Source organism: Diadema antillarum, unplaced genomic scaffold (assembly GCF_040938485.1).
Source record: "Diadema antillarum isolate AM-2024a unplaced genomic scaffold, OU_Dant_1.0 seq00000821_RagTag, whole genome shotgun sequence".
In the NCBI taxonomy this organism is placed as follows: Eukaryota; Metazoa; Echinodermata; class Echinoidea; order Diadematoida; family Diadematidae; genus Diadema; species Diadema antillarum.
In genome coordinates this window covers 181,637-242,584 of record NW_027271698.1, presented here as the reverse complement: position 1 = coordinate 242,584, position 60,948 = coordinate 181,637, and the positions used below count along the sequence as shown (strand labels likewise).

General features: G+C 38.3%; 2 protein-coding genes across 2 annotated transcripts; one reads left to right on the top strand and one right to left on the bottom strand.

The window, feature by feature from the left end:
* Positions 1-5,866: 5,866 nt before the first annotated feature.
* Positions 5,867-20,458, bottom strand: LOC139739909 (uncharacterized). The gene is made up of 9 exons (XM_071650510.1): positions 20,269-20,458; positions 17,915-18,113; positions 11,554-11,690; positions 10,908-10,981; positions 9,927-10,127; positions 9,135-9,245; positions 8,366-8,493; positions 7,108-7,195; positions 5,867-6,034 (listed from the first exon to the last, which is right to left on the bottom strand). Exons 1-9 carry the CDS (start codon positions 20,456-20,458, stop codon positions 5,867-5,869), a joined length of 1,296 nt encoding a protein of 431 aa, XP_071506611.1.
* Positions 20,459-31,259: 10,801 nt separating this feature from the next.
* On the top strand, positions 31,260-51,451 carry LOC139739908 (BLOC-3 complex member HPS1-like). The gene is made up of 15 exons (XM_071650509.1): positions 31,260-31,333; positions 35,269-35,435; positions 36,280-36,429; positions 37,099-37,220; positions 37,987-38,095; positions 40,292-40,443; positions 41,553-41,745; positions 42,665-43,069; positions 43,672-44,019; positions 44,425-44,595; positions 45,209-45,315; positions 46,633-46,972; positions 48,841-48,954; positions 50,154-50,233; positions 51,286-51,451. The coding sequence occupies exons 2-15, from the start codon at positions 35,319-35,321 to the stop codon at positions 51,449-51,451; spliced, it is 2,574 nt and encodes an 857-aa protein (XP_071506610.1). The 5' UTR covers positions 31,260-31,333; positions 35,269-35,318.
* Positions 51,452-60,948: the final 9,497 nt, after the last annotated feature.

Genomic DNA, 60,948 nt, shown 5'->3' with positions numbered 1-60,948 from the left:
GATTGTCCGATTTTCCCCAAACTTTCACTGTGTTCTACAAATATTGTTGCATTCATTCAATCCACATGCATATGAAGGTAAACTTGTCCTTTAAGGAACAGACGTGACAAGAATTCTGACATTTGCACAATAGAAATACACTGTAATATAAACAACGTACAATGTACTGTAAAAGTGGAAATTTTCGCGGTGTTGAAATTTTCGCGCATTTCGCGCAACGAGAAGCTAGCGCGAAAATAAAAGCACACAAATATTTTTGCTTGCCATATGTTCCAGTACTTGATGTCTTGATTCCTCAGAATTAAAAACACGCGAAAGTCTTCTGACGGGGCCAAGCGCGAAAAATTAGTCGCGCGAAAATATCCACTTTTACAGTAATTCATGAGATGAACAGTGTCTTTGTCTTTAACTGTTCAGCTATCAGAAATGTCGATATATTGAAAGAAAGGGGCCAGTCCTGAGGAAGTCATTATAATGGGAGTCACCTGTGTAATTGTGCTTACTGGATATTCAGGAAGTCAAGTCAAGCAAACCGAATGTCAGATGACCTCTTTAAATTCAAGACTCTTTCCAACTAGACATTCCATGACGTAACAACTGAACCTAGGCTAGAATTTGCCTGTGCGAAGGCAACAAAAAATTATATAAAATTATGAAATCATGTGCGAAGGTATTTACAGTTTGAAGCTACAGAATACACACATCCAGACAAACACTACACTCATGCACACATGAATGCATACTACTATAGACACGCATATACATGCATAAAGTCATGAATAAAATGTACATGTACAACATGGTACAGGCATTCATACTTATACTTACATATATATTGTTCTTTGGAATACAAGTATCCATAACGCTTATTAAAAATACTGAATACAGGCTAACCCCGTATACAATGAGGTCGCCGGGACTGCTGATGCCGATCTTACCTCATTATAACTTTTACCACGTACACTGTACATGTATAATGCACTAAAAAAGAAGACCAGATAAATACAGCAATGGAAAATTAGGACTGCCAATTCACATTGTTATTAGTGGTACACACTGTAGCTCATTGTAAGCGAACTTGTTTTAACAGGATTTCCTGAAATAAATTGTGATGTTGCAGACTTTTTTTTTCCACAGAGGTTTTCTAATATCTGAGTAAGAGAAATGAAAGACTTTATATAAGTTAGGTTAAAACTGAGAAGCACAGAAATGCATTGCATCAAAGACCTGAGGGTTTAGAGAGGAAATTGACACTGATACTTTTCTTTTCTCTATATCAAAATGAAATCACACCAGACACAAATGGAATACAATCATCAAATATTTTTTGAGTGCTGTTAAAATATTCTTTTGCACATCTGGATGAAATGTAGTGATGTAAATTCTGCATCCCTTGCAACTGATTGACAAATTGCCCTTCTTTGATATTTGAATAAACACAGATTATTCAGTGTGTAATAGTTATGAAAAAAAATCATAGGCATACATACTCAACCGGAATTTGAACCCACGACCTCCTGATTATTACACAGAAGTCAATTTGTCAATCAGTTGCAATGAAAACAACCCAATGCAAGAATCAATAATTTAATAGATCTGTATCCTTTCACAGACTTTGTAGTACTTGAAATTCATTGCACCAGAGTGTGTGTAACCACTACCCATAGCATACTCAAAACTCACAGATACTGACTATGCATGCACAAGGTCAAAGAAAAGCAACTGACAACAATCAAAACAACTGATTACAGATCTAGTGAGACAAACTTACTACAAGTTGGCTGAGAATTTTCTGCAGCAAAACTCCAGTTAAACAGCGATATATCACCCACACTGTTAAATTTCACCAAAGTCAAAAGTCGATGAAACTATATATGGCCATGATGGTTAATGGCTTTGGCAGCACATACTATGGTTAAAGGCAGCTGGTCCACATTACGACAACAAATTTGTGAGCCAAATTGAGATTTAAGTAGTATTCTGCCCTGCCTATAATCCTTTCCATAAAATTAACAGTATTCTGTTTGAATACATGGCTCTCAAACCTTTCTTGTGCCAGGGACTTTGGATGGTGTGTGTACAATGCTATGGAGTTTTCTGTACCAATCAGCACTCATAGCACACAGAGGGGTTATTATAGAATGTTTATGGATGAATGGTTCTGCTGGCTTCATCATAAACTTAGCCTGGACATGAACATGGTTCATGAGTTCATATAGTCTGTTCGTAGTTCAAAATCATCATGATTAATGACACCATGTACTGCGCACATTCTCCTTTCGGCACACTTTCTTTGAAGTAATTTTATGTACTCATGTTCAAACAATTTGTGCAAATATGTCCAAAACCTCCATTGCAGATGAGCTGATCCTGCTAGGACACACATTTCCCATACAGTAGATACGTGTATCTACCTGAGTATATCCAGGACGGGTCTTTAACAGGTTTGAATATGATAAATCAGTTGTCACATAGACAACTAGAGAAGCACTCTGAGAGCGCAGACCTCCGCCAAGCATGCAAATCATTTTCACCACTGATCTTGTTCTTCCGTAGCAGATATCAGTGATTTCCACCCATACGTACTGCATTGTGTGCTGAAAGTTGCCAGATTTCCCAATATAGAAGCCTTTGTTACGTCATAAACCCTCAGCTGCACGGCGCGCCTAACTCCAGCAGAAACTAGAGCACGCACTTTCGTGCACACAGGCAAACCTCAAATACGCGCAGCCTGAACTCCCAAGTTCATCGACCCTACATGCTAAAATATCAAAAATCCTTCATAAATTCCCCCAAAATTCTCGGATCACTACCAAAAGTTAATCGTTTGGTACTTGTGTCATTCTCAACCTTTCCTGCAAGTTTCATCCCAATCCGTTCACTACTTTTTGAATTATTTTGCGCACGGACAAACTAACAAACCAACGGTAACGAAAACATAACCTCCTCCCTTGGCGGAGGTAATAATATTAGATAGTTAAGATATATCCTCAACAAGGCGAAAATCTGGGTAGATGGTTTTACATTGGAAAGATTGTCACACAACTAACTTAGTGACACACATTCAGTCAACATGAAAAAAAAGGTTTAGGTACACCTTGTACATATTTCACTCAATTTCAAATCTCTTGATGCTACATATTTTTTTTTTCTAATATTGCAGATCTACCAAGATTAAAGCTGCTTGATTTAATGTTTAATACATTGAGAATATCATATGAATTTAATAATGAAACTATTAAAGAAAGATTTTTTTTTTTTTTAAAGAGGCAAGCCATTGCAAACCAGTATTACAGTCCTAATATTAATGTGGATGTATGCACTGCTGACTTTCATATTAGGAAATCTAATTTGAATGACTCAGCAGCTAACAGCACACAAATTAGCCAATAGTGTAACATGAAACCATTTCTCCTTATTTCAATATGGTCTTTCAAACAAGTTCATGCTCTAATATTCAACTTAAGATCATCAGGGTTTCAAAATGTTAATAAAAAACAACAATCAATTTCATTCCTGAACTGGTGACGTCTTTGTTGGGCAAGCATTTCTTTTGAAAAAAACTCCCATTATGGCAGAAAATATATATCACAGAAAGTCTACAAATGTTCAAAGCCAGATACTTGATACAAATATTACTTGCCCTGTTGATAAACTGTATACTGAAGACAGGGTGACACAGTTTTACAGCATCCCTTTTTTAGAGAAAGACTGTTCAGAAATGTGTATTTGGGAATCTTTTGTCTCTTTTGTTATTTGTCACAATACTGATTTGAATATTTCCATATCATCTGGCAAGCTGGATCATAATTAATAAATTTCCTGACTTGTAAAGGCAAACACACAAGAAGTTAAATTTGCAGCATATCCTCTAGAGTTTACATATCTGGACAACACATGTTTACTACACACAATACAACAGAGAGAAATTTGTTATAATTTTTGTACATTCTCTTTGATTTTCTAAATGTAAGTATGGCAGATCACTCAATATTTTATCAAAAGGCTGTTAGTTGTAAATCTTTTTTTAGAAAAAGCATGCAGCACAGAATTGGCAAGTTGTTCGTTATATATATTTGAGTTGGTGTATTTCACACGCACAATGATCATCTATGAAGTATTTGGACTGAAATGTTGTCAAATGATGCCTAATGACTCTGGGCCCTGTTGCATAAAAGTTGATATCAAACATAAGTCATATAATCAAACATAGGTGTCTGAATACTGAATTCTGATTGGCTGATACCTGACTTATGTTTGATTTTCTGACTTGTAGGTTTGATTACATGTTTTTATGCAACAGGGACCTGGAGAGATAATCACATTATGTTTGTATCCAGTAAACTTAAAAAAGTTTGTTCATCTAAGCTCTCTGTAAAATACTAGATGTCATATCAGCCTCAGGAATTCTTAGTGTATGAAAGTATCAAACATATCATATAAATATTTTTTTTCTCTTTCTGTTTCTCCTCCTCTGATAAACTCACTCTTTCTCATTTACATGGACATTATGATTACATCACATTTTGTTTCCATTTCTTATGAACCTTATGATATCAACTGTACAATTGTACATTACATAGATATATTTTTACATGCAGTGTAACACTTTTTAAAGTTACCAGTAATATTGTAACTGTTTGATCTCCCTCTCTCATATATCCTCTCCTTTCCTTTTCTTTTGTAAGGTAACCTGGGACACTGTGTCATTCAAATAGAATCATATAAATGGCTGTAAGCGTTACCTTCTCTGCAAAACCAAGTGATTTCAAGCTAAATCCTGACCTCTTTCTTAGTCTCTGATATCTAATTTCTCTCTCTCTTCTTTTCCCTCCTATCGCCTATGGATGTCACATTGTAAACTTGATACTTGATATCAAAGATCATGACCCCTTTTTTTATTAGAGTGTTTGTCTTTTTTTCTTTTGTTTACTTGTAAGCATGATATACACATAATAATATGATGATTATCTTTTATTTTGCCTCTGTTATGCCTCTGTATTTGCTTGTCATTATCATTGTCTTTTGGTAGAAACCCTCAATCAATTACATGACTACTGTAAGTTACAAACTAAACATCACTGGGAACTTCACAATGGATGTCTTTATGTGTTGATGTCACTCGTAAATGAAAGTTTCCTAATTGTGAATGAAAAAAAAAATGCATACAACGCAGTCGACAATAAATAAGTTTGTGCGACTCTACAGGTACTTCACTAAGCCTCAATCGGTGGAATACTTCAGTAGGGAATGTCTTGAACTCACCAGAATAGAAAGTTCTATTGAACTGGTTTAGCTGCAGATAGAAAAATAGTCCAAACACACATACAGCTCTTGAGGTTGTTTTCCTATCTGTTCTACTCAAAGACAGATAAGATAATTTCCTATATGCGGTGTTGCCCTTAACCCGTTGAGGATGGGCTGATTTTGCTACAACACGCATTTCCCATTCCCATAGACGAGGCCCGAGTATACTCAGGACTTGTCTTTCATCGGGTCAGTAGGCACCTTTGCTATAAATTGAAGGCATGCATCAAAATAGACGTGTGGGACTACATGAGGTCCACACACAGCTGAAGTACATTATGAACACGGGGCCCTGTCAGGCGCTTGTTTGGAATGGTAGGTGAAGATGCTCTACACAATACATGCAGAATTGAATCATCCACATTCCTGAGTTTCTGTATGAATGAATGGGATTGGAGGAGAAGACATATAAAATTAAAAATTTCTGCATCATTATTCTCTTACATTTTCATCCTAAATAAATGGGAGAAAAGAGGCATCATTCTTATCTCTATTTTGACTGCATTCTGGTTGTTAGCAAAAAGTGAGATGTTGCCATGACGACAAGGCCTCCCTGCAATCATCTGCTGCCATTGGCGTCATCCGACGAGCTCCCTGATTGGTGGATTCTCGAGAAGGTGGCAGACATCTCCTTAGGCCTGGCTATTGGTAGCCACTTGTAGTCTGGGGTCTCTTGACTGGGCCCCAGTGTCCAGCTGTACCTCTGGACAATGTACTCACTGACCGTCTGTGGACAATGCATGAAAAATCAGGGAACGCTGTAATGCCAGCATTTCTAGGTTCCATCAAGAGACTATGAAAATCTGATTACTTGGAATACCACTAGTAGAACAGACAAGATTTGTCACCTTTCCATGCTCTGAAATGTTCAGTGAGTCATTGCTTCCATATAAAGTTTCTCCAAGTTAAAAAAAAAAAATCTTTTCTCGGTTGGGAGTAGTGCATCTTTCAAAGTTCATGATATAAGCCCATTCATGGATAGACCTTGTCCACAAAGGAGGAAAAAAACAACAACAACAACCTAAAAGCAACAACAGAAAAAAAAATGCAAACCCAAAATAAACTTTGAATTATCATACATTGACGGGTATGGTTGCTCTGGCTGAATGAATACTGATCACACGAAATTTAGGACCACATCCTGTTAAAAAACTGCATGGATTCAAATATAATATCAGAGAAAAACCAATCTCTTTTTGAATGCTTTCACTATGCACTCCCCTTGCATGTACTTCCTCTCTGGCTGTTAGCCATTTTGACTTCACAATTTTATGTTACATGTAAATTCTGACATTGATTTAGACATAGTGTTGGCTTAGGGATGACAAAGTATTTCAAATATCTCTCGAGTGGCAACTTTGTATTACTTTCATTTCAGTTGGAGAAATAATGCAACATTTATCCTGTTATTTCTTGAATATGAAATTCCAACCATATGGAAACACTTTTTATTCCACGGGGCACGGTATACTACGTGCACACCACACAAATGTACAAATAAAAAGACAAAATGGCCAGAGTAATAACTTGGCGGCAAACTTTGTTATTTTGTAAATACTGCTTTTGAATTTGCAAGCTTTCAATACAGATAACCTCAATAGGACACTGTGAAAATGAAAATAATTTTTCAGGCTCCAAATTGAGACAGGCCCTGATGCTGGAAACAAATGAATGCAATCTAACATCAGGCTACACCCTGAAAAAAACAAATTAAACAAAACAAAACAAAACAAAACAAAACAAAACAAAACAAAACAAATCAAAACAAATATTCACCAATCATAGAGCTTTGTATAATACCTGAACAAGAGTTCTCATAAGGGAGGTACCAACACAGCATCGAGGTCCAGCCCCATAGCAGAACAAGAGCTTCTTCTGCTCCTCCAGACTGTGAGATGGCATAGAGATCGAGTAGGAATATTGGTATTTGGTGTTCATTATCCTTCTTTATGAGTCAAGACATTCGTTTTTTCACTTGAATACACAATCATATCACAATCATTTGACATAGAATACATCAGTGTAACATGTGATATATTATACAAATGGACAGAAGTCCTACTCATAAGATTTCTCTTTTTGCTGAAGTACATTGTACACTAATATTAATTCTTCTTCGGTTTATCATAATATTCAAATTCAAACATTCAAATGTTATCCACTGCAACCACACTTTACTGCTTAAATATATAGTTGTGATCATGTAAATGGGCATTCAGCTAGTCATTAGATTCTTTTCTAGGATATGACCCTGAAAGTTTCAGTGTCTACAGCCCATCAATCTTGTGTCAAAAACACTAGGGCATCTGATGAAAATATTAAACTTTCAAATCTGACAGTACACCTGTGCCTCTGTTTACAAGACATATAGCAGTGGACGTGTTCTACATTCTCAAAAATCCACAGGTATGCCTTCACTTGCATTATGTCTTATTCAATATAAGCCATGGTCACACTGGCAAAACTTTCCAAACTTGAAGTTCCCGAAGTTGACATTCTTAAAGCTTGGCCAGTTTGAACGCAAACTTCCTGAAAACTTCTGGAGAAAATTCCCACTAAAACTAGGGAAATTTTCCAAAACCCGGCACATCTTCTTGAAAGTTTGTGCAGGCTGAATGCACACAGCTGCAACTTTGCAAAGTTTGTCAGGTGAAAAGTCCACTTTATGTTTGCAGTGCCTCCAAAGCACATGCTCATAGGGATGTACATGTGTACATTGTTTGAACATATCCCAAGTACTCACTGCATTCGCTGGTAAGCTGTCAGACAACGCATGCTTTTTTCTTTGTTGCGCATGTGCACCAGTGACCCAAACTTCAAGAACTTATCAAGAACTGAAACCTCAAGAAGTTTGGCCGCCAGTGTGAACAGACAGGTAAACTTCACAAAGTGTTCGCAGAGTTAAAATTCTTTAAGTTGAATTTCTCAAAATTTTGCTTGTGGGACTGTAGCTATAAACTTTATTCTGCAACAGCTTGACAGCGAATGGATATCAATGTTATTGTAATGCGTCATCACTTCCGGCGAAAAACAAAAATAGATTAGAGAATGAACTTACTTGACTGCCCAACGGTGGGGATCATAGCTGTCTGGATTAGTGAAGTCCTGTGGATCCCGGTGGGCCATGGATGACACATAGATGATGCCATAACCCTTGGGAATCTTGTAGCCATCCAATACAAAGTCCTGGCAGATACATGTATATGAACTTGAGTCATCTTGTGTATATACTTGGATATAATGCCAAGGTTCCACAAAATCTTCATGTTAAAACTTGCTTTAGACCTATCCTTTCATGCAAATTGAAGTCATTTCATGCCTTGCGGCCGTATGTGTTGTATGGTCAGCAGTGTCTGGTGATCTACCCAACCGGCTCAGTATGCCAGTGCTTCAACAACAATGACAGAGCTCATATGCCCATATACTATCTTAAACAATAGACACATGTAGATACCTGAAGTATGAAATTAATATTTACATGAGAATTCCCACTGTGTAAGGTCTACATGTATATCCTACAATAAAGGGTTTATAACATACACAAGAGTAATCACATTGCAATTGAGTAATTAGCAACGAAGTATGAGATGGGAACAAAATAATCTATTCAATAAATCAGTATTTGCCTATCAGTCTTAAGAATTACATTTGGAGTAAGATTTCTCTGTATGGAGTGTAAATGCAAGAATGCAGGCAAGAAATTGTGTGCTCATTTCAAATGGCACTTCCATATATACATATAAAAATTTAATATCAATGTGAAGGACATGCCAATACCGGTCTTTGCTGTCATTCTAGCACATAGAGGGAGCAGGGCTTCCCATTACCTTGGTTACCAGTCTCCTCCCTCCAATCACAGGAGGCCAAAGTCGCTCCGTCTCCAACAAACACCAATTCAAGAACTCACAATCTTCTCTGGCTCTCTCCTGTAAGCATTCCTGCACAGACATTTTAATTGCAATAGTGTTGAGAACATTTTGAAAATAAATTAACCCTTTAATAATCCGAACACTTGTAACTAACTTGCTGTCCCACTTCATCAGCATTTGATTAAATCGTAACCTCCCCTTCCAATTAAAAAAAAAAAAAACAAACATTAAAAACCAAAAAAAAAACTTTAGCTGGAAAAAATTAGCATATTGCAAACACAACATGTAAGGGAAAAAAACATGAACTGAGTACCAGGTACACTGTATACAAAATACCTTGGGAAACATGTTAAGTATGAAACCACAGACAAGCAGAAATGTGCAGAGGAAATGAACAAGATGATACATAGTATGATAACTAGACAAATACCAACGAACAAACCCAAATCATCCACCATAATAATTAGCTTGTGTAATGATGGCAACATGAAGTCAGTAAGTACATTTACGATGACACATGTACAAAAATTTGTCTCTCTAGTCCCACAAATCCATAACCATGTTGGTATTCTTGGGCTTATATAGACTTCAGCATCTTTTACGATTTTATTTCAGTTATGTCAGGCTATGTGATGAAAATATTGGATTGAATAGTCAATAGTCAACAGGTATGAATAAGATTTGCTATGTTTCTCTAAGAGGCAGATTTTTGTCGCATGGAACTACAAGTTGGGCTTTCTTTGCACTTACCTGACCATTGCTGGACACTGCCTGGACAAAGGAGGCCAATATTGAAGCAATGGCCTTGGGCACCAGAGCCGAGACAAACGGCAGAATATGCTGCTCCAGTTCAGCCTGGTCCTTGAAGCCCGCCCTGTTGGCCCGGTCCATAAAGGACCCCTCAGGCCCCCTCCTGGCGAGTTGCTCTCGAACGAGTTCCAGAAGCCTTTCCTAATGCCAATTATAATTGTCAAAATACAGGGAAGAAACCGATAGACATCTCATGTGCAATTTTAAAAAGAAACCTTAAAGAAGTAACCATGTGCTTGCTTGGAATACTGGTAGGTTATTTAAAAGCTACATCCTCAAGCTTGTCAAGGCTTTGCCTCACTTAGCAGGAACAAAAACATCCACTATACACTGAAATTAAACTGGTTATTAATCTGCAGATGCCCTACGTGTGTGAGTGTTACTGATAAATCTCTGCCATGAAAGCATTTAATGATACAAGATTCTAGTCCTGTATGTTTCAATGTGAATTCAATATTGACCTTCCTTTTGTTGTAAATTTTCAAATTTACTGAAATTGTCTTGCGCATGGAATGAATATTTTTTTTCATTAATTTTTACATCAATTACACCTCTTCTCTCTCTCTCTGTCATGGAGTTAGTGAATTATAAAAAGAAATCATAGAAAAAGATTTTGGTTTTGATGGAAGAAACTAATACGATTACAAAAGCTATCAAATTTCAAACAAAGAATTGTTTACTATCACACATGTGCAGGCAACAGATATGGCTATCAGCTTGTAGAGTGCAGTGCCTTGAAGCACCCTTCATATCCTCAAAGTACCGTTGTCTATTACTAGTAATAGTGGAAAATAGACGATATAGATTGTGACATAGATTTTGAAGGTATTTGCTAATGGACAGGCATACATATGGAATGCACACACAGACACACATACACTAGATATGCAGGGAGTTCTTCTGCTGCCAATGGCAACTTACCTTGGCTTCAACTGCTCTCTTATAGGACGAGGACCAATATGAAACCTTGAAGCTCAGTGGTACTGAGATCACGCCTAGGACAGTGAAATAAGAGTGAGACCCTACTTTAACAATGTATTGCAATACTGGAGTCATTTTACAAGTCAACATCTGAAGTGTAATAGTTGCATTCCCTATGAACTGACCTGTGCATTTGACATTTCACAATTTTCAAGGCAGATTACAGGATACTTTACTGCATATATGTGTATGATACCTTGTGAAAATCACGAATCAACTGATACTCGCAAAATTAACTCACCAAAATAGTGTCTCCTAAAAAAAGAAAAGCAATGTCTTCAATGACTTTTGTTGCAAAAGAGATATGTTTTACTCATTCCATCATTGTTTTTCTTGATTACCAATTCAATCAACTGAAAATTTGTCATCCAAACCCAGTTTTACAAAATATTGTGCCCACAAAGCAGTTGGAATATAAACTGACTTTGCTACAACAACAATCTTTACTGACCTCTATGTATACTTTTCACATCTCAAGTTTATCAAAGGCGCTAAAGTTCTTCCAGCATTCATTGGTCAGATGCAATAAAAACAACAAGCTGAAAGTGCTAAATGCTATAAAATGATGGACACCAAGATTCCCTACCGTGCCAGTGAGTTGTAGCAAGAGACGTTACTTCTCTAACGAGGTCGGGCGAGTCCTCGACGTCCAGGTCAAAGAAGAGCGCCAGCATGAGTTCCGTTGCAAACTGCTTGAAGAGTGCATAAACCTCCACATCCGCTCTGTCCAAAAACAAACAAGGAAAAGTAGAAATTACGCGGTGCGTAATATATGTCCCCGCCGGAAGTAGCATTTAGTAGCAAAATGCACAATATAGGTAAAAAGATGAAGGTCAAAGGTCAAAGAAGTCAAAGGTCAAAATTCTATGTAGAAGTTTTGAAGCCCTCACCTAGTGCCATCACATAAAGCAAACGGAATCGAAATCGGGTTAGAAATGGCGAAGGAGTAGCATTTTGTAGGCAATGTGCAATATAGGTCAAAAATCAAGGTCAAAGGTCAAAGAAGTCAAAGGTCAAAATTCTGTGTAGAAGTTTTGAAGCCCTCACCTAGTGCCATCACTTAAAGCAAACGGAATTGAAATCGGGTTACAAATGGCAAAGGAGTAGCATTTTGTAGCAAAATGTACAATATAGGTCAAAAATCAAGGTCAAAGGTCAAAGAAGTCAAAGGTCAAAATTCTGTGTAGAAGTTTTGAAGCCCTCACCTAGTGCCATCACATAAAGCAAACGGAATCAAAATCGGGTTAGAAATGGCGAAGGAGTAGCATTTTGTAGGCAATGTGCAATATAGGTCAAAAATCAAGGTCAAAGGTCAAAGAAGTCAAAGGTCAAAATTCTGTGTAGAAGTTTTGAAGCCCTCACCTAGTGCCATCACTTAAAGCAAACGGAATTGAAATCGGGTTACAAATGGCAAAGGAGTAGCATTTTGTAGCAAAATGTACAATATAGGTCAAAAATCAAGGTCAAAGGTCAAAGAAGTCAAAGGTCAAAATTCTGTGTAGAAGTTTTGAAGCCCTCACCTAGTGCCATCATATAAAGCAAACGGAATCAAAATCGGGTTAGAAATGGCGAAGGAGTAGCATTTTGAAGCAAAATGTACAATATAGGTCAAAGGTCAAGGTCAAAGGTCACAATTGAAATTCTGTATAGAAGTTTCAAAGCTCCCATGTAGTGCTATCATATAAAGCAAACAGAATCAAAATTGGGTTAGAAATGACGAAGGAGTAGCATTTTGAACGTTTTGATCACACACGGACGCACACACGGACGGACACACGGACGGACGGACGGACGGACGGACACACGGACACACACACGTACGGAGCCCGTTTCATAGTCCCCTGCTCGAACTCGTTCGGCGGGGACAACAAAGAAACAAGGCATGTATAGAAATAGTAAACTTCATAAAATGGGCTTCAGAATCTCTGCAATTTGATTGGTCAATTGCCATGCATTGATTTTTACTGATCCACAGTGAGCCATGTGTGTGGTAGAATCCAAACAAATGGCTCAAGCCTTGTATAGTGATTCGTAGGTGTACCGGACACATTGATGGGGAAATAAGTTGAATTTCATGAATGTAAGGGCCAATTTTATAAAGTGAATGATGTACAGGGCTACTAATATTTCGTGGATCGGTGAGAACTGGATGCTCTCATTTCACTTGGAAATTGTCTAGAGCCCACTCGCTGTGCTCGTCGGTTGTGGGTTTAAATAGTTCCAAAGTTAAAATCGCCCATCCAATCCTCACTGATACACTCTGTCCTGCACACCATTTGTAAATTATCTTTTAGTGATTGTGAATTCTAGAATCTCATTAGTCAAGTATTTTGTGAATTTCATAAGGTCAATGCCCTGTATGTCGTATTCCATGTTTTGCATCGTTGTTGATACTTGTGCATGTCACAGCTCTGCACACTTGAACTGGTAAAATATGCTAGCTTGCAGCACAGCAGCAATAAAGAAAGACAAAAAAGTGCAAGTTCTAAGTTTCTGAAATACGAGTTGCTTTTATTGGAAATTTACCAATGATATTACACTTTAGAATTCATCTAGATCAAAATCTACACACTAAAATATAGAATTGATAACCCCTGCTTTTTCTCACGAAAAGCAGGAAATACCTGCAAGAGATACTGAATGCAAGGATGTTACATTTTTAGCAAAATTCAAAATGACAAATTATTTCTATGAATACATCCATTTTAATAGCTATCCGTTTAGCTCCATGTATCTATTCCCTTCCTTATCAATCCACCTGCCTATCTCCTTATCTATGTACGTGCATACAAGCACACATAAAATGTATTTACAGTACATACAGTTGTACATCCTTTATTTACAAGTGCTATCAATCCATCATTGAGTCTCATTGTTCGTAAGCACTTGTGCTCTGTTTACTTACCCGTCTATCAAATCTCATCAATTTGGTTTCTAGTAAAAAACAAAACAAAACAAAGCAAAGAAACCTCTGTGCCTTCTCCAAGGAATCTCTCCTTTATCATAATCCAGATTGTACTGTGCTTTGAAACAAGTACCGGTATTATAGTAAGTACATGTAGTATACTTCTGATTGATATGTGCACAAACTCTAGGAATGAAGCACATATGAAGGATGTCACTCGGGAGTGAAAGAGCATCTCATATTCTTCCTTTTTTTTAGTCAACTAGTACTACTTATTCATTTGCATGGTACACTCCCACTCCAAAAAAAAAGTACAATCCCGTAAACATAATGATATGACAAAATGTGACAACCATTTTCAAAATTTTCCCTACAGAACTGATGTTTGGATCACATTTCAAGGAACAGAGTAATTTTCATCTGCCTTTACGTAATCCTTCTTGTCAAAGTGTTATTTTGATATCAAACTTCGTACTTTTTCAAGCCAAATAGCACACATTTCACATTTCAGTTGAGGAAATAACACTGGATAATGATGATGATAATGATAATGATAATCATCACCATCATCATTATCATCATCATGGTACTAAGAATAACATACTATTGCTACCACTAGTTATGATAAAGACGATGATTACAAAATAATCATAATTACAATCACAATGACTATATCAGTATTAAAGTAGAGTAGGAGTTTATCAAGACAAAGTAAATATGTGAAATGCACTTTTCACGCCAACTCCTCAGAGTAATGAAATAGTTAAAAGCTGCCATCAAACCTTAGATTGCTAACATCAGACATCATTTCTACCTAGGCAAATGTGTTATTGACCGTCTTTTGCTGTATTGAAGTTCAGTTAGCATGTAAACGGATGTGGTATGATATGCCAGGAAACAGGAAATATTGACTGCTATTCTATTCTGACTCATTTCAGCAAGAAAATTGTGTAAAAACATGTGATTTGGGTGTGCATGCATCTGTGAACGAAGATGTACAAAATAAACCTGAAAATGAAACTACTAAATGATATTTCTTGAGGGGGAGGAGGGGCAGTAAAAACTCAACTATTTTAATATCTGACTACAATACAGAATTGTATATGTGTATATGGGCATTTCCACGGTAACTCACGTTACATTTTGAACTCAAAATTAGGTCGTTGAGATCAATATCCTTAAAACCTAATTAGTGATATGAGTTACTTTATGTGAATGAGTATCATGCACCTCCATCCTACCTCACAGCAACATTACATCCACAGACTCTTATGAGAACTATGAGAAAAAACACTACAAATGTCGGTAACTCACGTTACATAATTTGGACATGCAAAAATTTGGCATGTCTTATATTCAAAAGTTTCCTCAAACAAGAAACAGAGAGACTTTAAAGTCTATTGTGTCAAAGTCATGGACTAACAACATACATCACCGAGTATGGTAACGATTCAAATTGTCTTACATTCTCCAGGTATCGTCATGTGAAGCGGTAACTCACGTTACGGTAACTCACGTTACAGTTTGTCCACATGATCACAAGACGATTTTTTGTCTTAATAATCCAAAGAAAACTTACCAAGACAACTTTTTTTCACAAACAAACTCCATGAATAAAGAATCTAAATTGATTTGAACATTGATCTGACAGGAATTAATCCCATTTTATCCATGAGATTACCAAAAGGCAGGAAACTTTACATTTAGAATACCAACTTGAAGATAAATTTCATTTTTAATTGAGTCGTTTTCCAAGCTTTCATTTGTACTGAGACAAAAATTGTATTCAACAAAATGATATGAAACAGAGTCTATTTCATTGAATTACACTCTTTTCCAGTTAACAAATGCATCAGAAATTGAGGATTTGATTGAGAATTTGATTTGATTGTTTTTTTTATTTAACTAGATTTAAATGGATTTCAGGCTATCTAGATAAAACAAGTCATCCATAAACTATTCCATTTAATACACTGAGTCACGAGACTAGAGACCTGTACATGTAGTCTGTGGAGAGTTTAAAGGTTCAGAAATGAATATTTCAATAAATCTTTTAACTCTTAAACAATGCAATTTATATTCCAATTATTTGATGATTGTTTGAATTACTCAATAATCAATTGTTTGTATGTTTGATTTGTTTACAAATTCTTATACTCAACTGGTACAGAAATTAGACTTGAATTACAGAAACTGCAGATAAATTTTAGTTATCTGCTACCAGTATTGATCAGTTTAATAAAACATGTTCATAAATGTTTAAGCCTTAAAAAACAATGGCTTTGGTCTATGAAATGTCAAGTAGCCATTATTTAAATTGTAAATGTATACAGTATGTAAAAAGTATACCAGTATTTTCTAGAGTAATCAAGCAGACTGAAGCAGTAAATCCCAATGAAAAACATGAATAGTAAATATTTTGTGATCAGGAGGCTAACTATTAATATCCCAAAATGTTGATAGTTTGCTTTAAGGTACATGACTGTCCAGCTCTTAAAGAAAATGTCTGATAATGAGGTTCACATTCAACAAGTTTTTGGTAATACATCAGCATGTAAAGTAAATTATAGTAAACATGGAAAAGTTTCATTGTAGGATTTTGTAACAATATAGCTAAAACCTCAGAGTAGAATACACGATGTAGTATAAAACACATACAGCTGTAAGCGTGTCAAATTCACAATGTTCAGTTCTCAAAAATCTCAGAAAAAAACAGCAGGAAGTGAGCTCCAATCTTAAAATTCTGTTCACATGTAAATGTTTCAGCCTCATAAACAATGGCTTTGGTCTATACAGGTAGGTATAAACTATGAAATGTCAAATAGTAATCACTTGAATTACCAAAACAAGAACTTTTCAAGAGTAATCATGCAGTGATTATCCCAATCAAAAGGCTATTAATAGTTATCACAAAATTTTGATAATTTGCTGGAACAAGGTCCATGCAGCTTTAGAGGAAATGTCTTTTAACAACTTTCGTAATAGATCAGTATACATGCACTGTAATATTAAATAGTAAATATGGATCCTGTTGAAGCACATGTGATGAACATGTGTAATTAATACATTGTACATGTAGACCAGTTGGTTTAGTGATAGAGAGAGACCAAGAGAATAACAATCTACTGGAAATAGAATCTCAATACAAGAGTTCAGTAATCATGTACTCATTGGTTACTTACAATCACAACCTTCATATCATTTCTTGGTATTAAAGAAAAATCATCTCGGTAACTCACGTTACATTGTGGTAACTCACGTTACACGGTAACTCACGTTACAATTTTAAGACCTCTGTTATGAGAATTTGAAGCAAAGACTATAAGTCCCATCATATTTCTTGGATGTGTGCTGCATAGTTATTTGATAATCCAAAATACCATGTCTCAGTTGGGCATAGTAAAATTGCTAGGTTAAAAAGTTCATGTTTCGGTAACTCACGTTACATCAGCTTCTCGAGCTATGTAAGAGCACGCTGATGTCCGAAGTACATATCTTATATCAAGGTCTCCACTTTATTTACTGCTAGATTAATATATTTCTGATTTGTAAAACCAAACAAAGTTTGATTTGAGCCTCAAATATAAAAAATAATCACAAAGAGCAACAAAAATGCATTTTTAGGGATTTTTAGGTCAAAAAATGCTTTCTGGTTTCAAAAGGTATAAAAATGCACAAAAGGGAACTTTTCTTAAAGGTAAAGTTGGTTTCACACACTTCAAACTATGGCTAACAAAGTAAGATTATCAGTTGTCCTGAAATATGCGGGTAAAATTTTGGTGGTCATGTCGCACAACTCACGGAAATGCCCATATGTGTCCTTCGTTTGACTTCATTTGACTATGGTTTTTCTGGGATATGGGACATTTCATTCCATAAGAAATCATTATCACGTACAGTCAGCATTTTAAACTGTGCACTATATGCAACTTCTACAAAAACTATACAGGTGTAGAGGAATTTATCAGTTTCTTATCTTATATCTAAAGGGAAGCAAAATATCCAGCAAGATAAAGAGAAATAGAAAATGATGTGTCGCTACCTGGAGTGTAAGTCACTGAAATGCCTGTGGATGTACTTCTGCAAGATTTGCTGGAAGCGTGGCAAGCTGCTCTGAACGAAGACGTGGTGCATGAGGGCGTGAAGCCTGTCGGCCTCTCCTGCCTCCTCAAACATGATGTTGTCGCCATAGAGATTGTGGAGGATGGCCTTGTACCCCAGCTTCATCTTGGTGTGATGCTCTATGGAAAGCCAAATGTTGAAGGGATGGTATAGTTTTGGTTGAGATGAGGATTCAGCCTTTAAATTTTTGCAAGATACTTAGAAACCACTTTATGAAATGATAAAGAGCAGACGAGTCTAAGAGGAATTCAAAGTTCATTTGATGACAATCAGTTTTGAAATGGATGAGATATCAAAAGACAAAGTAAAACAAAGTGATCATAATGAAAGGTGGGTCCCACCTTTTATTAGGATTGCCTTGTTTTGGATATCTCAGCCATTTCAAAACCAATTTTCATCAAATAAGCTGGAATTCCTCTTAAAAATAAAATTATACGCTTTTTTCATATTTCATAAGAGGTTTCTCATTACCTCAAAAAATCATCAAAAAACACTGCAAACCTGTAGCCCCATCTCAACCGAAATTGTACACCCCTTTACAACAGAAAAAAAATTAACATAGCAAGACAGAAGCTTACATGTATCTTCTCAAATGAGAGTCACATTTACAATATTTCTCTCAGTTCATATTTGTATTGTAAATGGATTACTGGTATTAACCTGTCGAAGACTAGTGCAAGGGAAATATGTGTTGACAACAAAATTAGCTCATCCTCAATGGCTTAACATGCAGTTACACTTCTCTGCAGACTGCAGTTGTCAGTGTTTTTTTTTTTTTTTAATTTCTGCCCTTCCTCCTCCCCCATTTGAAAATTGATTGGGTTGACAGCAATAAGAATGTGTGGGACTACCACAATCAAAAGTTATTAATGGAAAATGTGAACAGTTTGGTCATGCACGAATCATCTCATCTGAACTGAGCACAAAATTATGGGCATATTTTAAGAAACCTTGAGAGAAAATGAGAATACATACACAATGTAATAATTGTCTAACAAAGTGATTAATTAATCAAACCATAAGTAATCAGAGCTTGGGCTCAAATGGACTTAGCTATAGGTTCACAAAAGAGAGATGCTAAAAAATTTGATGCAACACTCACACACAATGTACATGGTACAACTGATTGAAAACTACTTTTCCCTTTTCTGGTGCCTGGATGAAATCTCAGTAAGATCTGGCCTTTAATAATACATTGTATGCAACTACTGTACATTAAGTGCTGCACTTCACAGATCCAGCAGATTCCAGTTTAAATAATATTAAGAGGTGTGCAAGTGTCATGAATCAATATCACCCACAATGCACCTGGTTTAATTCACACAGTCCCAGAGTGCACATTACCCCATGGCAGTAAGCCATACAGATGATGCAGGCAACATGCTTACCTGTTGTTGCCATGACAACAGATGGCATCGTCACGCAAGAATCTAATTTGTCCCTCTCTGCAGCCATCTACTCGTCCGTGGAGGACATACACATGAAGGCTAAACAAACACTCCATCATTTCAGTGGTTCTTTTCTATCTACTGTATATCTTGAAAGCTTTGGCTTAACGGTACATAGGCCTACATTGTACATTATCATCATTAATAAATCATAATAAAGTTTGAAGAGTCAGTTTGTGACAGACAAAGTGATATTGTAGCAAGGAGGATTGAGGGTGTATTCATCAACAAGTAGCTACAATTTGTAAATGTAATGACAAAATTTCTTTTTCCACTCACTTACAGATGTAAGATGTACATTCCTATTATATACATTGTATTGATGCCTGTAGAAGTCATACAATGTATACGTTAAATATTTCATGGGCCTTTTATTTTCACAGATTTTGCAAGTCAGGTGCTATTCACAAATTGAATAACACTTGATAGTAAATATCAACTCTGATCCTGACATGAATGTAAGTGCACATGTACATTTCTCTATTTATTACTGTACTCCACAATTGCAAATCTAACCAACTCATGAAATATTATTGTTGGGATGTCCCCATTCGCACTAAATTAGATCCACTATTATGGCCTTTACAATAGTTCGGGCTCACATACTATTTACATTGACTTCATTTTAATAAATGAACTCATCAACACTTCAAAATTGTCCTTTCCCCCAAGAACTGAAGGCCACAAAACGATGTTCTGGCAAAAAATCTTGGCCAGTCACAATGTACACAACTTTACACCAAAGTCCATTCACCAATACCCTTGAAAATAACACCGGAGCAATAGTTGCAGGAGCAAATGTCATGTCACCCCATGTCATATGTACCTGTGAGAAGCTCCCTCACGGCAGAGGCAGAACAGACGAACACCGTTGGTTTGTTGAGTATGCGCCCTTGGAATATCCGTGTCCCGTGCTCTTGGATGCGGGACTGGAGGTAGAGCGGGACGTCCCGGTAGAACTCGAGGGACGAGTCGCCCACGATGGGATAGCCGATATACCCCTTGGGGGTCGCCATGTTCCCCGGGGGATACGGCAACTGGTGGTAAGCTCTCTTTCTAATGCCACTGTTGTTCTCATCTCAGCTGGTCTCAGAACATATCACATCTTGCTGTAGCTCTTATACAACCTGAGAGAAAACAATGAGAGAAAAAAAAAAATCATTATCGGAATGAGATCGGAATGATGACAGCAATTTTATCAAAATGATCCATAAACACAGTATTTTGGAAATCATGACCTGAATGTGAATCCTCTGAAAGAGGCACAGCTTAATCCTTTGTATGATGTCACACACTCCTACATTGTATCAAATGTTCGAGTTCTGAAGTGCAGAGGCAGCTATGAATCAACTTACAGTTCTATTTATTGATGTGTGGCATGCAGCTCACTGGTGGAAGTGACTGGAAGATCAAGCAAGCTCCACCTCTCATATCATATTTCAGAGGTCAAGCCAAACACACAAGAATCTGTAATAAGATTTGAGAGATTTGTTTGTTTGTTTATTTGTTTTTCAATTACAAATTACAAATACCTCTGAATTAGAATTAGAATTTGTGACTTTGATTTGAATACATATGTTTCCATTTCAGAAATTTATGTAAAATTGTAATCTGCCTTCTTTGTGATTTTTTTCTTTAAAATATACTAAAATCATTATTCAAATAACAAATGTTCTCTTGCGTGTAACCATTTAATGAAACATTGGGAGAACAAAAGTGACGACAGTTTACTGAAAAATATGGATCTATAAATTTTTGTAGACTACGGGAAGTTGTCGGGTTGTGTCTTCCCCCCAACACTGATTTCTCTTGGCATCACATCCTAATGGATCAGCTGAGGTGAAAATCACTGAAGTGCAAGCAACACCCACAAAACCGAACAGAAGAACACACACAACCCTGGTTACAATACAAAGTAAATGCTTATATTTACTACAACCTCTTGCACATCATGATCCATGTAGTTTCCATGGTAATCTGGAAATAACCCTCTTGGCTAAGTGACTATGACTCATGTTTAAATTTAGTCTTCATTTGTCAAGTCTATGTACCTCTCTATTCACTACCAGCAAATTTAGCACCAATGTCCTCATAATACAGAACACATTCATGGAGCAAACTAGGTTATTTTTAATGAGAACGATACCAAACACAAAAATTACTAACATTCAACTAGATCTACATCCATGGAGAGATTACTAGTATATATGACAAGTCTGCTGAACTATGGGGAAGGTTTTGATATCATTATAATGGTCATTTTATAGCAGCAATAGATGGGCAGTGCACCACAAACTAACATCAGTCAAAACAGACATCTCTTCTGAGGTGATCACAAATTGCAATGAAAGACAACTTTCCGACTTTTTGGAGTGGTAACAACATGCCCAATTTCATTCTCATTCTCTTCAATCATATGTTACTCTCTTTACACTAACTTTCATTCAAAACAACTTCCTGTATGGGGCTTAAGCTTTAACTCCTCATGCTTCAATCCCCAAAGTGCAAGACCACTGAGGGTTTGCTTCATTTGCCGATTAGCACAACAGAAGCAGGACTTATTGTGTACACTATATTGTGTGATTTTGGCCCAGTGGGGTTCCTGGGCAGGTTAGAGAGAAAAAAAAAGAGAGTTAACAATTTGGCAAATCTCATACTTGCCAAAAGCCATAAAAGGTATTCTAACTGCTTAAAGAACTACTAGGCAAGGGCTGCTAACTAAAGAACAACTTAAACAATTACTATGCAATAGGAAAGCCAATTATGCTTTGCTTTAATATTATTATTACTATTATTTCTCTTTTTTTTTTGGGGGGGGGGGGAGGGGTAATCCTGTAACAATTAAAAGTTTGCAAAATCAAATTTACAATCAATACTTCTCCCTTCAATTATACTATACATTTCTCACTCTGGATAAGAAAACCTTTATGAATATACTGTTATATGATAAAACAAATTTGTTGGCATTGCACTATGCCAGTTTGATGTTGCTATAATGACATCACGTTAGGATAAAATAACTTACAGCTTCTATTTAAGGGACATGCAAAGACTCTTGAGATGACAGGAAAATGCCTTCACCAATCAGATGAAATAACAGGATCTCTTACCAGCAAAATGTTTTATTTCTCCCATTATCACACTGGTTGGATATCAAAGCACGTATTCCAAAAACATGCTATCAGGTTACGCAAGGCCATTATCTAGGTAATTTTTAGGTGTCAATTAGAGCAAAATAAATAGAACAATATTCTAAATGAGTTTTTTTTTAAAATGTGTGCACTGTATTAATGTGCATTAAATGTGTGTGGGCATGTGCATGATTACATTGTATACACACCATGTTTAAAAGAATCATGTTGTGTATAAAGCCAAAATCTACACAAAACGTCGCTAGCCCGCACAAAGGCCGCTATCGCGCAACACGGATAACAAGTTACCAAATTTGCCTATAGCGGCCTTTGTGCGGGCAAGCAACGATTAAAGGTTCTGCAGCAGCAGATGAACACAGGATATCAACATTACACTAATCAGATCACACTGATCTGCTTTGCTTTCATAAAATCCCATTATACACCATTCTGTTAGAGGTCAAGGCCCTCATTCACCGTCCCTCAGTCATGCACAATGTTGTATATTGTAGAACATCACACCCGACAGACAAATAGGCCGACACATTCCATCAATACTGTTGCCATGGTGACAGCTACAGTCCTTGGTCCCTAATTACAGCATTACTTATGTACCTTTTCAATTTCACCATCTCTCTGATTTCATCAATAGAAACTTGGATAACGCACAATCCAATTACATGTACACTAGGCCTACAGTACATGTGTGTGTACACAAAATATTGACTACGTTGTACGCAAACTTGAGATACAAAGTTGATGTATATTGTAGGTGATATGATATGCAATAATTTCTGAATGGCTGACCCATTCAGAAACTGTCAGTTTTGTTTGGTTTTTTTTTTTCTGATGGCAATATGGAATGTTTTCAGGTGTCATCTTATGAAAGTATACATATGTACATGTATCTGCATTTTTACTTAACAGTCATTATTTCATAGACAGAATGACAAAAAAAATAAATAAATGTGAAAGTGCAATTGTACATATGTACAACTACAATGGGAACTCACTTGCTGCATTAGGACTAGATCTAATTTGACTATTAGGGAAATGTCACTCAAGAAATTGCATGCTGGTAAAGTCACAGATTCAATCATTCCACAAGATGTCTAGGAGTAAAGCAGAAGCCTACTTTGAATAATTATCTGGAAATAGACTGATGTATCACCTGAATTGACTGTACACGTAAATATCTATTTAAAATCGAGTTATTTCCATGTCATATAAGACGTTTTCACATCAGCCCGATAAAAATCCAAGCTCGATACATTTTTCACGATCACAAATTAACGCGCTATTTCATTTCCTATTCACATCAGCCCGAACATTATCAAATAGCGCGCTAGTTCGCATTAATTATCCTGCTATTTCGGAAATTTCCCGAGTTGGACTCGAGAAATTTTCTCGATCAGAGCGATAAAACTAGCGCGCTAATTTGTATTTACATTATCAAATAGCGCACTATTTCATGATCGGGTTAATTTCCCAAGTCAGAAAACAGCGCGCTATTTCGAAACATTGGGCTGATGTGAAAACGCCTATTGCTGTTGGAAAGAGATTAAAACAGTCTTCACATTCCTGGCAAAGTCAGCCATCCAACACAATGCTATAAATATCACAAAGTAATGAAAATACATGCAAATTTTGAACATTATGCCAACTTATCCACTCCATCATGAATAATCAAAAGCCTTCAAAATCAAAACCTTTCTTGTTTTTGTTTTTTTTTTTGGGGGGGGGGGGTGTGCACACACAGAATTACACTTGATCCTAAAATCAAGATAACAGATTTTGAATTAAATTTATATGCATAAAAGACGTTCAACCTAGAATTTCTAAAAAAAACGTCTTTAGAATCTAGTTTGAGTTTGGCTGAATGTACTCTGTACACTCCTACTCCCTACGCCGAGTGAGATAGATACTCTCGTATAAAGTCATAATCTCATATAGTTAGATATGCAGATAGATGTCTAGTCATTCATTAATCTTTAAATATATTCTTGGATTTGGAATAGGTTAACTGCGACAGCCGCCAAACGCCTGGCGGCGCGGTCTCCGGGGCTAGGAATAGGTAGACTAGAATTCAGTGCCGGTTACAGTCATTATCTCTAATTGAAGAACTACACAAACTAACGCACATGAAAGAAGTGGTTTAGGGAAATTCTTTAACATGGTGGTCTGTAGTCCACTTCTGCTTGGCTTATAGTTATGCCATGGGCCATGGCATGGGCCCATGAACTGGACACCGACAACGGTTTGGCATGGTAGCTGCACGACGCGGAAAACTGATCGCATTTACACTAGCTTTACTCCCCGGACCGTCGGGGCGAAAGTCAGTAGCGTACCGATAAGCGTTACGCATCACTAAAGACTAAAGTCAAAGATAAGCTCGGTTTCAAAAGTTAATGCCAACGCTAACTGAGATAGAATATGATCTACGATATTCATGATTAATGAACACTTACTCAAGAATGTAGACGGTAAAACTTCGATCGATAATCTGATATTCAAGTGAATCCCGGGTGACATACGCCGCCTACATGTATGTCATCAAAAGACGACACTACAGACACTTATTATCGTGTGTGTGTAGTCAGCATCCAAATATCTATCTAGCCGAAGCCTGCGATCTTCGCACATCCAACATGTGCGTGGTGTGTTTGTGTGTGATAAGCACGGAAAGCCGGTAGATATGATGCACCCGGATGCTGTGTGGATAAACCATGGGTATCTCTACTCTTCGATCCAAACACTGTGTGCATAATATGTTCCCTTTCGGCATTGATATAATGACGTAGTAAAAATAACTTCCGCATCAGTATTCACGTCACCCTCACCCCCCCCCCCTCCCCCCACCCTTCTACTCCGCAACATAGAAGGTCCTGAGAAACTATACCTACTAGAGCTACCGATTTTTCTAGACTAGTTTTTAATCTAGCTTATTTTATTTAGGTGGCAACGACGAACATCGCCTCTTCAGGAATACTCTTGATAGATAATAAACCTATTCGTTGTTCTGTTTGGCCCCTTTATGTTTGTACCATACAGGTAGGTCCTACATATTGTACCGATTTAAAGGTACTGCCCAAAAAGAGTAAAGACAAGCCCTACAATTGATTAAGCTATCTATCATGAAAATAATATGAAGAACAAACCACATAACAAGCAAGAAACAACAGTCAAGCTTTTAATACATTTCTGGAAACAAGTCTCATCCCATTAACATGTTGCAGTGCCGTACGCAACCAAACATTATATGAAATCAGATTTAAAAGATGGATGGATATTAGAATACAGACATTGATAGATAGATACCTAGATACTGGGCCAAAGTTTATCAATGAATGGACGTATATAAAAGATGGATAAATAAATGGACAGATGAGTGGATAGATAAATGAATACCATAGTCTTCAGAATAAATTCAATCAAACAAGAAACCAAAACACATAGGCCTGTGTACTTATTATTTCTATCTATCTACTTACTCTCTAAAAAAAAATCGAATGAAAATTTTCACTCTAAATAGAGTGAATTTCGAGTGAAATTGGAGTGAATTTTGAGTGAAAATGCTCTTTTTCACTCGTTTTAGAGTGACGTCAGGGATCACTCCAAAATCTTCGAGTGATCCCTGACGTCACTCCAAAATGAGTGAAAATGAGCATTTTCACTCAAAATTCACTCCAATTTCACTCGAAATTCACTCTTTTTTGTATTCACTCTTTTTAGAGTGAAAATTTTCACTCGATTTTTTTCAGAGAGTACCCATCTATCCATCAATTCGTAAGCATGGTAAGTCTAGCCTTTATTAATTTCACCTCTCAGTGTCCTGACTCACCACAAGTGAGCTAAACCATTTGCAATACCGTGATGGTGAGAGAAAAAGACCACAATTCAATTCAATTCAATTCAATTCAATTCAATTCAATTCAATTCAATTCAATTCAATTCAATTCAATTCATTTATTTTCATACTTCTCATTTATGAACATTACAACAGAAATAATAATTCAAGTTCTTTTACCTTGTTAACAATGTGCAGAAAACAAACAATATACATGGTGATAACACAATAATTGTAATGATAACTAGGAATCGAAATGGTTTTGAACAAAGAGAAGTATGACGGGACCTATACATGAAAGCAATAGCTTGTTTGCCTGTAAGCCCCGAGTAATCAGTGTTTGTGAAAAAGAAACGGAGAACGGGTAGAAGATAAGACCAGGTGATTTAATGGTGCCAAATAAGAAAAGCGGGGTATGCCTATGTGATGTAAAAAGAAGAAAAAAAAAAACTATACTAAAATGTGAACCATTACTGTGACCGAGCTATCATTGGTTTCCGGAGTAGAACATGTTTTGCATATAAATTGCCTACTTTGGTATAAATACACTATAAACTGTTGTTGCATTAAAACTATCGCAAGGATGTGATCAGTAAGACACAAAAAGTAACATGTACAGCTATTAAGCCATTAAATAGGTGTCTGCCGTCAAGCTCTGGATAGAAAGTGAGATTGAGGTAGAGGGAAGGAGGAAGAGAGGGAAACGAAGTAGAATGTGAAATTGCTAATGATGAACTCGGAGAGCCTGATGGCAAGACCCAAAATGGAATCTGCAGCGTGTTGACACCAATGAATGTTTGATCGGACAATAACATACCACATATATTACATAAACATTACAATAATTCAGTTTTTGCAAGATATGCACTCAACAAAGACTCTTTTAATTTGCGTTTAAAGGAATATAAAGACGAGCAGCTTGTTATTTCGGGGGAGAGGTCATTCCAGTATCAAGGGCCCGTATAATTGTTTTTTTTTAGCGAAAATTGTTCGAGTACGTGGAAGGTGAAATGCGTCACTTTGGCGGGTAGGATAATTATGAATCAAATAGTTTTTCCTGAACATGCGATTAAAAACATCCGGTAACTCCTTGGCAGAAAATTCATACATAAATATGCCGACGTTGTAACTGAACAGATCTTATGTTTTCAGTATTTTATTTTTTTGAATAAATCATTCGTGTGGGACAAAATTAATATCCGACATGGTTGATATTTCTGATGGCGCGTTTTTGAATATGGAACAGTATATATCAAGAAGATTTCTAGTTGCATTCCCCCACACAAGAATACCATAATTAAGGTACGGAGTAATCAAAGTAGAATAAAGATTAAGCCGGATTTTGACTTGGAAAAGAACACCCGTGTTTTTAGAAAGAATATTACTTAAATAACTAACGTGGGATTTCCAAGATAAATCACTATCAATAAAAAGCCCTAGAAATTGTATACTACTAACTTGATTTAATTCAATTTCATTAAACTTAATATGAAAAGGAAGGGTTTTAAGACTGTTGCTAAAAAGCATAAAATGAGTTTTATCAATATTAAGTGACAATTTATTGGCGTATATCCAAGATTGCACAGATTTATGTTCTGTATTCATTGTGTTAACAAGAGTATAAGGATCTCTGTGTGTAAAAAACAAAGAGAGAGAGAGAAAAAAAGGAAATAGACAACTAAAACAACAAACCCAAGCAAACTTGAGTCAATCTTAAAAGTTAAACTCAACTTCAAACCGTGGTGACATTGATTTCCTTGTTCAGATTAATTGTTTTCAGAGTAGTTCAAGTTCTTATCAAAATGTACCAAAAAAAATTGTCCATTATTTAATTTTGTATGATACGAGCTGCATATTTTAAAGGGATGGTATATAGTTTTGGTTGAGACCTAATTTCAGGTTTCTATCATTTTTTGGTGAGATAATAGAAATCTCTCATGAAATATTTGTTATGGAAGAGCATGTAATTCCATGAGAAATTCAATGTTTATTTGATTAAAATTGGTTTTGAAATGGCTGAGATATCCAAAACAGAGCAATTCTAATAAAGTGTGGGACCCAACTTTTATTATACGATCGCTTTGTTTTACTTTGTTTTTGGATGTTTCAGTCATTCCAAACCCGATTTTAATCAAATAAATTTTGAATTCCTCTTAAAATGGTATGCTCTGTACTATTTCATATGTGTTTTCTTGGGATCTCGCAAAAAGTTAAAAGCCCAATTTTCATCTCCACCAATACTGCACCATCCCTTTAAGAAAAAAAAATGTCTCCAAGATGTTCCAAATATAGTAGTTTGGAAGTTAATTAGAATATCATTGACACACACATTCAATCTTGTCGCACCCCTTGATTTTATCAGGACTGAAGAAAAAAAAAGAAAGTGAAATGGTCAACCAAGTATATAGTCACTTGAATGTTTCATAATATTTTAGAGCTATTCTTCTACATTATTACTAAGTTTGGGATCCTAAAATGAATGGGAAAGTGTGTTTTCAGCAGTTTTTCTACAACCTTTTTTTTTTTTGTGTGCATGTGTGTCTATTTTATTTGAGTTACACATCATCTAAAAACTTAGAGTCTGTTCTGTCAGAATCTGCCCTTTAATCCTAAAAATCCATGTCCGGCGACTATTCGATTGTTGGTTTTGTGATGCAAGGGTCACTTATAACCCCCCCCCCCCTCCTCCCGTTGTGGTTAAGTACAATGGTACGCCACTCTAATAAATTCTTTTCTACTGACGGATGTACAGGGGCGGATCCAGGGAGGACTGCAACCGGCGCACGCCCCCCCCCCTTTATTTTTTGTTGAAACAAAAGAAATAAAAAGAAAAAAATGGGGGGAGGGGTGCGTGCGCCCCCCCCCCTTTATTTTTGTAAACGCGCCCCCTCTTTACGAAATCCCTGGATCCGCCCCTGGATGTAGGACCTAAGCGTATGATGACATGGCTCGCAATTTCATAAATTTTCCAAAGACGACTGAAGCGAAAGCACTCATTGGTGCGCTAGGTGCAAAAAAACATCCAAATAATAATAATAATAACAACAACAACAGCAACAACAACAACAACACAACAACAACACCACCACCTCCAACTACTACTACTACTACTACTACTACTACTACTACTATTACTACCAATGATAATAATAATAATAATAATAATAATAATAATAATGATAATAATAATAATGATAATAATAATAATAATAATAATAATAATAATAATAATAATAATAATAATAATAATAATACCAGGGGCGGATCCTGGATTTCAGTAAAGGGGAGTCACCTGTACAAAATAATTAAAGGGAATGTACAGTAGTGGTTGAGGTGGGGATTCATGTCGAGCATTCCTAAGTGAGGTAATGAGAAGCCTCTTATGAGATATGAAAGAGCATGTAATTTTAAGAAGGATTCAACGTTTATTTGATGAAAATTGGTTTTCAAATGGCCGAGATATCCAAAAAAAAGTGATAATAATAAAAGACCACAGGCCACGCCTTTTATTAGGATCTCTTTGTTTCACCTTGTTTTTATCTCAGCCATTTCAAAACCGATTTTCATCAAATAAACTTTTGATACCCCTTAGAATTGCATGTTCTTTGACATCATTCTCATAGAGTAGATTCTGAATATCTCTCGAAATGTTAACAGCAAAATCCTCACCTCGACCAGAACTGTACACACCCTTTTTAAAGGGGGGGGGGGGGGGTTCTGGTTCTGGTTGTATACTGCACACAACGCCCTGGTGGGCTATCACGGTACAGTGGTCGAGGTCATTTGCAGCAGCAACAATTAAATCTTGAAGTGTGCTTTTTGGGTTATGCTAAACACATCTATGTTTAATAGATCTGCTTTAAACTTGTCAAGGTTGTGGGCCGTTTTCACACTATCTGGTAGTAGATTCCACTCTGGAATAGTGCGAGTGTAGAGGGAATACTTAAGACAATCCTTACTGAATTTAGGCCTCTCATAGGAAAATTCTCCATGAAGTCGACGAGTATGATAGTTTCCTTTGTGGGTGAATTTCTCTACATTGTTTGGGATCAGTCCATGGGTTTCTTTGTAGATGGTTGTAAGTCTGGCTCTAATACGACGGTCTTCAAGGGTCTCCCATCCAAGTCTTTGGACCATGCAGGGAAGACGAGCTGGTCTCTCTGTTGTAATTGCTGGTTACGAATCGTGCAGCTCTATTTTGGATTTTTTCAATTGATGATATGTGTACCTTGTGGTAAGGATCCCAGACGGCATGGCAGTATTCCAATCTTGGGCGTACCAGTGATTTATAAGCAATTGACTTAACTTCAGGAGGACAGCAGTGAATGTTTCTTCTCAAGAGCCCCAGCATGCTGTTTGCCTTGTTGCATATTTTGTGTATATGACGCGACCAGGTAAGATCTTTAGATCTTACCCCCCCCCCCCACCCCCCCCCCCACCATTTTTTTCTTTTTATTTCTTTAATTTTAACAAGTGGGGGCGCGCACGGTGCGCCCCCCTCCGGATCAGCCTCTGACTACTACTACGACAACGACGACGACGACGACGACAACAACAACAACAACAACATTTTTTCTTTTTATTTCTTTTGTTTTAACAAGGGGGGGGGGCGGCACCCGGTGCGCCCCCCCCCCCCCTCCCTGGATCCGCCTCTGACTACTACTACTACTACGACGACGACGACAACAACGACGACAGCAGCAACAACAACGACGACAACAACAACAAAAACAGGAGGAGGAGGTACAATACCGCCGGATGCAATGACTGGCACCGTACCCATATATACAGTGCAGTGCTCGTGATCTGCGTTTTGGTCCCATTCATTCATTCATAACAATATCTAACATAGGCTAGCGATGAACCAGCCGTCAATCTCGGTTTCTGGGTGAAAATCTCCACTGTTTCAAGAGGTGAGCAGGTAGACGTGTAAGTTGTTATGTTATTTGTGCTGATCATTTCTAACAAAAAAAAAAAAGAAACCCGACACCATATCGTAATTCGACCTCGAAGCTCAAGTAGGCAATTGATTGATACAATCGACATAGTAAACAGTGCAGATGTATTTTACTCTGTAGCCCCGTATACAGAAATCTATGTCATGTACTGTAGGCGATTCTTCTTTTTCTTCTGGAGCTCTTGTCTGGCCTGGAGTGATACTGCTGGTTTAGTCTGTCTTATCTCCTTCAATCTCTTCATGATCATGGCCTTCTACCTGAGTTATTCTAGATAGTGAGTTACCAGATTGGTGTTCATCATCACTTTAACAGTCGTATCTTAACTTATATCACTAAATTTGTAGGTGGTGTAGTAACTGCGACAGCCGCCACACGCAGTGTGGCGGCTGCGCCGTGCTCCCATTCAAGATCTTCATGTTGAACAAACGGGTGCCTTTGCGGCGCTATATTTCCTTAATTTTTCAACAGAAACTACTAGGAATACTTACATGGGTCGATGAAACCTAAATGACTATCATCGGCGACTGTTTGATGCATTTCATTGCTTGTGATGCACAAAATGATGTCTTAAGCAGCTCACCGATGTTCACAGAATTCACAATCACTTGCACAAGCGCTCAGAATACTTGAACTGTATTGCTAGCCTTTTGTCAAGGCCCTCTCGCTGTAACGGAAGAGCGAACGGACGAGCGAAGCTAGTCCATCCGAGCGCACAACGCTACCCCACTCGGCTGGCTCTCCACACCATACAGCGAGAGGGCCTTGACAAAAGGCTACGTATTACTTGCTACAGACGTAAATATTCATAAATGAATGATACACGGCAAAAAAAAAAAATAACATAACAACAACAACATGCTGCTGGCATTTTTTTCCGTACCCTTAATACGCCGAAGAAATGTGTTCCAGTAATGCTGCTTGAATCGCTTACAAAATAATAATAATAATGATAATAATGTCTTGATCTTGCACATCAATTAGGTCTTCACACTGAGTTCATGAATATTCATTTACAATGTTACTAGTATTATGTACATCGACGATGCGGCCGATGGGGGGAAAAAAAAACAAGGAAAAACTGAAACCCCACCTCTTCCTCTATCTCACTGAAGATGGCATCCATGATGCTGTGATTCAAATCACAATTCTGTCAAACTAGACTGTTAGTAGTTGTAACTAAGCCAGCCGTGTAATTGTATACAAAATGATACAGTACTGTACTACGTACAGTATTGCAAACATTGAAAATGAACTGTTTGATGCATATTCATTTCACCTTGTAATTATGCACTGAGTAATTATGCATTATTCATATCCTTGAGCTTCCCTACCGATGACGTCATTATTTACGCATGCGTAAATGCGTGCAAATGGATACACGTTCAAAATGGCAGCAGGGCTCTCCTCACTGTGGCAGGTCGCTTACTCCTAAAAAATGTGGAAAATTTTGCAGTTTCCAGATGAATTGTGACCCGCGACAACGGTTTCAGGCAAAAGTCGCAATAGCAAATTTCCTCCTAGGCGGGGTACAAAGATCTTTACCATTATTTTTGTCGATTTGGGTTTTTTGCAGAAATCGAATGTTTGATATGTTTTCTACATCTACACTAAATTTCGTAGCATAAGACTACGTTTTTCCTATCGAAAATGGAATTTGAAGCACCCTATGTTGGATCGCACTCGTCAGTTTTGAGCTTCTTTCGAACGCCGCGCCAATATCCACAGCGTTGCTACGGCGCAAGGTCTCGCATGCGATTTGCTGGTGCGTCGCGCACATTTACATAATTCGGCTTTCGGAGACACCAGTTGCAGTGTTTGGGGAATGCTTTGTCCACGCGTGCATGTGATTACATGCTCCATTGTTCTTGCTATAGTGGTTTATACGCTGTAGTGCGTGCTCTTCGTTTGGCTTTCTATCCAAACTATTCTACCACAATGTTCGACAACGGAAGTGAAACAAATATCATGTACGTAGCACGACATAATCGTGTGAAAAGAAAAAAAAAACAATAGTCTACTTGTACATGTAGGAAAAATTATGACAGCAGACTGACTCAAGGGAAGGTAGATGAGAGGAAAGGAGAGGTCACATGAAACCAGTTATGTTCAAATACTACACATCAAGATCGCACGAAACTAACGAGTCGTGTTTGTTTGTTTGTTTTAATATAATTAACACCACCAAACAAGGCAACGCTTGTAAAAGCAAAACAAACATGAAGCGTGACCTTTGCCAGCACTGTCATTTATCTGCCTTCAAAAGGGTCGGCAATGATAAAGTCAAATCAACAACAATGAAAACGCGATTATTAAATGTGTGGATTCGCCACCCGCTCCTGTTACATGCACATGGTCATGGCGTGTGGATGCCATTGCGTAATGCGTGCACCATACAAATGTACACCATACGTGCAATTATCGTATCCGCCATCTTGAAAGACGTAATGGTAAAACAAACCCGAGCGAACCGCATTGTTTTTCGGCTCCATACGCTGACCTGCTAGGAAGGGTGCCCGGGAAATTTGACTCTCTCAGTGAGCCAATCAGAAGGCGATGTGGTTGCTAGAGGCGGAGCTTAACATCGATTGGCACCATCGTACGGATGGGTGATTCTCACCTCGCATCGCCGCTCGGACATTGTCTTTGAGAAAGAGGTGAATCTTCAAAGCCCGTTTTCTCGCAGTTTTGTCAGGCTAACAACTTAAAAAGTGCATTTTATTTCGCTTTCCATGCCCACTTATGGTGCCGAAGAATGCAAGTGTTTTATATCAATGCAAAGCTTAGGAAATGGGCAATGTGATTCAGTGAAAAAATGAATTTTCAAAATGCCCGACTTTTGCCTGAAACCGTTGTCGCCGGTCACAATTGGTGAGAAGAACCAAGCCAATGAAGTAATCTATACTTCAATTTTGATTGTTACTGCGTTCATTATCGAAATTTAGTTATTGTTTATTTGTGAAGTCGCCGCATGTGGCAATAGGGGAGCTCACATAAGCGAAACTGTGGGGAAGCCGCCAGGACCGCGCCTGGCGGCGCGGTCTCCAGGGCTAGTGGTGTAGCTGTTTAAAATGTTAAATAAGAGAGAGAGAGAGAGAGACACACACACACACACACACACACACACTCTCTCTCTCTCTCTCTCTCTCTATATATATATATATATATATATATATATATTATATATACATGAAACATATAGGTCTATATTTACAATTCATAGGCTACTCCATCACACTAACCGTCATTTGCTAGAGTTGTAAAGTTTAACTTTATCTTTTTTACTAGGAATACTTATGTGACAAAAATGGAGGACACTTCACTCAGACTCCAGCTCTAACGTAAAACTTTTTTACATAGCAAAGACTGCTGTAGCAGGCTGTTATGTTATACTAAGAATATACTTTGTTTTCACTTGTGTGTGTGTTTTGCTACTTCAGCTGTCGAAGAATCATCCTTTAATTTAAAGTGTTGTATAGACCTGGACCCTATGCTACACAGTAAATACTGAGCTGCTGTAGTACGAATAAATGGGACCACTTATACAGACCCCATTAACCCGTTGAGGACAAGTCCCAAGTATACTCGGGCAAGTGTCTTTGGGAAATACGTGTTGTAGCAGAATCAGTCCATCCTCAATGGGTTAAGACATTGTAATAAATCATTTGTGGTGTGCCTTCATCTCGTTCTGGACTGTAAATATTTTTACCTACTCTAACATATACTGTGTACAGCCCATCTTGTTCATATTTTGGTTTACTGTAAGAAACTGCGATGTGTGTTGTCTCATTCAACTGACATAGTCAGGGGTCAGGTGATTTTGTGGGATCAAAGTCACTAATGTAGTGCTTTGTAATTAATCTTTCCTTTCCATTGTCATTGTTGTGATGTAGGAGCGAACAGTTCTTGTTAGCATACAGCCCAGTCCAGCTTGTCAGCCAAGATGCGGTGTTTACTGATCATTCGCAATCCCAGCATGCCAGATATTGTCTTTATTTGGAGTGACATGGAGTTCAAGAAACACATCGCCAAGTCAGCTATGGAAAGAGGACTCTTAAATGTGAGTAAGAATATCAACATATCACCAGCATATCACAGGCATAGACTGTGTCCATCAAAACTGCTTGATTACTAGAAATATCTTTGAGGTAGAATGTATACGGTATTAATTTTGTCAGATGAAATTTGCATTCATATTTTCCTTTCTGTTTTAGATCACAGACATTGAATTTGTGAAGGATTGATACTTACAAGTATTCTGTGTCATATTACTTGACATAATTATCTGGAGTGCTAGTGCTGAATTGAATGATAGCTAAAACTATAGTGTAAACCTGTGCCCTCCTGGTGAATCAAACTCCACATGGCTAATCAATACACCCTAAATCAAATCAGTTTGAAGTTGATCTTTTTGAATTTCCATGTAGTCTGAAGAGATTTTATGTTATTTTTTTACTATTCTATGCGATTTGAGGTGTCAATGGAGTTGGGGCTTACTCTGTAAAGTCTTGATAAAGGTGGCTGGCCACATAGCTTCGTGATGACAGCTTCTTTCTTTTTTCGCATGAAAAATGTATTGTTTATACCAAAACTTTGATAATGATATGATATAATACTGGTTTAATTCTTAACCCGTTGAGGATGAGTCATGAGTATACTTGGGCAAGGGTCTGTAGGAAATGTGTGTTGTAGCAAAATCAGCCCGTCCTTAACGGGTTAAGATGTATTGTTGTTTATATACCAAAAACTTTGATAATATTTATAGTACTGGTTCCAATGTGGTTGGAATTTATACCCTTCTTGTTTCCATGTTACGTTATGATAGCTCCTTCCGGGAGTACTATCGCTGTTTCAGCAACTGTCACTGAAGTGTAACATGTTTGTTTCCTCCCCTTCTGCACCAGCCTGATGAGGTCAACGATGACCTTGACCTCAGTGTCGTCACTCAGTACTTCTCACCCATCATTGCCTCCCATGGGCTCATGTCGTCAGAGATGAACTGTCCATACTCCAGCATCACTTGTAACAATGGTTTCATATTTGTCATCAAGCAGGTGAGAGAGCATAGTAGTGATAGTTCTGGAACAAACACTGTTGATTTAGTGAATCAGTTTAAAAAGGAAATAAAAAGAACTATTAAAAAAAGAGTAAATTACAAGAAACTGGACTCAAGCAGCTATTGTTGCAGTTAACAATTGCCTACCCTTGATTAAAGGTCCTGTTTACCTGTGGGAGCAATGATTTTAAAAATATGTTCAAGATATCACTTTTGATGCATATGTGTAGGTCAGTTGTATCACAAAACATCCAACCGTATATAATTTTTGCAATAAAGCCTAAAATGTAAGGAGATATCACTATTTTTCTCATAAAGCCATAACTGTAGACGGTTTAGTCTGGAAACATTTTTATTATAACTATTGTTCACATTTTGTACATTTAACAATACTTTACATTGATTATACTGATTCAGATTTTGCATTGGTTGTTTCTGTCCCTAACTCACATTTTAGAACTATTTTGAAGCACTAATTCTGGGTTTTTGTTTCATCTGCAAATGGTAAATTATGCCTTTAAGGTTGGAATTTTTCTTTACAAATCTGTCCGATATTTATTGACTGTAACTGAATGAGCTGTGTCTTGTATCCGAATAGGGTGTGCTGAAAATTCCTGTGGGCTTGAAAAAGAACTTTGACATATTCATGTACCGTGTCTATTCACAGTTCAGCGAGCATCTCTACATCACCGTCAATGGAGATGGACAGGAGACAGAACAGTTCCTCCACAAGAAGCTCCTGGTCTTCCACAGAATAGTCCAGTTCTTCTTTGGGCCTTCTACCGAGCAGTAAGATTCCCTCCCCAGTCCATCTTCACAACCTGTTTTGAAATTGTAGCTTCTGTCTCTTAACCCATTGGGTGCATTCGAGCGCTCTAAAGCGAACCAAAGCGTACCATACCGAACTGTGCCAGATTTGAAGCGTTCGAGAGCTCTGTTTAGAAAGCGTACCTTACGAGTTATTTTTAGAAAAGGTCGCACATTTTTGTAGCAAGAATGTCATTCACCTGGCGCTTGAACTACTTACAGCTGTCCTGAACAAAGAGAATGATGTTTTACATTGTGACGTATGCGCATGATACGGGCATTCTTTACAGCGAACTTTTGGTACGCTTTTGGTACGCTTTTGGAGCACATCGGGAAGTGGTCCACTTTTGGCTCGGTACAGTACGGTACGGTACACTTTGGGAGCGTCTGAGCACTCCTCTGGCGCGAGTATGGTACGGTACAGTTTGCTTTAGGAGAGCGCTCGAATGCACCCATTGAGAATGAGCTGATTTTGATGTACAGCTTTGTACATGTAACATATGCTTTCAACGATATACTCAGGTTTAGTCTTGAACAGGTTAATTTCAGTTTCACCAGATTGAATGTTTTTAAGCTAGTGGATTTTGTTTCTTTCTTTTTTTCTTCTATGGTCATAGCCCTTAAACTTTTCTTGTCTTTAAAAATGAACTAAATCAATTCAAATGATTCTTGAACGTGGGGATTTCGAGACGATGCTTTACAGATTGCTTCATCCAAACAAACATATCCTTCTCTTTCTCTCTTACAGACTAAGACAAGATAATCTGAATGAGAGAGATAATATGTGGAACAGGCTCGGTTCCATCTTGGACAGCTGGTGTGACCTCTATCACACCAACCAGTCCTTTCTCCTTGAGGTCAGTACAGTGGTCTTGATGAGTGCAGCCCATTTCATATGGCATGACTCAACACTATTAATGCTTTTGTCTCTGGTGGCCTGTTTGGACTACTGATATCATTCAATTTGAAATGATGGAGGTTGGAAAGAGAAATGTAGTGGCACTAAAAAGGAAACATAGCAATCTATTTTGACTCTTAGTTACCCAATTGGGCCACCATTTAAAGGTTTGGTGGCCCGACATCATTTTAGTGGCCCTGGACCACTGCCAATGTGGAGCTCTGGGATGTATTAAATTCCACAGACTTTACCTGGGCACATCCAGCTCTTGTGAAGAATGTGTTGCAGTATTCTGCAAACGTTATCTGTGTGAAGTAATATCATGAGTGTTGTGATGAGTTTGATGGTACAACACACATGAAGTTTTCATGAGATGGACAAGAAGTTTGTACTGCAAAGAATCAATAGAATGCATTTAACTCTCACAAGGCTTCATACAGCAATCACCACATCCACCGTTTGCTTTCCTTGCCAATTGGCTGAGAAGCCAAGAAACTTACTGTTGGAATAGTGAGTAAGGATTACATATGTAGATAGTCACCCAATCCCGACTGCATTACCTTGTCATTCATGTGGGACTGTGGCCTAGGTGGTCCTGACTTGGTTGTCAAACTTCCTTCCTCTCTCTCTCTCTCTCTCTCTCTTTTTATACCCCCGCCAAACGAAGTTTGAAGGGGGTATATAGGAATCAGCGGACGGTCGGGCGGTCGGGCGGTCGGTCGGGCGGTCGGGCGGTCGGGCGGTCGGGCGGTCGGGCGGTCGGGCGGTCGGTCCATTGCAAATCTTGCGTCGTGAACTACTTCCTCAGTTTTCAACCGATTCCCATAAAACTTGGCACAGATGTGTGCCTTGGGTTGTAGATGTGCAAGACGTATTTTTTGACAGTACCCAAAAGTACGTTGCCATGGTAACGGCATATTATGGGCAAAAATGGGTACAAATCTTGCGTCGCGAACTCCTCCCACAGTTTTTGATCAATTTTTATGAAATTAGGTACAGATGTTCATCTGAATATGTTAATGTGCAAGACACATATTTCCGCAGTGGCAAAAAGTGCGTTGCCATGGTAACGGCATGTTATTGGTAAAATATAGGGCAAAATGCTTCATGGCAAAACTGCTTCATCACTGTTCTTCCAATTCTCATGGAATTCATATTGAATGTTTGTCTTAGGATATAGGTCAGCATGACACATTTCTTGACAGTGACAAAAAGTATGTTGCCATGGTAACAGCTCACATATTATGAGCCAAAATGATGGAAAATTTTGTGTTGCAAACTACTTCCTCAGTTTTTGCCCAATTTCCATGAAACTTGGTACAGATGTGTGCCTTTGGTTGTAGATGTGCAAGACGCATTTTTTGACAGTACCCGAAAGTACGTTGCCATGGTAACGGCATATTAATGGCAGAAGATCAAGGAAAGATCTTGCGGATTTAACTACTTCCTCAGTTTTTTGACCAAAGCTTATGAAATGTGGCACACACCTTGATCTTGGTGGGAAGATGTGGAAGACATATTTTTCGGACGTGTCGGAAGCTGCGTTGCCATGGTAACGGCATATAAATGGCAGAAGATCAAGGAAAGATATTGCGGATTGAACTACTTCCTCTGTATTCGACTTAAGCTCATGAAATGTGGCACACACATTGGTCTTGGTGGGAAGATGTGCAAGACATATTTTTTGGACATGTCGGAAGCTGCGTTGCCATGGTAACGGCATATTAATGGTGGAAGATCAAGGAAAGATCTTGTGGATTGAACTACTTCCTCAGTTTTTGACAAAAGCTTATGAAATGTGGCACACACAATAGTCTTGGTGGGAAGATGTGCAAGACATATTTTTCGGACATGTCGGAAGCTGCGTTGCCATGGTAACGGCATTTAAATGGCAGAAGATCAAGGAAAGATCATTCCTTGGGTAAGACTGTCGTCACGGGGCGGGGGTATTAATCACCTTAAGTGATATTTCTAGTTAATGTGTGATAATCTCAGTGCTAATTAGATAGTGTAGCAAGTTACAACTAAGTCTGTGTACTCACAAGAATTAAATATTTGCAAGAATTTGTTGTCCCACATGTGCTACAATGATACACCTCTAAACATCAATATGTTTGTTTGAAATTTGTTTGTTTGTTTGTTTGTTTTACTGCAGGCACTTGAGAGACTGACCGTTAACCACACTCTGAGTGAGTACTGCATCGGTCAGCTCAAGTCAGTCATTCTCAAGTTCCAGGCGGCCGGAGACAAGAATGCAGTCCACGCTATATTCATCACAGGAGCTAAAGTGCTCTCTCTGTACTCCAGGTATGAATTGTTGTACCAAGAATGACAAAAGAGTATCGGGGGGGGGGGGGGGGGGGGGGGGGGGAGGGGGGTGTAGGAGGTTGTCCAGTAGAAAGGATGAACCACTTGACCAGTGATTGAGTTACGGCAGAGTTAACTTGCAGTTTAGACATTGACAGTGTCAGATGCTGTCATCATGTAGAGTAGAGTTCATGATAACCAATCTGAATCGCCATAGTGCTTCACATAGCTTTAAATAAAAGATGCTACTTTTCCTTTTTAAAATTGTACTCAGGGAGGATGTAAGGGCTGGTTTGTCATTAAATTTTTGCAATCAAAGGAAAGACTGTGACCATTAAAGTGGATTTAAATGTGTTTCATTTTTAATTGAGTACTGCAAATTACTTTAAAAATGAGAAGTACCAGTACCTGCATCTATAATCATGAATTAGTGCAAATTTGACATACTGTGGTACTGCTGTGTAGCAGCTAGTTTAGCTTGAAAATTAGAATATCAGCAATGGTAAAAAGGCATACAGTATTTTAGGGTTACACAGTTCTTTGGCACATGTCTGAGGCAGATTATCATCTATCTGTGAAAAGATGGGAGATACGCATACAATGTACGAGTTCATATTGTTTTTGAGTGCATGTGTGTTTTGTTCTGGCTGTTTGGTTGACGGCTATTTTCAGGCCTGTTATCTACAAATGAAGATTTCATGACTAAATCTATGGGAATGCAGAGTGCATTTTGAGTGCATTAGCTGTTGCAAGGATGGACAATTCTTTGGCAAGCTACTAGCAATTTTGTGGGAAGCCTCATTCCGGAAGTGTTGCATATAAGATTGACTGCATTATGATTATGGTACGGTTGCTTGTTTTGCACTTCACCGCACATGTACACTGTATGATGTAGATACATGCCATCTCCTTGTGAGCGGAAAGCTTAAATTTCATCACACAGGATCAGGAAGTTGATATATGAGTACAAATCATACTTTTCTTGGGCATGCGTATGCATGTACTGGCATGAATTTAGCATGTTACGTATTTGAGAGCACACAAGTCTGGATAGCCTGTTCAGTGCAAATGTTGTGGTTAGATTATTAATATTTTCAATCCTTTCACAGCCCCAATAAAGCCGAACTCCAATTCTCCGACGTGCTGCTTATCATCAATCTGGTGAGGTCGCTCTACCCAGCCACGGACGGCCCACTCCAAGAAGAGGCTCCGCCTCCCAAGCAGGACGGAGAGAACCGACTGTCTGGTGTTCTCAGCGATGGAGAATTCCTGAGTGCTGGGGAGGGTGGCATTTCAGATGGGGTGAGTTAAGTTGCCTAGCTGGTCACATGTAAGAAGTAGCTATCCGAGAATTTCTTTAAGTGTGGACATTTTTTCATGAGTAATTGTTTGTGCTTGGCCTGGTAAAATTAATTTTGCATGTTTTTTTCATTTCCCCAGAATCGAAATATAAAATATTACATACAGCAAGCAAAAAATTCATGTGTTTTCATGGTTGCGCTAGTTTTCATGTGGTGCGAAATACATGAAAATTTCCCCTTTTACAGTATACAAGTAACAGTATGTATGGCATATATTGTGGTAAATATGGTTAATACTTAAACTTTAAGCAAGCCAAAAGGCAAATATTTTTGCCTCATTTATCTGTCTTGTCACCAAGAATTTGTTGATCTCTTTATGAAGATTGTCAGTTATGACTTGTGTATTTCCACGTTATTGTTGCATTTACCATGTATGTATCATACTGACGTTTTCTCAACAGATTGTTTTGATTATATGTGTATATCTGCAGGGGCGGATCCAGGTATTCCGTAAAGAGGGGGTGCCTTTACAAAATTAAAGGGGGGCGCATGCACCCCTCCCTCACTTTTTCCTTTTATTTCTTTTGTTTAAAAGATAAAAATAAAAGGGGGGGGGGCGCCTGCCCCAGTGCGCTCCCCCTGGAGCCGTCACTGTATCTGTACTCTACTCTTGTATCCAACTAATTCATCAAGTGATGTATACTGCTGTTATATGATCCTTTTGTTCTTTTCAAATGATAATAATACTATATTGGTTCGAATATGATAGTATATATCTACTAGAAGTTCTGGTGTACTCTGTAATGTTCTCCTGGTTTTAAACGAACAGCTGTCATATTTCTTTCTCTCAGTATAAGCGACTTACATATTTTCTCATTGATTTCATCAAACATTTATCATCCTGACACAACACATCACAGTCTAACTACTACAGCCCTACTGAGTCCAATGGTGAGGGCAGCCCTCAGCCCTCTGATGTCCCAGAGCAGGGGGACCACCCCACCGCCCCCCATGCCCCCAAATTGCAATCATCTCAACGGCAGAGATCTGGAGACAAGAGTACGTCCAGCGACTCACGCACAGATAGCTGGTGTGACCTGGCAGGAGGACCGGGGGCCGACATGTCCAAAATTCCTTCGGTGGATTTCACACCCAAGGGGCGCATCCCTGACCCCCCAATTTCAAACACCATCTGGTATACACCCATAGAGGTATGGCCACTCCTCATTGCATTACTTTCTCTCTGTTCTAGGTTTTGTTTATTGAATATTTGCAACTCTGAGATATTCCGTCATTGGATTATCAAAAATAGGCAAAGAGTACACTCAATTTTTTTTAAATCTTCACCTTAGGTGTCAATGCTCTTAAATGAGTATGATATTGATTACAACCAATGGTTCTTTGGTTCTTACTGTGTAGCCTTTTATTTTGCCCATAACAAATCACTGGTTGATTCTTTTTTTTTTCTCTTTGATTGTTCGTGTAATTCATTAGTTTGCCCTTAGTAAATCACTTCCCAATGCATTTTGTTTCTATTGTCTTGTTTTGATGGATATTTTGGTCTTGTTTGTTTCTGCTAGCTCTGCTAAGGTACTGATACTTCTAAAAAGGTTTGCCTAATAATCATAAATCTGCTCGGTGTTTCACATTCAACTGAGTTATTTTCAGTTACCAGGTTGTTTTAGTGTATGTGTGTGTGTGTGTGTGTGTGTGTATGCATCCTTTAGCTGATTTTTTTTTTTGGTTTAGATTTTATACAAGCACATGCCATGGTTTGTTCAACTGTAAGTAAAAGAACAACAACAAAAAAAAAAAACTTTCATTGACTTATACAAGTAGGTATGATGTAATAGTTTTTAAGTTTGCAAAATATTTATGACTCTGCCCTCATGTCCTTTGTCTCCATGACAACCATCCATATCGACAGGATTCCAGCAGGGATGAGGGAGATGATGATGAGTCTGCCAGATCCACTGGGAGGAGTCAGGGGACCACACCCGATCCTGTCAGGCACCCCCGCCACTCCACTTCTTCCTCCGCATCGGCGTCCTCACCCCACCCGTCTCCCGTAGATGCCGCGCCCACCGACACCTCGACCCAGGCATCAATGGGGGAGGCAGCAGGGAGAGGGGTGGAGAAGGAGGATGATGCAGCAGGTGGGATGGAGGATGCGGTCCAGGTGAATGTATTCCTCCAGCAGTCCTGCCCTTACAGCCCCCACACCCTGCACATCATCCACATACTTCCCAGCATTGTGCTGGTGGTGGTATCAGAGGTAAGTACTGCCATAGTGCTCTTTAATTATTGGTGTGCTTCTCAGTCTTAACCTTTAAAGCAGTCTTAATACCCTGAGATAAGAAACCTTCATTTCACTTTTGATTTAAGAGTTTATATGATAATCCAGTTCTCTGAGTGTGATAAATGTTTGTACATTGTCATCTCTCCCGTCATTGCCTGTGGATTCGCTTGCCCTGCTTTCCTAGTGATGCTGTGTAAGGATTTTACTTCAGCGACAAAATGGAGCTAGTGGGTCCCCTCATGTAGGAAGGTGATACACAGAAACTAATGACAATGGTCGATGAAACCATTTGGCACTAGAGTGGGAAGAATTTGATCTACGTGTATCCCATAGTAGTGTTGACATGCACTGCACAAACTTTATCTCCTATTTCATTTCCAGATTAACAATCAGGTGGCAATCTGTGTGCATAACTGCCTGGTGCGGCTGAACAACCTAACAAACGCCCTCTCTAGGTCAGACATGATGGGTGAGGCGCTGCACAAGCAGAGCAGTGTGGGGAAGCTGGATGCCGACATCAAGCAGCTTGGAAACGCAATCAAGAAACTGAGGGTGGGTGAATATCTCTTTGAGCTTCTGAGGTGCTTCTTTCGCCAGTTAGCACACATCTGCTTGCATGCCCTATATGATGATCAATGTGTGAATAGGTATCATGGATCATATAAAATACCTATCGTCTCTCAATGACCTTCGTGTGGGATGATAATAATGTTTTAATTGGGGAGGTTTGTCTTTGTTTTTGACTGAGTTTGGAAATAATCATCCAAATGTGAATGAAATAAATGAGTCAGTATGGCCATGTGCTTGTACACATGGAGGAGTTTCTGCATAGTTTTGTGTTTATCCTGTCATATCATGTCAAGAGGTTTTGATATTGAGTCCAATTGTTTTTTATGAAATTGCATTATGTGAGAGAGCAGTGCAAAGTTAATGAAATAATGAAATCTTGCTTCACTTAGTTATGCAGAGCAGCCAGTGATTATGAAATGATAAAATCTTGTTCTTCCATGTACCTATGCAATCCTCTTCAGGCTGCATGCCCTCAGTTTCAAAATATGCTGGATGTAGAATTTTTTGGCCATAGCCCACTGCCCAAAGAGAAGATACCGTGACATTTCTTTGTACAGACCTCTGGTTAAATTATAGTCAATGAAATGTCCCACAGATTTCAGGCTTACAGCAGGTCCATACTGACCTGTTGAAGTTGTGGACGATAGCCAAAGGTAGCGGACTAACCACCAGCCAGGGCACCAGTGCAGGGATGGCCCTCAGGTGAGAAGTTTTCTTGACCCTCTCAAACCCACTCACTACCCCTCCCCTCCCATTCTGTGTCCCATCTTCCTCCCGTTCTGTATGCTGTCTTTTCTACCGTTTAAAATGAGTAAAAGAATAGAGGTGTTACATCAGAATTTTGTGGGGATTATTGTTGTGTGCCATATCTTCAGGAGAAATATGTTAGAATAGGCACCAAGATTGTTCTTCTTTGGCTACAGCAGGCCTCGGAGTGATATGTTTTCAGTGGAAAGATGAATCAAGGGTAAAGTAGTAGGTAAAAACTCACCATAATTACTGCAAAACCAAAAATATCTGCAACATGAAACTTTCACACATTGGAGTTGACAGCCTTTTTCGTGGCATGAAATTACTATACTATATTGCGAATTGGAGCCCATGGCCTTTTTTACAGCATGAATCTTTTGCAAATTGCTACTGGCATTCAATGCATTGTGTGGACAAGAACTTTTGTGTGCATTTTACTTTGATGAATCACTCAGTTACTTGTGAAATTTGCAAAAGTTCCATGCATGCAAAAATTTCTGGTTTTACAGTATGCATGATAAGACATAAAAATGCATGATCAGTCAGTTGCCAGTTGTGAGTAGAGAGTCCCCTGATCATCCAAAGGATGTCATTGTGAATTGATTTGCAGCCATACATACTGAATTCAACTGGAAGCTGGGACTGCCCTATTACCATATGTTGAGAAAAACAATGAACTTACAAAGAGACTTTCTCCATAATATATCCTATATTTTCTGGGGCCTGAATATCAAAAGATAGAATCGATTTTAAATTCCCTTACCACACAGGCTGCCATAGACTTACAGTTGAAATCAACTTTGTAATCGATTTTAACTCTTCATAAAACAGGGCCCTGACCTATTAGAATAGCTACAGATTGTACAAGAAAAAAAGTTTGGTAAAATGAGTATCAGAAGAGTTTACAGAGCAACCTATAAAAGCAAGGTGACAGTAAAATGGTCTAATACACAGGGTGATGTATCAGTGGTGGTAAGAGACACCACTACCTTTTGCTGCCCAGCAGAAGGGCCCTAAGGCTTGCCGACTCAAAAAGTCACAAAAATTATGATTGCATCGTTTGAAGGAGCTTGAAAAATTTTCTTAAATCATGTCATGAATAAAAATTTGATTTGGGGATGAAATTTCATGCTTTATATATGGCCCTTCTGCCGGGCAAGCAACAGTATTATTCTAGGGATCTTTTTTCAGAGTAAATTGATGTCACGGATCACTATCACGTTTTTACAATTATATTTATAACTATGTGTGTGTGATTGTTGAGTGTAGGTTGGAATCTACGCTGTCAGAAATGAGCAAAGTACTGAAGACGATCTTTCAGCGCCGCTACATCTCCCGTAACACGCCCCTGATCCGGCCGCCGCTGCGCTACCTGTCCGTCATCAGCGACGTTGGCGCCTCACTGTCCGAGTCCCTGGTGCTGTACCACGAGTACCTGGCGGTCAAGGCCGGCCGCAACACCACGATGACCAACTACTTGGAGGAATTCCCTGGCCTGGTCCACTTTGCCCACGTGAACCGCTCCAAGGATGAGCTCTATGCACCATCCATCAACGTAAGCACAGAGGCGGAGCACGCCGGAGTGGAGAGGAAACTGCTCCATGAAAAGGTGAATCCTGCTAAGCAGAGATGCCAGCTGTTACTATTCTGCAGTGATTTGTAATTTATTTTTTTTCATTTTTAGCCAAAAATACTGCAGGTTTCATGGAAAATTCTGTTTTTTCCAAATTGTATAACTACATATGAGTATTGCAAGAAGCATAAAAAAAAAAATTATTGTTACATCCTACTTCAAAGCCCTGACAATAGCGAGCCTTAGATCTGCGATGCGAATGCTAATATGACCTAGCTGCCCTGGTTAGACAATGGAAACAGCTGTCTCGCGCATGTGCAGAACATGATTTTTTGCCAAGTTAACATCGTCTTGCCAAGTTAACACCGCATTCGCGGTGCAGATGTAAAATTTGCTAACGAAGGAAACATGACGGTAGAAGTACAAAATGTCAATATTGAATATTCGCCCATGACAGAGATGCCAAGTTCAAAAAAATTTTATGAGTGAGATTTTCATGACTCGGCATCTTGGCATGCGAATGAGCGCGCGAGCGAGGGTGTGGGAGGGGTTTTCCCCCGTGGCCTCCCACGGTAGGGAGCTTTTTCAATTTTTAGCTCTTAATGGTGCAATCAGGTGCATACTTAAGTGACTTGTGTTTTTCTATTCTTTACTTATTTTGAAAGACAAAAGGGAAATATACCTTCATTTGCAACTATCACTTTAATCTTTTGAGCTATACTCATTATTATAGGCCCAAGTTGCAGACTTTGCCCGATGCGTGAGAAAAATGGGTGTCATGCGTGAGATCGTGAGATTGCCCCTAAATGCTTGAGTCTCACGCAGAATGCGTGAGACTTGCAGCGCACCAGCCCTTTTCTCATAGCACATACCAAACATTAGCCTAGTTTCAGACTTAATGAACTCTTTTGCACAGATGTAAACATGGCAACTGTTTTTCTGCAAAAAATACACCTTTTCAGCCCTCAGACCTACCAAATGTTGCAATGCGATGCCATCCCTGGGTAAGGCAGGTGTTTGTTTGTTTGTTTGTTTATTTCCATCTGAGAAAATACCTGGATAGCCCATATGCAGCTACATTAAGCTGGGCTTCCATGGGGTCCAGTTGGATATGAGGTGGGACCACTTTACCGGGTTAAACACCCTGCTCTTTGCGATGAATGAATGAAGCGGGATCTTTTACGTGCATGAGTTGTGACTCTCTCATACACGGGACCTCCATTTTATGTCCTATCCGAGGGACAGAGGGTTTTGCCTCTTGCTAGAGGGGACGGTATGCTTACACACGGCATTGCTCAGTCCAGACTCGGGTTCCAACCCAGGCCCTTAGGATTGTGAGGCAGACGCACTACCGACTGAGCCAACTCACCGCCCAAGGTGTGCAGTCTGATCTCTCTCAGATAGACATCTGAAAAATGCCATGCTTGGTCTTTGCTCCTTTATGCAGGATACCTAATACCTTGAGCTGTTTGTTTTAATTTCTTCTTAAGATTTTAATGTAGTGATCTTGTGAGAACAGTGGGCTTTGTTGCTTCATGAAAATGGCAGATGCATACTATAGATTGCTGGTTTTTACCCTCCACCCCTCCCCACCCCCCCCCCCAAAAAAAAAGAAAGAAGAAATGAGATCAGACAAACCTACGGGCTAGTGTGTAAAATTGCATTCTGGCATACAAATGACATCTGGCCAACTTTTTAGATTTGTTGTAGATCTATAGTTTCCAATTTTAGGTTGTTAAAACACCCATTTGGCCAATTTTCCCTTTTTTTCTGTCTGCTTATCCATCTGTCCCAGATACGATGAAGATGTCTTGAATGCAATAGCTGGAAATTCTACTGGAAGAGTTATCCCACTAGGATGTACATGTTTCGTGTAATTGCTTCTGTTATTGCGCCCTCTGTAGGTGTGGAGCATGGTGGAGCGTTGCCACGAGCAGCTACAGCAGGGCTTCGTAGTGGAGACCGCGAGGCAGGAAGACTTTACCCTCTCCTATTGCCTCTACTTTGAAGATCCAAATGTGAGTTTCTTCATGACATGTGAATGCTAGTACAATCAGCAAGGTTACTGAATTAGATTAATGCAAAGTTAACTATAATTTTATTGCACTTCATTCAAATTTGACAGAGCACTGCTTCGCTGTGTCCTTTATATTTTTTTTTCTCCATCTCCAACATAATCAATAGTACAAACATACAGTGTGAATAAAAGGAAGGAGATATCAACATAAACTAGAAAAGCACTCTAAGAGCGCAGACCTCCGCCAAGCATGCAGCTCATTTCCACCACTGATCTTGTTCTATAGAGATATCAGTGATTTCCACCCATACGTACTTATTTAGCATTGTGTGCAGAGTCGCCTAATTTCCCAATATAGAAGCCTTTGTTACGTCATAAACCCTCAGCTGCACGGTGCGCCTCGCCCTAGCAGAAACTAGAGCACGCACTTTAGTGCGTGCATGCAAACCTCAAATACGCGCATCCTGAACTCGCAAGTTCATTGACCCTACTGCCGACATATCAAAAATCCTTCATAAATTCCCCCAAAATTCTTGGATCACTACCAAAAGTTAATCGTTTGGTACTTGTGTCATTCTCAACCTTTCGAACGAACAAACAAACCAACGGTAACGAAAACATAACCTCCCCCCTTGGCAGAGCTAACAAAATGAAGGGTACATTGTACTTTGAATGAGAATTAAAGAAGTAAGATATTTGAGTGTTCAATAATTTGGAGAATGGAGATGGGGGGGGGGGGGCAGAAAAAAGCAAAGCTTGTAGATGTGGGGTCCAAAAGTTATGGTATACATACAAAATCAAATGAAATGTATGGTCACCAAATGCAGTATATATTACTTAATCATTTGACCAAGTTAAACATATGTTCATGAGTACATCATATATTTGAGGGGGTCGACAAAATTAGATTAGGTGTATAAATCCAGCAGAGATGAAACTAACAAGTGATATATAAACAAGACAGGTACATGAGCTCTGACACGCCTTTATATCACATATAGGTGCCAAATATAATCTTTGTCTGAGATCACACAAAGAAGTTTATTGAATTAAGATGGAAAACCACTCCAAATTTAAATTTTCAACATGTTGAGGTTTTTGTTTTTGTTTTTGTTTTTTCCTGCTCTTACCTTAAAATTTTCTCACAATGATATCACTATCTCCCCTCCTTTTTTCCCTCTGTCAAAATCTTCCCACCAGGGACCAGTGTTAGCCAGTCATGGACTTCCAAGGACAACCAAGACTCCAGTTCCAGGGATATTCGCTGGCAAATTTTTCAAGTAAGAGCAGCATTTTCATACAATATTTGCGGTAAAGCATGTGTTCTATGTGATATGATGCAAGGTTTCATTTCCCTGTTGTCTCTGAGCAGAACAAAAAAAAAAAGAAGACAACATGCAAAACAGATCTGAAAGGAGTTAAAAAGAATTTAATTACAGACAAAAAATACTGATCATCTAGAACCATCTGAAATGAAGTGAGAAAAGAAGAGGTATGTCTCAGTATCTCAGTATCTCAGTATATCTTTATTCATAGTTGCATGCACCCATGCTACACACAAGTGCATAATTATTATTTAATGTTTTTGTTTACCTATAGTGCATACAGTTGTACTTCACATATCTATTATGCCCCCTCTTCAGCTAGTTTGTGCGAGATATTCTCATTCGTACTCTCCCCATGTCTTCCACGGCTCTCAGTCTAAATCTATCAAGATTTATCTTGATGAGTTTAGCCCAGTAATGACATTATTAGCCTGCCATAAATGAATAGTAGAGGATGAAATAATGGAACTAAACAGAAACTAAATTCGATGAAGGGTTTAATTTCAGCCATTTCCCATTTCCCATTCCCATAGTTATATCAAGGTAAGCTCAGGACACCACGATTATACAATTAACCATATTTCCTCTGAAGAAGGGGCACATATTTTAGTGTTGTGCAATGCAGTCATGGGCTTTATTATTTATAGCTTCAGAGTGTGTGTGTGTGTTTTGTTTTTTTCATCAGAGGTACTCTTATGTAACTGTAATTTATGGTTTAATCTGTAGGCCAATTTTTGTACCTCTCTGAAGATTTGGCACATGATCTGTGTGTGTATGAATAATGCAACTGTATGAGTAAATCTACAGTCTGTAGAATGTGGGGTATGTATCAAATAGAAATCATAGACGTATACATGTATGCACACATGACATTAAACTGTTGAGGATGAGGGTATTGTGCGCTAAAACACATTTCCCATAGACGCCAGAGTATATTCGTGACTAATCTTCAATGGGTTCAGAATTTTGACAATGTTTCTTTTTTGCACTGTGTTAACCCTTCGTAGAGAGGTGGTTGACTACGCCTTCCCAGAAACCTCCGCTGTCTCCTGCTGTGAGCTGTTCTGCATCCACCTGTCGGTGGTTCCCATGGCGATGGTTGCCAGCCAGGTCCGGCGGCTGAGGATGAAGCTGCGCTCTAGCGACCCCATCACTCCAGTCAACCTGCTGTGACCTTGGACTTGAATTCCCATTGATCTACATATGTGCAATTTAATATACATCTCATTCCATACATGTACGTGTACAGTGAACATTGTGCAACTCGATATTGTTGCAATCGACGTAATGGCATAAGTTGACACAGTGATTAATTCCAGATGTCTCTTATGTAAAGGATTAGTTGATAATTATTATGCACAATATAGATTATTATTATTATCATTGTTATTATTATTATCATTATTAGTATTATTTTTATTATTATCATTATTATCATTATTATTATTATTGTGATTAATATCATTATCATTATCATTATTATTATTATTGTTATTATTGTTATTAATATCATTATCATTATTATTATTATTGTCATTATTATTATTATTATTATTATTATTATTGTCGTCGTTGTCGTCGTCATCATCATCATCATCATTATCATTATCATCATCATTATTACTATTGTTACGTTATTCCTTGCCAAATTCTTCACATACATATGTAAGTCAGAATTAAGAGGTTGACGTGATTTCACTGTGCAGGTGAGAGTTTGTGGTTGAAGTTTTTGTCTTCAGATCATGATGTAATGAAAGGGGTGTAAATGTAGCTGACTGTACATGTAGGTCCATCAAAACAATAATTTACTACTTACCAAGATTTACCAAGACTAACCCAAATTTTTGTGAATTGGAGCTGATGGCCTCTTTCACGGCATGAAATTTTAGCGAATTGCCACTGGCATTCAATGAATATACTGTAGACAAGAACTTTTGTGTGCATTTTAATTTTTCGTATATTGTCTCTCTCAAAATTCCCGAAATTTAAATCCACGTGAAAATTTCTGGTTTTTCTAGTAACTCTTTGTAAGCATGTGTGAATTGATGGGTAAATTGACAATGGCGTTAAAGGGACAGATTTTCTCCATTCCCATGTGTGATGATTTATGTGAGGTTTTTTTGTCTTTCATTGCTCTATGTTTGCACATGTTATGGGGGTTGCCTGTGTCAAGACATTGATGAATATATTGTGAGTGGCCAGATGCAAGTTGCACTGGAATTATTAGACGATTAATGCTGAAATCCTTCACATTCTATGTAGCTCTGTACAGGCCATTAGAAAATGTGTAGACAGAAAAGATATGGTTCATGTATAGCTTAATAGCCGAATTCCAATAATTTGCTTGCAAATAATGCAAGGTGCAGTTGTCAGTGAGTGCATGGTAATAATAATATTGTCAAATTACTCTTGGGTATGCATATGTCGTGTACTTGGGTCTTTTAAGAGTGTGTGTGATAACAAATCTAAGGGCTTACATAGAAATGTTCCAGTTTGTATGTAACTAGATGACTCCACCAAACTCAGCCACACTCAACTCAAAGAAACTCACAGAAGATAGGAGGAACATTGAGTGAAATGCTTTAGATGTCATGTTTTATATTAAACATTAGATTGGAAGCATAACTCTGTGGCACTTATGATGTGAGAGTTACATAATGAAGGATCTGTGTATGATGCGAGTATGCAATATCAGCAGTACTTTTTATATGAAGGGGACTTGATTAAATCTGAACTTGAAATAATTTTTGAAATACTCTATCCTGATCATGTGCTGAAGGCTCTCTGTCATTGAAAGACAGTTTTTATAATTGTCATGTAATTGATTAACTGTGCATGTATACATTGTTGAGCAAGATTTGTTACGATGAAGGGGTGGTTAATTAAAGTGCTCCAAGGCTACCGGTAATGTTCTTTAATCCTTCATATTTTGACACATCGCTTGGAAAACTGAAAGTGCCCCCCCCCCCCCTTCTCTTCATTCTTTTATGTTTGCGGGGGGGGGGGGGGGGGGCAATTGGAAAACCTTTGTAATGTGAAAAATATATTCTTGTTTTAATGTTGTCTGTTGATGCACAGAGTAGTGTGTGACAACTGTGATACATACAGAGTGTGTAGTGATACTTCGTTTCATACTCTTACAGAAACCCACAAGTGATCAGTAATCTTCAGGTTTTGGTCTTTCATTAGTAACCCATGGAGTCCTAGGGGCCACATTCCTGTGGTGTGGTGCTGTATATTGGTTACAGTTTGCTATTCTGAAGGTTTATTGGTCTGAAAATGAAATATGGTTTATCATTGCAAATGGTTTATTAATCCAAAAATGAAATCAGATTCATTATTCCAAAGGTTTGTCAATCCAAAAATGAAAAAAAAAAAGTTTGTTGTTATGAAGGTTGGTTAATCCACAATGACATACGGTTTGCAATTCAGAAGGTTTACTGGTGCACACCTTCTTTCAACTTTCAAATTAACAGACATTATTTCATTTTCAGATTAAGAAACCCTCTTTCATTTTTGGATCAGTGCAACTTCAGAATAATGAACCTTATTTAATTTCTGGATAAATGAACCTTCGGAATAACCCTTAAATGTTTGGATTAACAACCCTATTTCATACTTGGATAAATGAGCATATGGATCTACAGAATTTGTATGTTTTGGATTAACAATTCATAAATTGGCAGCACATTTGTAAATGCTCCTGTTTCGCTCTCATATGAGCAAATAAAAGTACTTTTTTCATGATTCTGAGCAAATTTTATGAACTCTTTCAGTTCCATTCAATCGTTCTTCAGTATACACATAGAATATGTATGCAGTAAACATCAGTCTTGTGAAAGTGATGAGGACAAGATCATAATTTGTGCAGTAAAATTGCCTTGTGACTTGTGACCTATAGAGTACCAAAGTGTGATGTCATAGCCAATTATCGCCGTGGTTCTAAGCAACCTCACCCGGCCCAAATATCTGTAAACACTAGTGTTGCTAACCATGCTTGCACCTGATTCCAACCTAAGCTATGACAAAAGACTGTGACATCATTACTTCGGTACTCTATCAGGCCTGCCTGGGGCCAGGGTTTGTACTTAAATCAGAACTGTGATTTATTTTCTCTGAAACAAAAAACAAGACTACAGGTGTATATATTTTTACCAGTATCATTGCCATTCATACAGAATAGAATGAGAATCTTCTCAGCAAGGATACATGCATTTGATTATAAAATGCTCTATTAATTTCTGAAATGCCTATTTATGTCCAGTAGGCCTACTTTAGAAGATATATTGTTAATGTTGGTTGTTAATGTTGAAAGAAAAAAGAAGACTAGATCATTTCCAGTTTCATTGCCAATTGTACAGAATAAGATAAGAATTTTCTCAGCAAGTATACATGCATTTGATTATAAAATGCTCTCGTATTAATTTTTGTCCCCGCCGAACGAGTTCGAGCAGGGGACTATGAAACGGGCTCCGTACGTGTGTGTGTCCGTGTGTCCGTCCGTGTGTCCGTCCGTCCGTCCGTCCGTCCGTCCGTCCGTGTGTCCGTGTGTGCGTCCGTGTGTGATCAAAATCTTCAATTTGCTACTTCTCTGTCATTTATGAGCCAATTTTGATTCTGTTTGCTTTATATGATAGCACTATATGGGAGCTTTGAAACTTCTACACAGAATTTCAGTCGTGACCTTTGACCTTGACCTTTGACCTATATTGTACATTTTGCTACAAAATGCTACTCCTTCGCCATTTCTAACCCGATTTCGATTCCGTTTGCTTTAAGTGATGGCACTAGGTGAGGGCTTCAAAACTTCTACACAGAATTTTGACCTTTGACTTCTTTGACCTTTGACCTTGATTTTTTTACCTATATTGTACATTTTGCTACAAAATGCTACTCCTTCGCCATTTCTAACCCGATTTCGATTCAGTTTGCTTTATGTGATGGCACTATGTGAGGGCTTCAAAACTTCTACACAGAATTTTGACCTTTGACTTCTTTGACCTTTGACCTTGATTTTTGACCCATATTGTACATTTTGCTACGAAATGCTACTCCTTCGCCATTTTTAACCCGATTTCGATTCCGTTTGCTTTATATGATGGCACTAGTTGAGGGCTTCAAAACTTCTACACAGAATTTTGACCTTTGACCTCTTTGACCTTTGACCTTGATTTTCGACCTATATTGTGCATTTTGCTACAGAATGCTACTCCTTCGCCATTTCTAACCCGATTTCGATTCCGTTTGCTTTATGTGATAGCACTAGGTGAGGGCTTCAAAACTTCTGCGCAGAATTTTGACCTTTGTCTTCTTTGACCTTTGACCTTGATTTTTGACCTATATTGTACATTGGCTACAAAATGCTACTCCTTCGCCATTTCTAACCCAATTTCGATTCCATTTGCTTTATGTGATGGCACTAGGTGAGGGCTTCAAAACTTCTACACAGAATTTTGACCTTTGACTTCTTTGACCTTTGACCTTGATTTTTTACCTATATTGCACATTTTGTTACAAAATGCTACTTCCGGCGGGGACATATGTTACGCACCGCGTAATTTCTACTTTTCCTTGTTTGAAAGGCATATACAGTGTATTTGTCAAGCAGGCCAGCTTTGGAAGAGATATTGGTAATGTTGGTGGTTCATGTTGAGATGTTATTCTTTTCTACAGTGTATGAACATTCTGATATCCTTTTCATCCCACGTGCCAAACAGGCATTGATAAAAAGTGGTAATGGTAGTCATAGAAGTGCATTTTCTGTACATGCCACTTTTCCACTGTGTTATGGTACTCATTTTCTTATTTTGTTGTCTACTTCAAAAGTATTCAGCACTATAAACCCCATAACCTGTTCTCAACTGGAGATAAGTTTTATTATGTTTTATTTTCTGGATTCAGTAAAACAAAAACCCATCTCGGTCGTGTTGTGGTGGCATGAAAGCATGTACAATGTACAGCGTAATGGATTTTTTTTTTTTTTTTTTTGCTTTTTTTTTTGTGTGCAAGAGGATCAGAATCTATACTTAAAATTGCATCAGCTAATGTTAGCTTTGGCATAAACTCTACCAAAGTCATATTTTGCCTGTTTTACTTAAAGCAGCTGTACTCAGTTTGTCATAGTCTGTATATGAATGGAGCTACACTGTACTGTGTTGTAGTCCTATGGTCCATGTGATACAGTGTACTTTCATTCTGTGCTTGTAGTAGATGTCTAAGTTGTACTTGTTACGGATGATACAGTGCAATATAAACATATGTCTTATCCAGTGGTGAATAATGTAAGATCTATATGAAATCTTCATACAGCTGTATATGGCAACTGATATGATGATGTAAAAGGCAATATATATCACAATGTATATGTAAGCTGTATTGGTAATCAAAGATTACAGTGTTGTTCATACAGTGCGTAATGAAATATCATAAGTGTAATAAATCTGATAAAAATAGTATTGATTAAGAAATTCCAAATGTCATATATGATTATAAGTCAGGTTATACCTTGCTCAATATACCATCTTATTTTTAACAGAAGCTGTGGCATCAGTGTAATTAATTCTTTGAGTACTATTGGATGAAAAAGAAAATAAAAAGAAGGTGAAAACACGATTGTAAGTGTAAAGATACAGTCTTCTTCTTGTGACAAAGTGAAAGATGCTATTCCCACGTGCTGATGCAGCACAAGTTTAAATGTTGCTTGCCGCATTATTGCAACATTTACACACTATGCTCTGGCGGCCATTGCAGTCCCGTTTTGCCCGGAACATATATGTAAAGATCGCCGTGAGATTTTGACCATTGTTTTTTCGTCCTAATCCAAGTTTTTAGCTCTTTTTACCATGAGTGCATCCATGCTGGCGTGATGCAAGGAGTTACGCCACGACTCGAGCGGAACGTATAAGTAGGCCCTATATCATTTGCATCCAGCCACCCTTGTTACAATGTTTGTAGCAAGAAAAAGTCAAGAAAAATTATGGCACACATGCTTTTCATGTTTAACATTTCAATGTAGGCCGACATGGATGATACTGAATTCAGTAGCGTAACTACGGGGGGGGGGGGGGGGGGGGGGGGCACGTGCCCCCCTCCCAATCCGCTGGTTAAAAAAAAAGAAAATAAAAGAAAAAAAAAACCTATACCAAAATGGTATTTCAAGGGTTAGTAAACTGCTTTTGAAATCGACATGAAAGGGTGATCAAGAAAAAAGACATTTTTCTAAGATTTCTTTTAACCATATAACTAAAGAGGTATATATAGTGAAACATTGTTCAAAAAGCCCGGAAAAGTTTGTGAATCAGCGTGATTCCTGGTTGGCATTCTGAATATAAGCAGGATGTGCGCAGTGTACTCAGAATATCGGAACGGCAAAAAGAGTCGCTGCAATGTTGCGCAATGTGATGTAGGTTGATAGGTTGTACACATTTGCTATTGCTATCAAAGCTAGATCATTGATTTTGCAGTGTTGCTTTACATACTAGTCTATATTAAAATGCCTTGCATTACCAATAATAAGACTTGACCTTGGCTATTTCCTAACTTTTCCATCTATATGAAACACACTCACTCACAAACACAAACAATTAGGGGATGCTCTTTATAAAGTGCAGATTTTGGACATCCTTCTCCCGCTTGGTCACTTCGACGCCCCCTCGCTGGTCATACCTCCCCCAATCATGAACATAAACCGACACCCTTGACTACCAGTGGCGGATCCAGGGGCGCACCGGGCGCCCCCTCCCTCCAAAGCGAAAAAATATATATGTAGCTACAAACGACAGTTTTTGGACTGTAAAATGTCAACATTTTCAAGCTCGCTCGCTTCGCTCGCTCGCATTAACCTTAAAGGACAAGTTCACCTTTATAAACATAAGGATTGAGAGAATGTAGCAATATTAGTAGAACACATCATTGAAAGTTTGAGGAAAATCGGACAATCCGTTCAAAAGTTATGAATTTTTGAAGTTTTTGTGCAGTAACCGCTGGATGAGAAGACTACTGCAGTGTGTGAATAACTTAGATGTCACATGCGTACAACAATATAAGGAAAATATAAAGAGAATTTCACAAAATTTCATCCTTTGAAAAAAGTACACATTCCCCCGACTCGTTACCGACATATGTTATGGGTAATATTATTCCCCCTGCCTTTAGAAAGAGGCAAGTCAAGTGCTCTTTTATTATGCGAAAAAAGTGAAAATACGTTGAATTTTCTTTACATTTTCTTTATACTGTTGTACGCATATGACTCACAAGTTGTAGTAGTCTCCTCATCCAGCGGTTCCAACACAAACATTTTAAAAATTCATAACTTTTGCATCGATTGTCCAATTTTCCTCAAACTTTCACTGATGTGTTCTACTAATATTGTTGCATTTTCTCAATCCTTATGTTTATGAAGGTGAACTTGTCCTTTAATATGCCATTCTCCTGATGTTACTGCCAGTAATTGCCAGCAGTTGCGCCCGGAGCGCCCCCCCCCCCCCCCCCGAATTTCCAAAGCGAAAAAATGTAGCTACAAACGGCAGTTTTGAGACTCTAAAATGTCAAAATTTTCAAGCTCGCTCGCTTCGCTCGCTCGCATTTAATCGTTATGCCATTCTCCTGATGTTACTGCCAGCAATTGCCAGCAGTTGCATCCGGTGCGCCCCCTCCCCTTAATTTCCAAAGCGAAAAAATATAGCTACTAACGGCAGTTTTGGGACTGTAAAATTTCAAAACTTTCAGGCTCGCTCGCATTTAATCGTTATGCCATTCTCCTGATTTTGCTGTCAGTAATTGCCAGCAGTTGCGCCCGGTGCGCCCCTCCCCTTAATTTCCAAAGCGAAAAAATAATAGCTACAAACGGCAGTTTTGGGACTGTAAAATGTCAAAATTTTCAAGCTCGCTCGCTTCGCTCGCTCGCATTTAATCGTTATGCCATTCTCCTGATGTTACTGCCAGCAGTTGCACCCGGTGCGCCCCCTCCCCTTAATTTCCAAAGCGAAAAGATATAGCTACAAACGGCAGTTTTGGGACTGTAAAATGTCAAAATTTTCAAGCTTGCTCGCTTCGCTCGCTCGCATTTAATCGTTATGCCATTCTCCTGATTTTGCTGTCAGTAATCGCCAGCAGTTGCACCCGGTGCGCCCCCTCCCCTTAATTTCCAAAGCGAAAAAAATAATATAGCTACAAACGGCAGTTTTGGGACTCTAAAATGTCAAAATTTTAAAGCTCGCTCGCATTTAATCGTTATGCCATTCTCCTGATGTTGCTGTCAGTAATTGCCAGCAGTTGCGCCCGGTGCGCCCCTCCCCTTAATTTTCAAAGCGAAAAAAACATAGCTACAAACGACAGTTTGGGGACTGTAAAATGTCAAAAATTTCAAGCTCGCTCGCTCCGCTCGCTCGCATTTAATTGTACCGTTATGCAATTCTGATGTTGCTGCCATGAGGTGCCCCCCCCCCCCCACAATGTCTTGACCCACGGTACGCCACCGACTGAATTGATAGTGTACAGCTGAATTATCAAGTGTACAATAATTTTGCTTGAGTTGGTTTTGGACATGATATCATGAATCAGCTTTGACGAAATTCATGTATCTCTTTTAAGTTACGATTCAGATTTTGCCCAGTTTCTAACCCACGTGTGCAAGCAATCTTTGTGTGCGAGCAAATAAATGGCTGTGTGTGCTAATCATTATTCGAAGAATGAATCTGTACAGTGTAGTGTCAGGGCGAGGTAAACTCAAAGAACGTGCTCCATTAATGGATGGCACTCACAGTGTGTATCCAGCTATAATCCATATCAATTTCAGTATTACGAGCTATGTGGGTTTTTTAAAAGTAATTTATAGATCACACGGATGCCATTTCTTTTTAACACGTCGTATATATTTAATTGCTTAGGGCGATTAGTTAGAGTGTTTAATGGCTGTATGTATGAACCTCTGAGTGACCTTTACCTTGAAAGGTTTGCTGAGGACGTAAATCTGCCCTTAAATCAATTGACGTTAATGTTTTTCCATTAAACCATTGCTATAAGGTATCGTGTCTTAGGTGTACTCATTTTTTTTTCCGGGGGGGGGGGATGTAAGAATATGTTATAAAAATGGGGAGGGGGAACACGCAAGTGAGGGAGCCTATCAAGGGGTTGGCATAATTATGCATTTTAAGAATTAAAATTCAACGATTTTCAACAATATATGGCAAATTTTCAATAAGAAAATATGAAAGGTAAAGATTCAAGGAGACCCTGAATCGGTAAATCGTGGTATGTCTCTTTTTTTTTCCGCGTGTGCATGCGTGTTCATTTCACAAGGGAGCCTTTGCATTTTAAGAATTGAAATTCAACGATCTGGTGTATATTTTTTTCTTTTAACATTGTGCAAAATTTGTGTAAAAAGTAAGAAAAATAAATATTCAAGGAAAATGTGTATGGCTAGATCGGGGGTGTCTGTCTTTCCTGCTATGTGTACTACGAATATGGAGGTATAGACAACGCTCATCGGCATATACAACTCAATGACAATACAAACTGTAGTGAATGGAATGTAAATATACTATATCACGATGATGCCATGTATGATATTCTGATAGTAGGATAACGAGAAAATATTAATTTGATTAGCAAACGCGAGGAAAAACCTACTTTCTTTAATTGTTGCGTGTTTTTTGCATTTATTAAATCGT

Excerpts from the sequence above, each read along its gene's own strand:
- LOC139739909 (XM_071650510.1), bottom strand. The coding sequence starts at position 20,458 with ATGGCGACCCCCAAGGGGTATATCGGCTATCCCATCGTGGGCGACTCG. Across the intron at positions 10,982-11,553 it reads TGCTACAACTCACTGGCACG|GCGTGATCTCAGTACCACTG; the intron begins GTAGGGAATCTT and ends TCACTGTCCTAG. Across the intron at positions 8,494-9,134 it reads GGAGGAGACTGGTAACCAAG|GACTTTGTATTGGATGGCTA; the intron begins GTAATGGGAAGC and ends TGTATCTGCCAG.
- LOC139739908 (XM_071650509.1), top strand. The coding sequence starts at position 35,319 with ATGCGGTGTTTACTGATCATTCGCAATCCCAGCATGCCAGATATTGTC. Across the intron at positions 38,096-40,291 it reads ACCAGTCCTTTCTCCTTGAG|GCACTTGAGAGACTGACCGT; the intron begins GTCAGTACAGTG and ends GTTTTACTGCAG. Across the intron at positions 43,070-43,671 it reads AAAATAGGCAAAGAGTACAC|GATTCCAGCAGGGATGAGGG; the intron begins TCAATTTTTTTT and ends CCATATCGACAG.